The sequence below is a fragment of the Aythya marila genome (assembly GCF_965140915.1).
Source record: "Aythya marila genome assembly, chromosome: 16".
Lineage (NCBI taxonomy): Eukaryota > Metazoa > Chordata > Aves > Anseriformes > Anatidae > Aythya > Aythya marila.
Window position 1 is genome coordinate 2489340 of NC_139057.1, and position 70762 is coordinate 2560101.

The 70762-nt window shown below is 46.3% G+C and overlaps 3 protein-coding genes across 4 annotated transcripts in view; 2 read left to right on the forward strand and 1 right to left on the reverse strand.

Annotated features, from left to right (window-relative positions):
• Positions 1-10525, forward strand: part of NKAIN4 (sodium/potassium transporting ATPase interacting 4) — a 45657-nt gene extending 35132 nt beyond the window's left edge. Inside the window, exons 5-7 of the mRNA XM_082773537.1 lie at positions 814-874; positions 4056-4140; positions 9078-10525. Coding sequence (XP_082629663.1) covers positions 814-874; positions 4056-4140; positions 9078-9087 — 156 coding nt within the window. The 3' untranslated portion in view covers positions 9088-10525. The remainder of the gene's footprint in view (positions 1-813; positions 875-4055; positions 4141-9077) is intronic.
• Positions 10526-12918: 2393 nt separating this feature from the next.
• On the reverse strand, positions 12919-19892 carry BIRC7 (baculoviral IAP repeat containing 7; the record flags this gene model as incomplete). Its single annotated transcript, XM_082773381.1, has 6 exons — positions 12919-13139; positions 14560-14811; positions 15764-15809; positions 15907-15985; positions 16586-16685; positions 19376-19892. The coding sequence occupies 6 exons, from the start codon at positions 19890-19892 to the stop codon at positions 12937-12939; spliced, it is 1197 nt and encodes a 398-aa protein (XP_082629507.1). The 3' UTR covers positions 12919-12936.
• A 9850-nt stretch (positions 19893-29742) lies between these two features.
• YTHDF1 (YTH N6-methyladenosine RNA binding protein F1) lies at positions 29743-44397 on the forward strand. Of its 2 annotated transcripts, none has more exons than XM_082772969.1 (5): positions 29743-30081; positions 30415-30439; positions 31781-31860; positions 36089-37692; positions 42916-44397. In XM_082772969.1, exons 1-4 carry the CDS (start codon positions 30055-30057, stop codon positions 37661-37663), a joined length of 1707 nt encoding a protein of 568 aa, XP_082629095.1. In that variant the 5' UTR covers positions 29743-30054; the 3' UTR covers positions 37664-37692; positions 42916-44397. The 2 variants fall into 2 exon arrangements, with proteins under 2 accessions (XP_082629095.1, XP_082629096.1); XM_082772970.1 differs by having other exon boundaries at positions 36089-37615.
• The last annotated feature ends 26365 nt before the right edge of the window (positions 44398-70762 follow it).

A 70762-nucleotide genomic window follows, 5' to 3' on the forward strand; every position in this document is an offset into this window, starting at 1 on the left:
TAGCCTCTGCAGTTTGTGAAGTAAGACCATCACTACCGTCTTGCTTGTTTTTCACCATGCCCCAGCCCGTTTACTTTGCAGGCCCAATGCTTGATTACTCCATGCAGCAGTGTTTATTTTCCATAGAAAGACCCTTAGAAAATGGGGACCTAGAGTAAGACTGGGATTTCCTTCCAATGAACTTCAGATCTCCAAGCCTACATTACAAAAGATCTCAGTGGCTCTGAACGTTGCTGCCAGTGCAGCACTGTTCTCATGGTTAACTAAGTTTCTACCTCATCTGCATAAAAACTGCTCACATCTTTTGATTGCTCCTACACCAGTGTAATTTCTCTTCCCTTTCATTCCCCTTATCACAGGAATACAGAGCTGAGGAGCTGAACCTCTGTTAATAAAACCTGAACCTCTGGTAATAAAACCTATCCCTGTATGTAGAGGTCTGTCTAAAACGTTCCCTCAGTTCCTACATCCCCGTCACTTCTTACAGAGCATGAACTTAGCACTTAGAAAGCATAAACTTAGTTTCAATATCAACAAAGCCAGCCCATGTTCTTGCCAACCATTCTAGTGACAGCGGGTCGCGATCTGAAGGTGAGGATGGGTCAAGTTTTGAGCTTTGAGTCTGCTCCCAGCAGTGTCCTCCTCTAAGCCTCCACCTGTACTCCCCACCTCACAGCCAATATGACTTGGCTCCACCGTTACAGTAGTGCTGCCAAGTGGAGAATAAATATTGGCTGCTAACGTCATGCCAAGTGGGTTTTGACCAGCCGTGTAAGATTGATGCTGAAATGATTTATTCTCTCTATTTTCCAGCTGGTGGGCTTTGTCTACGCCTGTTATGTTGTTAGTGTTTTTACAGAAGAAGAAGACAGCTGTAAGTATTTATCAACAGATCCCCTGGAAAGGGTTTATTAAATTTGCTTTCTATCTCAGATGTTCATCTATCAAGAACAAGTTGTCATCAGACTACTTTCCATCTCTCTCTTTATGTGACATTGTCCTGCCTACCTTGCAAGGATCAGCCGTTTTTACTGTGTGATATTTCTCCCCACGTCACTAAGTGTTACATGCTGTAATCTGGCTACTCTTCCAACACAAAAAAAGCGTGGTGTTAGCTACTCACTCAGGCTAGGCTTCAGAGAAACTGGGCAGCTTCTTCTGTTCTCAGGCTTCTATAGCTGAAGAGTAATGCCACTGAAATTTAAGCAGGAGAAACTACAGCAAAGCCTGGTACTCAGCTGGGCCACCTGCTGAGTATCATGTGCCATAAGCTGAGGATGAAGCAGAGCATGAGATTTCTTGCCAGGAACCATCCTGACCACTTAATTTAAAAGCAGAAGAAGCACTGCATCTGAATTACGGGAAGGATGATGGAGCTGACTCTCGTGTTTGGTTGACAACTCTCTCAAGTGTCATATCTTCACTGTGATGGGTCAGAAAAGAGCAAAAATTCAGAGAATTCATAAGGATGGTTGGGTCTGCGGGATCTATCCAGACACCTGTAGCCTGGTCCTGTATGACTGCCCCTCTCAAAATCTCCTTGAGACCAATACTTTTGCAAACAAAAAATGGATGCGTAGGGATCAAATAGGGATTCAAATAAATGTGAATTCTGCTTTTTTTTGGCCTTTCTGTTTTTGAATTCAGAATGTTTAAATTGGAATATTCTTACTGAAATCAGTGGGTCTAGGCCAGTTCACTCCAGGTAAGGATCTGATTCAAAGGCTTTATACCCAAATATCACTTCCTTAAGATTTTTGTCGGGTTTATGCAAGTAGCTCTGTTGTTTTAAAGAGCAGCTGGCATGGATGGTAGCTGAAAAATAACAGCTTTGAGCTGACTATTTGAAAGTATGTGAAGAATGTTGATTTCATACGGGCGAGATGAGCTGCATTGCTTATCTGAGTTGTCCTCGTGTTTTGCTGTTGTTTCCTGTGCAGCTGAACTCATTTGGCTTTATTGATTATTTGTTCAGAGCTTGGAATTGCACTTAGTGAAGGCACTTTGTTATAAGTAATATTTTAAAAAATATCCGATAGCTCTTCTGGTAGCTAAATAGCTTGAATTGTGAGACTCTTTTTAATATTGCAAGGTAGTAACTTGACAGAGCTCATTTTTATGGGAGGGATCTGGTAGGAGAGGCAGTCACATGGAAGGAAGTATTATCTAGAAACACAGGGTTGTTAATTCCAGGATACTTTTTATTTTTTCTTCCACTAACAAATTCCTTTTTCCTCCCAGTTTCCCAGCTTGGAGTTAAAATGCCAGCTTGAATAATTAACAATGACAAACCATCAATATTTCACACTCACAGTGGTAGATCCTTCCAGTGACCCGAACGAATTTGAGCTGCGTTTTAATTTTCTCTTCCATTTGTGATTTCTTTTAAATGTTCCTTTGATATGCAGCATGAAGTAATTACAAGTGCTGAGGCACATTAATCAGGAAGCTCATGCTAACGTGATTTTCATGAGAAAACACAGCAGTAGGGACCTACTAACACTGAACCGTGGGCAAGAGTATTTCAGGTGTCCGGATGCACTGAGATGTCTTGGTGGTAGCAACAGAGAACCACAGCTCAGACTTTCTCTTTAAGAGACTTGGCTTTTGGGTGCTTCCACGGTTGGGTGCTGAGATGAGATGACTTTGTTAAAGGTAACAGACAGTTACTGTAAATTGCATGTCATTAAGAAGCCTTCCTAATTTAGATGCTGCACAATTGAGGTAATATAGTTAGCATCTGTTCTTTTAAAACTGCCAACTGTTTCAATTTTAAAATACTCACAGTTTTTTTTAAGTGGCTAAGTAAAGTTCAATCTCACTGGAAGTGCTGGGAAGGATCCCCCCAAGTTTGCTTAGAATCTTTAGAGATTTCACCCGTTAACTCACAGTTGTTCCAGAACCACAGTGTCAGCATGAGGCTACCCATCAAGATGGAATTTGTGAGGGTACATCCTCCTTGGGTTTCTAAATATATTTTTAGAGTTTTTTTTTTCACTTCTTATATATTTAATAAACATTTTTTCTTTTTTTTTTTTTTTTTTTTTATAAAATGTATAGAGCTAAAATCTAAAATTATAGTGCCACCTTCAGGAAAGGAAAATGAACAGGCATTTATATAGTTAATAACATGCCAGTTATATATGGATGGGATAGCTTTTGTACTTCCAAACAAGATGCTCTAACTTGGCATTGAGAGGAGTCTAAGCTGGATATGTTTTAAAGGTTTTTGCAGGGCTTTCTAGGTCGATCACAAACCGCACCACATCATCCCTGTGCTGACCCTGCTGTGTTGGCCAAGCTTGGTAGTGCAGACTTGGCCTAATTTCAGGGGAACTAAGAGAGACTTGGAAAACTGCTCCATGGTTACTAAGGGGAATTGTCCCTTAAAACATTCCTGGTTTAGTTACATTGCCCTTCTGTGAGTACTGGAGAAGGGAAGCATTGTTCCGACTTGTATACAATTTAAAGAAATGGAGCTGGCAGAGGGGACCTGAAAAATAGCAGAGCTGCAGACAATGGGGTATTCGCAGCTCTCCAAAGCTGCTGTCGTCTGTCTTGCAGGAAAGACAAATGGAGCAAGAAAATTCCCACTTCAGTATATAACCTTCACGGGGACTGCTGTGCTGCCAAATTCTCTGCTGGCATTTACTCACGAGCCAGCCCCCAGCTTCCTTCTCTCAGCACATTGCTGAACGGCCGAGGCTTTGGCAGCTCCCTTCCCTGTGAAGTCACAGCATGGCAGCAATACCCGAGAAGGCTGAGGGAGGTCCTCTCGTTTTTCTGGAGCTTTGTTTGGTTTAGGTCTTTTGTTAGCTCTCTGCTTTGGGTTCTACATTAGCTGAATCTCCTCTCTGGCGTGCTTGTCCAGCCTCGGGGATCCATCCAGGAAAAGAGGGAGAACTTTCCACCTGGCAATCCATACCTGAAGAATCATTTTTCTGTTCTCACTGATTTTTGTGTTATGCCATGACACGAACCGACTTTTCCTTTCATTTCCTTCCAACTTTCTGGCCATGTTTGTTTGTTTATTTGAGTTCTGATTTTTTTTTCAGTTGATTTCATTGGTGGATTTGATCCATTTCCTCTCTACCATGTCAATGAAAAACCCACCAACCTTTTGTTCAAGCAGACATACCTGTAAGTATCGTCTCCTACGCTAAGAGGCTGTGCATGCCTCTGAGCTTGATGGCTCAGGGGTGCCATTGGTTTGGGGTTTTTCCTCCTCGCAGGTTGATTTCTCCAGCAGGCTTTTCAGGCATGGAAGGAACAAACAAGTTGCAGAACACCAGAAGGGGTGAAGCTGCCTCTGCTCAGCCCCTGGTTTCCAGGGCAAAGCTTGGCTGATGGCAGTGAGGTTTATAGGAAGCACTTGGGCCAGCTGCAGGATGCTATTGTAAACAAGCTACTGGATGCTTTTCAGCAGAGAGAGGCTTTGAATGCTGCCTGAGCAGGTACAGGTGGGAGCTGTGAGGAAGCTGAGAATAAGTGAATGTTGAGAATAAGCCAGAGGAACAGCAGAGTATGATTCTCAATCCTAAAGTTAAATTATGGCATGTCAGGCTCAACGACAGATCTCTACCAGGGTAAAATAAATGCAGCTTCTAGTTATTTAAGCCATATCTCAGCTTTGTGGGCAGTCACAACTGAACTTAGACTTGTGCATCCACGCAGTTTTGATCACCGGGCATCCTCCTGTAACAGCACATCGAACTTTGATTCTTGTAACAGTTTCCCTCTGTATCTGCCCATGCTTCTAGAGAGCCTGTAAGGAGCAAAGCTAACACACCAGCAAATAAAAATGAGTATTAATTTGTATGCAGGACAGGGCAAGTTTGCTCTTCAGGTTTCATTTGCGTTGGAATTCTGTTGCCCACAAGAACAGCAGCTTTATTTGTGCCATCCCAAGAGCTCAGCTGAGAGGGGGGAGCAGGAAAGGGAGGCATCCTCAGCAGCTCCTCTCACACCAGTGTAATAGAGCTGTTGTTGAAGTCCTGCTTCTGCCCTCAGCTCCTCTCCTTCCACTGCTGACGGCACACGAGTGCACTTCTACACAGTCCAGTTTAAAGCTGGTACTTATTGAGAATCTCAAACAAAGGCTAGCATTATCCATCTAAAGCAGCAATAAGAGTGATTTTTTTGTGCTTCTTGCATCAAGCTGCCAGAAGGCAGTTCAATCTGCAGGAATTTGTAAAAGCAGCCACCCAGGAAGGTTGTTTTGGGGAATAATATTAGTAGAGAGTTCTGCCAAAAAGAAAGATGGGAAGATGGAGGAGAAAAGTGGGGTTGGAAGAAGAAAAACTACCCGCAGATAAATCTGTAGGTGTCGCCCTGTAACGTAGCACAAGACCAGAAGAATAAGTCATTGCTGCAAAGCAGTTAAATTCCCTGTTAACTTTGGGGGTGCAATAGCATTATTAGAAGAGATGCTACAGGAGATTAAATATTGATTTCCCTCTCATTTTGTCACAGTGGGATGGAACTTCCTACAGTCTGCAGAAGCCGTGGAACTTCTGTAGGCAGCTCCCTGATTTATTGGCTTGACGCAGCGGTGTGCTTTTACAGTACGGGGCTTGGGTTGCTTTTTTACTTAAAATGACAATTCCGTATGTGAAAAAAAGCTGGTAATTATGAAGTTTTCTGTATGGGGAGATGGTAATCCCCACTGAGAAGCTAGCAATGTAAAACTTCCTTACAAGGGTCTTAATAAGATGGTAAGCTACTGAAGTGCACAGCTAATTCTGTTCATTTCCATTGTTCAGACCATCACTCACACACTGATAGCTTCTGCCAGCACAATATAATATTTCTTTCCTGACTAACTAGAGGTGAAAACAGCTGCTAAGGAGTAGATAAGATGACCTTCTATAAATTTCACAGCAGCCAAACACTAATTTTTGTTTATTCCAGACTAGTTATTGCCTCTCTTCCACATGCAGGAGTGGGAGTAGGAGTAGATACCAGTAGATACCTACCTGATTCTCAGCTAACGATGCTATAGAGTTTTACAACATGGGGCACTGAGGGCCAGCTGCCCTTGTCCCGCTATGAAAGTCATTTAATGATGGCTGAAAACATTCTGTATCCTTCCAAGAAGATGCAAAACAACAAATACATCCAAATTCAAGTTTAATTTTTAGAGCAGCTAGGGGTCAGGAGCATGTGCTTTGTTTTTTTTCTCCTTTTTGTTGATGGAAGCCCTGAATGAAACCAAGTACATTTTACAACTGACTCTGAGCTAACTGCAGCTATGAACTTCCATTTTTAATTTTAGGATGGCATCACCCCATTTGACAGTAGTCAGTTTGTCCTGATGATGATCTTGTCCTGTTGCCACAACTGTCTAACAGAATCGCTTTCATTCATTCCCTGTCTAATTACATTACCCTCTACAACCTAGTTTTACCTGTCCTTTTCCAGTGAGATCGCACTCCTTCCTCTCTTCTGTGTCCTCTCCCTTGTCTTGGCTTGCATATTTCCCTACTTTCTCTCTCCAAATTAGGGATTTCCATACTCTGAAGGCCCCCCAGAACAGTGACATTGGCCTACGCTGGTATGCATTGCTTAAATCTGGGACTAGACCTGCTCCCGTATTGACTACCCAGCCTCTGAGTCAAGTAACTTTTCAATACACTGTCAAAGTTCGAAGTAGAATGTGTTCCTTGGTAATGTACTTCCGTGGTTATCAGCTGCTAAATTTGGCATTTAAAAGTGTGCACCCGTACTTCTGGCCTTCAGCTTCTACCCCCTGCACTGAAAGATGCTCTCACATACCTTTCACATACCTTTACCTTGAATTAGGTTGAAAAAAACACCTCCCAACACTGTTACTGATAGCAGATACTTCCAGCCCATAATCCAGTTATCACCCAGCTTTATCTCAAGCTGAACTCCTTCACTTCAGTGGCAAGGAAGTTAACAGAACGCCACACAAGTGATAAAAGCCAGGTGTTATTTCTCTTTGAAATAACAGTTTTGTACTGGTGCTTACAACCGCATGATTTTGAGGATTCTTCATCTTAATTAGCCTCTCCACCACTCACACAGTGGCACTGTTCTATAAATACAGTTATTTCAGATTCCACAACTGTTTCTGTTGTGCATGTCATTGACTTTAGGGGATTTTGAGTGGGATAACTCCTATTTCAAGTCACAGGCTTAAGAAAGCCTTCTGGAAGTTTTTCTGTGTAAGAATACTTTCACCACCACATTGCACTAATTAATAATAAAATATTAGGCTACTTGATGGAAGTTAAATCTTTAGTGTATGACTTTCTGGGTGAAAGTACTTAACCACAGGATAATAAAGCAGTTATTTAAAGCCAAAGTAATTCTCCTGAGACCAAAAGAGAACATTCCCAATGAGATTTCAGGAAGGAAGGAAAGACTGAGCTCTCGCCTTTCCTTAGCTAAAGACCAAATTCAGGCCACGCCTGTTTCCACTACCATCTCCTCTTAGGCTTCATTGCAAAAGGCATCAGGGCTGCTTTTCTTGGTCATTTGCAGTAACAGAGCTCCCATTTGAAGCAAGAGAGATCACATTATAACCATGGAAGGGTTAACAACCAGCTTTGAAGTTTGACTAAAGCTGTTATCTCCCAGTACCCTGCAATGCCTGCCAAGACAGTAGGAGGCCCAGATCATCCGATAACTTGTCAGCACTTCCTGCCTGCTGCATCCATTCAGGCCTTTGACATCATTCTCTCAATGTGTTTCAGTACTGGGTAAGCTCAGTTACAATACAGATTAGTCTCATAACGTGATTCTGTACGTAATTTATTGCAAAACCAAGAGCTAGCTGGATGATGGGAAGTAGCCTCTACTTAAAATGTAGAGAGATGGGCAATAAATACAAATAATAAATACATCTCCCTGCCTTTGAACACCACACTTACATGACCCATAATGAATTGCACAGTTGTAAGGCTCCTGTCCACAACATGGGCACAACCTGGCACACTGAATACTCTCGTAAAGCTCATAAGTTATCGATGTAACTTTATTTATTGAGCCAGATTTCACTGACTTTGCTTCCCTTAGATCTACCACTGGAAAGGGCCAGAGGGTAACCAAGGGTGTGACTTTTATCAGATGGAGACACCAGTATTGACAGGGTAGCAACAGGAGGCACTGCTTGATTAGGGATCCAAGGCTCTCAGGGGTAATTGCTTCCTTTAATAACCCCTCAGCAGCTCTTCTGCACTGCAGCCTGCCTGCTAGCCCCAGGCACAAAGCAGCTGTGAGCATGCTGAATTAGAGGAGTAAACCCCATACAACAGTCACCCACTTAAACTGCATTAAAGTGTTTTTTTCAGTAGATAAACTTGTACCTCTCAGCTCTTCTGAGAGGTACAAGTATGCAAATAGCCAGACTGAAACACCGTGGGAGGGAGTGGGAAAAACTAAAACTTCTTTAGGATTCATTTTTTCCTCCAAACTTTTTTTTTTAAATGACCAAGATACTAAGCCCACTTTGGAAAAAAAGAATACAACACTACATACATCAAAATCCTTCTGCTTTTCTTTCTAGGTAGACTTCCCCCCCTTCCCCCCAACAAAAACATTTGCTGAATATCAACCTGAATTTGCAAACTGTTTTGATCAACCTGAAGCTGCATGTTTAAGAGGTGATGTTTCAGCTGAAAGCCTTCACTCATCCTTAATGCTGGCTACAAAAGTAGATATGCTTATACTGATGCTTCAGCACTGAAATTGCAGTGATGTGCTTTAAGAAGCTACCTTATTCCAGAGATGCCCCTAGCTTTTAAAATTCCTAACCAAATTTTAAGCAGCTCCAAAGGCTGAAGATCCATGGACCTAACACTACAGCTCATAACTATTCCTTCATCTAACTGCAGTATATTCAGGTCTGGTATATCCATAACATTCTTTCCAAACTTGCACACTAATTAACCCCATTACCTCTGATCTCAGTCCTATTCCTCATTTGTAACCCATTGTATTTAAAAGCCCACAACGGGGAAAAAACAGAACCAATTTTGTCCTCGTCTTCACAGTTTAACTCAAGTTTAATACGAGCTCCATATTGATGCCCTGCCTCACTTTTTCCTCTACAGGCCTGCGTAAATAAAGAAGAGCCAGAGGATGGATAAATCTTGCACTCCAAAGGTGCTGCAGGAAAAAATCCCCTGTAGCCTGGATCTCCAGCAGAGGAAATGCAGGATGGAGAACTCCATTCCATTTGTTGTTCCTTCTCTTCTTTTCATATGCAATGAATGTACACCGAAGGATGACCACGCAGTCTGTTCTTAACTCTACAAGTGCCCTGATGAACCATTCCTACCATAGCCTGGTGGTACTCGCCAACAGATGGCAGTGGCCTGAAGACCTCAGGCAGAAGAAGTTCACCAGGAGCCTCTCTCAAGAGATACAGTAGAAGTCGGAGCTGCTTCCTTCTGCCACAGATCCATAGAGAAGGAAACACCATAACACCCTGGGACATCTCATGTTTTGTAGTTAGTTTCTTCCCTTCTCCTTTCCCTTGTTCTGGAAAGAGCCTAAATCCCTTAACACAACCTCAAGTCTTCCCTGCCTGTATAGAACTAGGTAAGGGCTATTTGCATTTGAGTTGTTTAGGCTCCTTGCACACCCTCCACTTTTTTTTTTTTTTTAAGTTATAGATGAGAGCTCTTCCCTTTCTTCCCCTCACCCAGGACTCTCTTCCCCTCCTCTACTCTTTATCAGTTATTCACTCCTTAGTAGTAAGAACTGACTTCAATGTTCTGTGACTTAAATACTATAAATGCTAAACAGCTAAAAAAAACTAGCACAAGCACCAAATCTTTACTCAGCACGGAGCTTAGCCCCATTTCAATGTGCCAAGCCATTCTCAGAGCAGCTGTAGCTTACTCTGGGTTTGCCCATCCACATTAAATTAACACTGGTGTAACCGTATGCACAACTGCTACCTGCTGCAGGACCCTGGAAAACACCCCTGGTTCCTCCTGGATCACATTTTTGTTCCTGCTTTCTTCACCACACAGCCACGCTTCGGGCACAGTCCCAACAGCTTCTTGCTGGAAGGCATTTCTGTGATAGGATAACTTGGATGGGAGGGAACAGGGACTAGGAAAGGGGTGATATAACTGTAATTAAGTTGCATTAATGAGTTGCAGCAATTAAAAAAGTGTCAGTTTTGTTAACTAAATCTCCTAGCATGTTACAAGTCAAGCAGAGAGAGTGCTCGTCCAGCCATTCATGCCATTCCTTGGCTGGTACACTCCACATGCTGTCGTAATTCTTTGTCTTGCCTAGTCCAAGGTTCCTTGGGATTTCTGAACAGTGCTTCACAGAGGAGTCAAGCCAGAAGCCATGCTAGGGAAGGGAAGTGTGGTGGAAGGATGAAAAAGAAATAAAAACATTAAGTGCTAAAGTCAAAGACAAAATGACGCACCTTTATTTGTCCCATTCGGAAGGGATCCAGGAAACAAAATGCTGTTCTATAAAATTAGTTCTAATAGAATATACACAATTTATATGCAACGTGCATTCCAGATGCCTACTGCAGCCAAACATTTCATGTTCTGATCAGGTGCAGATACAAGCAGCACGTTCCTGAAGTTTTCTAAGGGTGTTTTTCCTTCTGGCCAGTCCAAGCCACAGCTTCTGATGGAGCAGAACAGACAGCTGGGAGTTGCTGCTTCGCCACTAGTTTCCTCAATTTGAGGAAGAAAAAGCTCTGCCTGACCAAACATACTACCTCTACCTTCAGTGCTGTGCCAACTTAAAAAAAAAAAAAAGCAGAACACAAGTTACTACACCATTCAGAGAGGTGGCATAGCAGTGTGGGTACACAGCTGCTTAGCACTTTCTCCACCTCTACTTTGATTCAGCCCATTCCTATATTATGCTTCCCTACTTTCCCTGCTTGATGTTCCCTAAAGGGGTAGAAAAAGAGTGCTCATCATCAAGATTTTTGCATTATAACTTAAAGAAAGGGAAAATGAATTTTAGAGGCCCCAGATAAATGATTAGAAAATCTGGAATTTACACTCCCTAGTTTAATAAAAATCTTTTCCTCAGAAATTCCATCAGATGCCAGCATTCTTCACTGGCCCTGTTTGAGAACAACCAAAACTCAGCACAAGTGGTGGAGAAAGCAATGTTTCAGCTCTGAAGAACTGAAGTGTTTCACTAATCATTTAGCAAAGGAATTACTACACAGGGGAATTATTCTAGATGGTAGCGCAAAGTCAGAAAGGAATTCCTCAAGTTATTTTGTCGTCTGTATGTTTAATACTCTCTCATCTGACCGAGACTTAATGCCACAGCTACTACAGAAGCTAAAAACATTTCCTAAGTACTTTAACAAGACTAAGCACAGAGCTGTGCACTTAACAGCATGCCTCTTGACTTCAAAATCCTGCAGTAAAGATTAATTGTATACAGGACTGATGACTGAATAGCTTCTCAACAACTACCCTTCCCATTCTATGATGAACACAGGTAATTACGCACCTTTCACTAGAAGTAATACAAAGGATCAGGTGAGCTTCTAATATTTAGTATTGGCAACTGCTATGAAAAAAGTCACTCTGAGAAGACAAAGCGAGACAAGACACTACACATCATATTCCACGCTTAATTACCTCCTCTGGGTTTTGTTAGCAAAGACATTCCTTCTTCATGCTCTCACAGCCCTTCCTGCTGGTCTGCTTGTGCTAGACCTACTACTGTCAGTACTGCAAGACTACACAATAACTATTCTGTTAGGGCAGAAACTCCCTGTTTGCATCTCCAGCAAGCCGTGAGATTAGGAGCAACTGAAAGCTTTGCTCAAGTGGGTTTTTACCAGAGGTTAGGAGTGCCCTCTGTTGGTGACAGGCATCGCTTGGGACTACTGCTAGTCAAACCAACTTTAATAATAATAAAAAAAAAGCCTAGAAATAGCTGGCCAGTTTAGCCTCCTGTCATCCCGTTGATGCTCAGGCTGTGTTCCAGCTATGGGGAGCTGAAGTTTAAGAGGAAATAACACTAATCCAACACTGAGCTGTTTTCCCCTCCACAGATTAGTACGCCCACTTAAAACGTATGCAGCTTTCACTGCTATTTTTAGTGGCAAAATAAAGCCAATGATAGCTTGAACCCAGATGCAATGCTTAATTTAGCACAGTGGTACAGCTCTGCTCACTGCAAAAGCTGCTGGCTGGCAGGAGACCCACCAGCTCCTCGGAGTTCAAGAGTTTAAACTGCTCAGCTGGTAATTTCTCATCGTTGCCAAAAGCTGCATTAATATTTACCTGACACCTTAAAGTTAAGGAGATGAGGCTTTGACCCTGTTCAGTGCCTGGGGTTGGACCTAAACAAGTGACTCCAGAGCTCGTGCTCCAGTCTTCACAGCTGTGTTTAAGTAACAGGTATCAAATCTCTCAGTCACATTCAGATGCAGAATTATTCCCACTTACACAACTTGGCATGCTTGGTCCTTATCCTCCTCCCTTCTTTTGGGGTTAGGAGTCTGCAGGTCCCTCACAATATCTTCTGTGAATTCCCAAGGAAACTGGTGGATGGTATAAGGTTGTTTCTCCCTCTCATGCTTCTGTAACTTGGATTTCCATCCTTCAGTGTTACCTACAACTTGATTCCACTCTGACATTGTGGGATCCCCACCAGCAGGGCACATACAAGAATCAGATACTCAGATCTCTGTAAGATAAGCCTTTTATTCAGTGAAAGAACAGCTAATTTAAAGACATTTTTCCCCTGCAGTTAGCAAGCTATAGTACCGGCAAACCTTTATTTGCTACATGACAGAATATTACATTTAAAATCACCACTTTATTAAATGTGCCTCCTGGCACTGGCTAAGTTTTAGGCCAGGCTGCCCTGCAAATAAGACAGTATTAAACTACTTTTCTTCCTCTGTTTTATGAGTGGATTGCTTAGATTAATGTTTCCTCTTTAGCACATCATAGCTCAGGACATGAAAGTCCTCACACTCTGCTGGATGACTGCTCTGCAGATCGGGCACAGTCTCAAGTTGAGGGCACACTCTCTACAAGCTACCAGGTGGCCACATGGAACAAACACAACGGACACATCTCTCTCCATGCACATTTTGCATGTCCTTTCCTCTTGCAAGCGGCGGAGCTGTTCTTCCGTGCTCAGCGGAGCTGCTTCTTCACCAAAAAAAAGAGAAAACCCAAAGAGTTAGTATCGTGACAGCTCTAGAGGGCCAGTCCTGTCACCTTAAGTGGTCACAAAGCAGTTTGCTCATCATTTTGTTCAGTGACTGACTGGTAAAGTGTCAGAAGTACCTTTCTCAGGCAAATTTCACTCAAACTGAAAAGCTACAGCTATTACAGACTTACTCTTACCTACCTAAGGCTCAGCATATTTAATCATGTTGGACTGAGTAGGGACAGGTGTCAATATTGCAGCATAAAGATATGTAACATCCCTGATTAAAAAAGCTATTTTAAAATAATAGCCTGCTTTACAAAGGAAATCTAATTCCTCAACAAGGTCCCTATGTTCCACCACCATTTGGGCTGCTACACATTCCTTCTCAGGATTAAAACCAACAAATACAATAACCACTGCTGCTGTTACTATAAAAACCTATCCTGACTCTATCTGGGCAGTTCCCTCACCCACCACTGTCACCCCAGTGTACCTGGTTCCTTTTGTTGCTCAGACTGCATTTCTTCTCTTGACCATGAGATTTCAGCATCTGTAGAACCAGGAGAGAAGATGGCATTAAAACGCTACCCCTTCCTTCCCTCTTCAGAGGGCACTGTTGAAAGAGATGTGATGTCCTTGATGTCAGTGCCACTCAGTCAAGCACTTGTTTACAGAACTGTTAACCTCATGCACTCAGCCTGGTCAAGCCAATGCTTTCTGGTGCTTATGGCACTGTATTTTTGTAAGGAGGTTGACATATGTCCAAATCGAATTCTCTCCTCAGAGGTGGTTTATCTATCAGACAGCAGGAGTCAGCACCTGCTCACTCACTATTTAATCACTCTCACCTTTGAGAGAGTCATTTTATTTTTTGCTTTAGCTAAAGGGGTGGCCTGCTGATACAGAGACAGGAGCTTTGGAAAGTAGGCTTGTACCGGAAAAAGTCTATGGGAAACTACATCTTAGATAAACTTCACTTGTCACAGAGACTCCATAAGACAAGTAACACAAGACAGACATAAATAAGACACATTATCCAAACAGAACTATGGGTATTTTTGATGAAGTCCTTGATTGGATTTCAAATAGGCTTAGAGTACACATTCATCCTAAAAGCCTTGCTTCACACAACTGCCTCTGTCCGCCCATCTGCATCAACTGATGTGAGTTTGTGCAGAAACCCTACAATGTTCATCTGCTACTGCAGTTACAGGCAGACAGCTTCAATACTGTCTGCTACACCATGGCCTACTGGAGAGGTGCAGTTACTGATACTACAGTAATCACATCCCCTTATTCTTCAGCCTCTTCAGGCTTAGGTGCATGACTGCTGTTAATTCCAGCCTAGGAAGAGAGGAGGCAGACCCTCAGGACAGTCCCAACAGTGCTCAAGATTAAGTGAATGAGAGGTTAAACTTCCATCAAGAGCATGGGTGGGCAAATCAGGCATACCTCTGCTTTCCTTCACACTGTTCTCTTCCAAATCTAGCTGGAGCAGATCAGAAATCAGTTCAGACTCAGACAGGTAGTGAGTCCCAGTCAGCATGTACTTGTTGCCTACCAGGCTAAGCATCAAGAATGGGTCAAAGCCCATCTCCAGGACATTGCGTGCTACAGAAAACGGATCCACAGAAGGAAGAGACAGCGATCTCCAGTTCCTTAGAAGATCTGTAAAGCAGTGAGCAGATACTTCACCAAAAAAAGAAAAAAGCAGGGGAGGGTAACTGGGCAAAGAGCATGCCGCTCTCTGAAGTCATTCATATATGAAGTGGCATTAATTTCACAACATTCCTCAAGTTATCTATATAGGCAGACCAACATCAAGATTTACAGCTTTTACTTCCAACCATAACTCACAAGTCATTGAAAGCAATTCCATGAGAGCCAGGAGACTAACTTCAGGTGTTTTATTGGTCAGTGCCAGTGAATGAAGTCTCCATGTCTGGCCCTAGTCCAGAATCTTGTTTTCATATCCCAGAACAGAAGCCTCAGAACTGCTTTCATGAAGATCAAGAACACTCAAATTGAAGCCTCTCTCACCTCATAATCTAGCTCAACCATTCATCAGTTAACACTAAGTGGGAAATTCAGCTGGCAGCCTGTTCAAAGGCATAAATCTTTAAGCTCACCTAGTGGACAAGCTCTTCAAGAGCATGAGGAAATCAGTTTTCCACAGTTACACGAGCCAAATTTCACCTACTTAAGTTTTCAGCAGCAAATAACAGATGGTAATAGATCCCCAGAACCAGTCTGGGACCTTCTAGCTGTTCTCTGGTCTACTGAATACACTTCAAACGCTGCAGTCTGAACAACTCCACAGACAGAAACAGAACCATCAGAGCACCAACAAGTCCAGGTAGGGTTAGGCAAGCAGCCAAAAGTCACATCATCCAGACTAGCTGAATGTTCCGTTTTGAACAGGATAAAAGGTCTCAAGAGCAAGTACATTTGCTTCTTGTGCTAGAGACCATTTCCTAAGAATAAAGAGAAACTGCTTCTAGAACATCAAAACACCTCTCAAAAACACCAAGTCTACAGAGTGCACAGAAGCTGGGGTGAGGTGGAAGAACAAACACCACTTTTGACAGAAGACAAGACTCCACGTAATTACAGCACCAACCTTGGGAAGCAGAAGAGTCTTGTTCAGTCTGATCCCTGGAACGTCCCTGAAAACATCACAGAATGGTCACAGAAGAGCAGCACATACACCAGACTTCAGCTAACGAACTCCCATTCACTACACACAAAATATTCATGACTTACTGGAGGGCGAGCGCTAGCAAAGGACTCCTGAACACTGTTAACAAATTCTCTCCCCCTCGACCCCAACAGAAATTCACACCTATAAGCAGAAAGTTTTAAATACATTAGTACAGGGTATCTCAAGAGCTGGCTTTAAGACAACACATGGAGAGAGACTCCGAACACACACACACACACACTACATTTTAGGAGAAATAGGAGAGTCAGCAGGTGAGGAGACATGATTAAGTTGTCAGGCCAAACTTTGGTTCTCCCACAGGTGAAGAGAATAACACAGACTAAGTGGCAGACCTACAAACAAGTTTTCTGTCTTGGCCCACTACTAAAACCTGAAGATGGTCCCTTACCCTGGAACTTCGGCCTTAAGGATTTGGAGCCTCTCAATGTTTCAGAGACTTTGAGATGGTTACAGACTATAGCAACAGCTTATGCAGTTAAACATAACAGAATTTACTCAACTAGCTTCCCACTTGGCTCTAGCCAGGTAGAAAAACCTAGAAACTAAGCTATAACAGGGCCTGGAAGCAGCACCCTTTACTTGTACACCTGTGTCTGACTGCCTTGTCCCTCAGCTGGCGGTACTTTTGTCTGATGGAATAAGAAAAACACAGACTACAACACACACAATGTGCCTTTTGGCCTTGCTACAAGACAGATTTGTCGGCCAAGACCAAGTTACCTTGGATTCCATTTGGCATGCTCCCTCCATGGGTCATCTCCAACAGCCCAGTTCCTCACACTTCCATTACAGTAATAACACCTCACCACATCCCCTTGTCCTGAAAGAGACATCAAACAGTGTATGAGATCTCACATCACCTGATGCTCCCCTAGCCCTAGATGAGAAGCTGGGGAGAGATTCAGCACAAACCCCAGACTCCAGGACAGACCAGTTGAGCACATGACAAATTTATCAGCATTGTACAAGTTGTTTAGAGGCAGGAAATCCAAAGATAGTCAGAAATCCCAGAGCTGCAGCTGGCTGAGATGATTCCAGAGCTGGGTCACAAGCTAACAGCCCACATGTGATCATCTAGTTCACATGCACACACACCTACATTTAGAGCACAGCTATAAGCAGTTATACCTATAAACACACCATTTCTAACCATGATCTGCCAGAACCAGCAGACAACACACACAGCTGCTATCCCATAAGCATAAAGTTTTATGGCAATATGGTCCTGAGCATCCCACCTTGCTACTGCAAGTCTCTTCACAATCTGATTAGAGAAATCAAAGCCAAGCGCAGCTGAGAACTGCACTGCCCTAAGGATGATGGAAGTTTCAGTACAGCCTGAACAATTTCAGTAAATTTGGGTCAGAGACATGATCTTCTGAACATCAGGGCACCATTTGGCTTATTTTGAGCATTTGGTTCCACTGCTCTCCAGCTTAAGTGGCAGCAGAGGATTGCCATCACAGGCTGCTGCCTAACAGTCCCCAGGTGAGCCTTTGTGGGGGGCTCTTAAACAGCAGATCTGCAAGAGAGAAATCAAGTCCAGCACAAGGCAGCTTTTAGCTGCAAACAGTGCTTTATGGTTTATCCTGTGTTCCTGGCCAAGCTGGTCTTCTCTGTTCCTTGAGATTTAATAAGGACAGAAACAGCAGCAGGTAAACTGAAGTAGCCGATGCTCTTCTGCTACAGACATGCTGCTCCCTGCTGTGAGCAGACAGGTGCAGATTTTTAGTATTTAACTGCATTTACCACAAGATTGAGGTTACAAAGCTTCAGTGAAAGTCTTACAGAAGTAGAAAGCCATTAGCAAACAAACTTATTTAACTCAAGCTAAGAGGAGCAGGTCAGTTATTTAGACAGACCTTCCTACATGCACGCCAGAGGTGCAGATTTGAGATGCAGCAATCACAACATTTAGAGATGAAAGGAAAGGGCAGCCTTGCTAAGAAATAGTACTCAAATGGAGAAAGAGGCAAGTCAGTTTTACTGCAATGATGAGAGCATGAGACATTCGTGATACCCAGGATTTTTCTCAAAGAGGGAACTTTAGTCTGTAGATGCAGACTGCCACTTCCCTCCACATCTCAGTTACTGATGTGCAGATATGAAACCCATAGATCCCTTCATCACATGGAAGAAGGAACATTTCTAACACAATTATCACTACATTAGATCACAAAAAAAGGATTTCCCACCCACAATATTTAATTACAGTCAATCATGATTAAACTAGAAGGATTTCCTCCAACTGCTCAATCCAGGAAGTTGGATTCACACTTTCTTTGACTTGATACCTATCCAGCAAAGCTTTCAAGGAGGAACCACCATATATTCATATGATAACAAGAAACATTACATATTTTGCTCAAAAAAGCATCTTTTCTAGTTTGGTAATACAAGTCCAGTGTCCTTATTACTTATGAATGTGAGCCACAAATGGGTTATCTATCTATAAATTTCCTTGAGTTGGATTCTTGAGAAGGCTGAGGTGCGAGCCTGGGCTTACACAAAACATGGCATACAAAGGAAGTGCCTCAAACCCTTCTAAAAGTGCAAGCAATAAATAGGTTCAACACCCATTAATTCCAGTAAAATATATGCTTAAAACACATCATCCTTCCATTCCTGTCAGTAAGGGGAAAGGCAGACTTACTAGTGGATTCATCAGTACCCAAAAACCAGAGTTCAGCATACGAGGGTCTTCTGCCCAAGCAGTACATAAAGCAGCACGTGCAGAAGGAAGGATGTGGTCTCTAACCATACCAAGTGTACTTGCAAGTATCTGGGCGAGCAATAATATTAAACACATCTTCAAAAACTACCTTGAATAAGAGTTTTAAGAAACACTGCGGATTTCAAAGTAGAGCTTCAGCTAAAGAAGGTGCTAATTCATCAGGTTTGCTTCTGTGTCTAGGAGCTACAAACTGGTGTAAAGATACCAGCTAACATACACATTCATATCACCAGAACAGAGCCAGAAACGTTTCACCACCAAAGTGCTGGTAAATACTTCAGCATAAAGCTGTGAGAAGCAAAGGAAGCAGCACCAATAGCCAGGCAGAAATCTTAAAGTGCTGCAGGATCCCAAATCAGCAGCACATTCACGAAGATATCATGTGACAGCAAGGTAGAAATGCAACTGATCCTGCTTTACAGGGGACCACACTTGCAGAGGACAGCATGCTTCTTTGAGGGCTTTGGCAGAGTATGTTAGGTTGATGTGCAGCGTGGATAAAACACTCACACTGTGCTGTTAGCCAGCAATCTCAAGTACTCGGTTACAGCCGCTGCAGAGCCTTTGTTGTTTGCTCTTCAGAATGTTTCAGGTAAGCAAAACTTGCACAAGGCGTGGTCAACTCCTCTCTCTAGCCAAGTCTTCTGCTTCTGCATTTCCTCCAGCATTTGGCACAGTAAATTCAGATTTAGCTATGGGTTCCCAGGAAGCACTGTACACAAACATACTTTCACAACATTACACAGATGGAAAGAGACTTTCTTAGGTGTTCCTACCTGTGTAAAAATATCCTGCTCCAGCCAGTTGCTCGGGACGCATCTCACTACTTTGCGGCCAGTTCTGAAATGTTGACAGCCTCATCTCCTCTGTCACCATTTCTGGGTGTGCTGGCAGATTGGGCACGGCTACCTCCTCAATGTCCATCCACTGCAGGAGGCTGAGGAGCTGCCCATCCACACAGTCAAATATTCCCTGGAGAGGAAGCTGTTGCTGGTTCTGCACAGTCCCATGGAAAAGAAATTCACAGAAAGGGAAGAACTTCAGGTGCTCCAACATCGGGCAATCGCCAGCTTTCCAATCCTTCAGGATACCACCACAACAGAAGCACTGTACACGGTCTTCTGGACCCACAAAATAAAACCCAGCCTCAGCCAAATCCAAGGCAGGCACCGGTGAGCTGTCTGGCCACTGGGAAAAAGTCCTCAGTCTTCTTGCTTTGTCCCTCATGCTGAAATTGAAGAGCTTGAAGTGAGCAGTCCTGAGAGAAGCCTCTGCTGGTACTGTGTCCGCCATGCCCTCGTTCTGAAAGAGAATGAGATAATCCAGAGCAGTCAGCTGGATTCCCAGGGTCAGACAGCACTCACCCTGCATTATTTGTCCTACATCCCCCCTGCTCACCCCCACGCATATTCTGGAAATCTCGTGCTCTCGACAACACTGAGCTTGTTTCAGAATTGCAGCCTAATCGCAGATCTGGTGTTTGTGTACTTTGCTGAGTCCTTGCTAGCATGTCTGAAGGGAGGAGACCTGCACTTTCTGATCCCCTCTGCCAGTTTACTGGAGAGATGCTTGTGGGAACAGATAGTAAAGGAGGAGAGCAAAATCTATGCTACCTCTTGCAGAGCCAATCCAGCTTTCAGCCTCAGATCTGTGAGATAAATCCCCAATCATTTTGCTCAGCCTTCAAGCTACCATTAAACAGACTGCATTTTTGCTCATAAAAAAGAGACAGGGCAGAAAACAGCTACAGCCAAGCAAACACGGAGATCGTGTCCAGTTCACAGTACCAGGCTACTCATAACCTCATTATGCCAAATTCACATAACAGAGAAATATCCCTGTTACAGAGAACTCTCCAGGAAACAGCCCAAAATAATTAAGTTCAATTGATAAAGAAAGGCAGCCTTAACTCAAGGAAAGATAGGACCCTTTCTGCCTGTGCTAGTTCTACACAAGGGGAAATTAAAGTTAACAAATGCCCAGTTATCTAAGTCCCCGTCCTACCTAAGGGAAGGGCCATCCCCTGCAAAACTTAGGCTGCAGCTCAGCTACTGCTTTGAACACTTTCTACATGGCTTGTAAACACACTTTGAAGGGTCATACACTCACATAACAGAATCAAATTGATTGCCCCCCAGAAGATGACTAACAGAATAGAGCATTGAACAAGCTTCACAGTAAAAGGAAAAGAGAGTTACTCCACCCAAAAGCTTACCAGCTGATTTTTTTTTTTTTTATAAAAAAGATATGGCACAGGAAGAAGAAACATATGTTTAGTTTTAGCTTACAGAAAAAAAACATAGCTGCTATGGTTTGCCTACTTTAAAGGCATTAGATCTTCTACAAAGCATATAAATAGCTAATAACAACACTCCACACCAACTCAATATATTAAATAGCTATAGCACAAATAAAAGATAATGCTCTCTCACTATCCTCTGCTTACACCTACTTAACAACATACTTTCAAAGCCACACTACAGCTAACATCAACAATTTTCTACAATTAGGGAAACAAAAGCACAAAAAAACACACACCTTGCTTACCTGAAGTAAATTACAAACAACTTCCAATAACCAAAGCCCTCCCAACCTAAGTTTCAAGCAACACTCTCCTCTCCTTCACACCACAGAGACCTTACTCCAAGTGAGCAGAAGCCCTCACACAAGGCTAGTGATGCTGCCTGGCACAGTGGCCATTTCTAAAGCATCTTTTTCCCTGATTGGTTGGGTTTGCACTGAAATTCTCTCTTGGCCTAATAGCCCAAATTTTCTCAATGCAAGTCAGCTGGTGAGGATGTGAAATTGATCCTGAGGTCTTTCCAGAAAATAACTGCTTGAGCCTAAGAAACAAGTAAGTCCTGTGTCCTGGTTAAAACCTAGCATAATACTAGCTGTGGCATCTTGACTTAAGATAATACTTGCACTCCTCCTGTTCTGCTGTAGTGTTTTTGCCACTAGATCTGGAGGCTGAGCAGGACTTCATAAGAACACCTAGCCCTTCTGCTCTGCCATCTCCTAGGGAAATCACTTTTTTTATATGGTTTTCTTTTTTTTTTTTTTTTTTTCCAGTTAGCAGCTGTGACTTAAACACCATGCTTATGAAGAAACAGAATCTGTTTTAGCGCTCCTGCAGATGTACAGATAATCACTAAAATGTACACATGGTAATAATAGCAGTGACTATGATAGTGTGATGCTAAAAGGCTTTGTGCTTGGATGGCTCTATCATACATCTCAAGTACAGCTGCCTTCAGCATGTTCCTGCTTTTGCAGGTATTCCAATAGTTCCGATTCCAATAGGCAATTGAGTGAAGGAGCTGCTTAGAGACTTGGAAGATTTAGGCTGTCAAAGACTGTGCCTCAGTTTCCCTGTCCCTCAAATAAGTATTACTGCATCTTCTACCTCAGAAGTGTGGTCTAAGGATTAACTAGTCTGATTCTGATGTCCACTGAAATCTCTTTAGGCCCTGACAATGTAATGGAGTCTAAGTGGGCACAAATTATCCTCCATAGCAAATGTCTAGCCATGTTAAGACAGTTTTCAAAAGCCCCACTGAAACAGAGGAATTTCATTATCAGCTGAGTCAGGTCCAAACACCACTAGTGCATTGCAGTCCTCTGGGGGAGTTGCTTTCAAACCACAGCAGCTGACACTGATCTGTGCCATGCCAGAAAAGCGTGGGAGCCTTGGGAACATTGATCACTGCTGGAAGTAAAAGGGTTCTCAGTAGGACTAGTGATTTTCCTAAATTGCTGATGTTGTGTGCAATTACGATTTTTTCTTTAATTTCCACTTCATACAATAGAGACAAACATAATCATATTTTAAAAGGAGGCTGTCAGACGTTAAGTTATGACATACATCAAATCTGCCACGATGTCACACAGGGGCGTGACAGCAGCTCACAAAGTGCTTGCAGTAATGCTGTGACTACAATAGCATCACTCTATCTTCTTCACCTTGCACTTACACATACATGCTTTGCACCTTACAATTTCCAAGAAAATGTACCATAAAATGAAAGACAATAGCAACAAGAATTTACTGAAGAGTGCTTGAATAGATCATGTTGCCCTTACTTTGGGGATAAACACTAATTCTTTTGCTACTGTCACCTTTACAACTTGAAATCTTTCTATTCCTTTGCTTTCCCATGGTCATAATTCAGAAGGAAGGACTTTAAGGTCAGTCTTGAGAGGTGCAGTTACTTGGAAATGTGGTTGTCTCTACTAACTTTCTGCCTGAGAAGATGCACGTATCTTATTCTAAACTATGCATTTGAGAAAACAAATTGCTTCTGTTAACGTAAGAGCACAGGTGTTTTATGCTCATAAAATGATAAATTGGGAACTTTCTTCTAAGAAGATGTCCTTTTCTTACAGGCAAGCCTATACAAATATTTTAATTAAACATTCTGTTGTTGAAACATTTTTAATTAAATACACATTTATGAAAATCCCTTGAGCAGTAGGGGGCAGTGCTTATATATGAAATTTACAGAATCTTTTAACGAGGAGGTGATTCATTTCTTTTGTCCACAATGAATTTGTATGCAATTGCACATTATCTTCTGCTCCATGTATCCTGTTCTTGAAGAATGTATCCTAAAAATGCAAGATACAGACTTAAAAAACGTCCCTCTTACCGAGGCTGTTAGGGGACTATTTATGGCTTATGGCAAGTTACCTGATAATAGATAAGAATGATCAGTTCTCATCTTATGACACATTTTACAAGCAATGGGTTGGTTTTTTACTGCTTCTAACTGCGTTGCGTCTAAAATTTGATCTCAGGAGGTACTGGGAATGTGGCATGCTCCTGGGTCTGCTGACTTCACAGTCTCACCCTTAGCAGCAGGCTGCAAAGCAGGGATGCTTTCATGAAATGCTTAAAAAGTCTGACCACAGCACAGGGCAGCACTGCTGCACCCACCCTCGTGTTGGTGTAGAGGTGTACTCAGCAGCCAGGTCTGTTCAATTCCACTTCTCCTAGGGGGAGCCTGTGGGGTGACTGGGGCTATGGTTCCACGTTTAGCCTATATCAAGGGCAAACTATCTCAAAATACATCACAGATATCCTCTGCCTCTGTTTTAAAGATGGTGATATTGAACACAGGGCAGCTGAGTAACTTGTCAGATTTATGAGGTGCCTTGGGCAGTGTCAAGAACAAGCTTGTTGTTTTTTTTTCTTCTATATTGTCCTTTCCCTATCTTCCAAGCCTCTTAAAGAGGGAAAAGCTGTACAAGAGTTCAGAGGAGCTGAAAGACAGCTTCTAAGTTAATTTACAAAATTTGACTGATTCTAGCAATGATGATCTTTTGATCCTTTTTTTTTTTTTTTTTTTTTTTTTGTAACTGTTAATACAGAGTTCTTTTAACATCATACAAGCTTCAAGACAGGTTTAAGGTTTTCTTTGGAGGACACTCATATAACAGATCTTAGAGGGAACATTTCACCAACAAAGGAACGCTCATAAGGACTACTGACTGTAGCAGAAGAAGTGACAAGTACGATGCAGAGAGAAAAATAAGCCAGCATGCTCAAGGACGAGTGATGGGGTTTTATTTTAGCACACAAAAAATTTTGAAAGCAAGTAACATTCAATAACGTGTTGTATGAAATTAAGATTTTTTTTTTTAGCAATCTGTATATATTTTTAGTTCCTCTTCAGAGGATTAAGATGTCCTACTGAGTTTTTGAGCTTGTCTTAAAATGAAGAGCATAATGAGCTAAAGACAAACAAATGTGGAAAACAGTAAGCATCAACCAGGAGGCCAGGACAGTTCAGTGATAATGATCAACAACATCACCACCATGCCCCTGCATGAGGAAGGCATTAAATTCTACACTGCTGAGCTTGTTTTGGGGTAACTGGAAGCCCGTGCCAGGCAGTGAATTGAAACACTCTAGGAAGAAATAAATGTAAACATAATTAATCAAAAATATATTTGCTAATATCAGCCTGATTTGGAAGGAAAGCAATCAAATACAAGGGCCAGAGTAAAGCTGAAGACAGGATGTGAAAGAGCCTAAAAGGGCTGAAGTGACAGGAACCCTTGGAAACACTCCAGCTGAGTTCAGTGTCTCTAATCTTAAAGTTCTACATGTATGTAATGGGATAAAGCTGTTCTGTATGGTTTTAGCTCAAGGAAGACTATTGTGCTTTCATTGCTCAGCTAAAAGTGAATCCAAAAAATCCTGAGGAAAGAGGCTTTTGTAACGGGAAAAACAGTGTATCAGCTGGCATTATCAAAGAAGCAAGGAGGCTGGGAGCATGGATTGAGATGCCATTGCTTGACATTGCTGCTGATCTGTAAAGGGGCAGGATATCAAGGAAACTTACAATAATTCCTGTTCCCATTTGTTCAGAACCACCCTTAACTGCTCCATGGAGACAAGCACCCATTTTTCAGAACAAAACAGGGCTCAGTTCAGACCTTGTGAGATAACTGCTTTCTGGGCTGAGGCATTAAATTAGTTGCCATAGAAGTAGGTGACTGCTTCTGTTTCTCCATTTAGGGTCTTGCTCTTCATCTTCTGGCTGCCTCTTCCTTATCTATTATCCTTGATCTCCCTTCACACTGAATGGCCAGCTGGAATCATCCTGCAGCAAAACACGTGCACTCTGCTGCTCTCATGAGAGCTGCTGGCAGTGTATTTCCTGCACCACTAAAACCTTTCAGGACGCCTGTCTGTCTGTCCAGCTGCTTTCCAGTGCAGCACTGAGGGACCACAGCAGGCTGCTTGCTGTCTGTTGACACGAACTCCAAGGCATCCATAAAACAAATCCGCTGTGGACAGGCAGCATGATCCAATTCAGTGAATGATGGCAAGGCACAGTGAAAAGTGACTGGTCACACCAGAGACAAACACAAAATCATTCCCCTAGGGCAAAGCTTAAAAGTCTCGCTTTGCTTCTCCATTCAGCTCAAGGTCCTTTCTTTTGCCAAAAAAACAAGTAGAGCCACATATCTAAAGGGATCTTCTCTGCTCATCACTGTCTCCCTTGCTGTGCTTTCCACCTGATGACTGGTCATTTTTAATTCCTCACTGGATATTTCAACAATCAAGAACAAATTTAACACATTAATAACATAATAAAAGATTAATCCTTCCCTGTGTTAACAAGCATTAATTCAGGCAAGCTGAAAAATGTTGTTATGAATACACTTACAATAAGCTTACACTGCCAGAACTAATACACAGGTAACAGATGCATGTTTTAAGTGATTTCCTAAGGATTCCAACCTTTTAATCTCCTCCCCTAATACTTTCTTTACCACAGCATCTGATTGCCTCAAGACTTTATGTACTGTAATGGTTAGGAACAGCTCAAATGTAGCTTGCAACACTATTCATGAAAAGTGCTTAGAATCAAACGCTATTTATATACCAGCCCACAGGAACAGAACACAGTACATATCAAAAGAAAAATCTGCGCAGCACAGCAGATAGTCAAAAATCAGTAGAGGAACTGATAGTACTGGGGTTTCAAAGAAAAGCAAATTAACATTATAGTTCCTTGGAACAAGGAGAATTAGTGTTTCTGCCACAAGTCATTATTATGTTTTGTAGGGTTTCCTAAATTCGTGATTTCAGTGTCCAGTCTATTACAAAAATATGTTATAGAAGATAGAGTGGGTTGAAAGCTGTTTTTTTGGATTTGTCAGGCATTGTTATGACTTTAATAGAACACATTTTTTAATTGGTGGAAAATCAGCCATTAAGGAATATGGAACATCTAATTTTCCCACTAAATTCTGCTATGGTTTGGAACATGTTTTTATGGCACAGAGATGTGCCTAGCTGCCTATTACTTGGGCAACAGGCAGAAAAGTATGTTCTTGAGCTCTTCACACTAACAATCACCTGTTTCTCCTAAGCAAATTGACTCAGAATAGGTTTGTTTTGGCCCATATCAATAATTGATAGCAAGAATGAAAGGTAAGGAAGAAAGATGACGGACCAATGTGAAAGGCACTGCAGATAGATGAAGTGAAAAATGGATGAGACAATTCAAAGAAGTAAGCAAAGACTGACCTTACAAGTTAATTGAAACCACATAACAGCAACAAGGAGTTGCTGATGACAAAGAATGAGAGGGACACTTGTGATCAGTCATTGCTCAGTTGAGGTCCTTGCTACAGCTTTCCAATGAAGTTGTCTTGCAGTGAACAGCATGTGATGAAGATGTCAGGTATCTGTTCACAGGACATGTTCTTTGCATAGCATTTTCCTTCTCATGTTTTCACAAAGCATGCCAGTGACATGAAAAATGGGAAAGAACAGATACTACTGTGTGTGACTGCCTTTATTTTACACTAAAGTGATGGGAATTAAAGCTGGATCCTTGCTTTGGTTACATTCCACAGGGGGTGTAGGGAGCAGAGAGGGAGATGATTCCAGCATGACAGTGCTTGATTTTTATCTCCCTGCTCATAGCAGAAAGGGCAGCATAAGATTCCTGTAAAATCCAATTTAAGAAAAAATGATCTTCTGTAAGTTACAAACTCTTCCAAGATTTCCAAGGGTTAACAAAGGAAGAAAAATGTATTGTTAAATATGTCTTATATGAGAAGAACATACCACTGTGTTTGTCTCAACAAAGCCAAAATAAACAAACAAAAACATGTGCTAGCCCACGGGTTACACTGTTTCTCTCCAAGAGTATTCTGAGAAGAGATAAAACAATTCAATTTAGCTGAAACCATTCTGAATATTGTGTCTTACCCATGTGCTTCAATTGAGGCTCCTTACTGGTTTGTTTCTGAAAGATTGTGTACTTCTCAATGGACAGGCAAGATCATTCTTAAAGTCACCAGGGAGAAGCAGCAACTCACACTTTCCTAATGCAAATGAGAAAAATCCCAGAAACATGGATTTAGACAAACACATGCATATATACCTGACATGCTCTGACTTTGAATCTAAAAAAACAGGTATAGTATAATAGCTTTAGTTCCCTGTACCTCAGGGTGCTGAAAGAAATACAGTTCTAACGTTCTGCCTACATACACTCATGGCTAGGATGATTCATAGTCACATAGCTGCTATATCAAGACTAGTGAACATACACAATCACATGGACTTCACAGCAGTGCCCATCACCCAAGTGTTCAGGACAAACATTTTCTTCTTTCTAACAGATGTTCCACTCTCATGCCTTGCTGTTTGATTTTTCTCACGTTTATTTCTGAAGCAATGTTCTCTGGATAGCCATTCCAGCTCACCCAGGGACTCTGAAGAGCACACGCTTACTACAGGTGGCCATAACATAAACCATTTGGCAAACAATTAAAATGAAACATGCCAGTTAATACTTGCAAGCTAAGACAAAGAACTCAAAGCATCTCCAGGTGCTGAGCATTAATGTAATATTCTTATCTCTTGATGACTGGTCAGAAAAAGGACAAAAAGTGGACTGTACGTTTCAGATATTTTATTGGAATAACAAATGCAAACTCAAACTAACAATTCCTGAACTTCTAAAGACAGTGTAAACTTTGGTTTTAGCTGTATCTAAATGAAGGGATGGTTGCATTGTATAGTACCTTTCACAAGGGCTAAAATTTATCAATTTTACCCCCAAAATTAAGCATGAAAAGGTTACAAGAAAGGTTTGTAATCTCTGGAACTACTGTTTGGTATGTCACTCTTAACTCTGAGCATTGTACAAGTTGGTACTAGGCCCAGTTTGGGCCTAGTTATTACCTCAAACAAGTACACGATATATTATACACATGTTGAGTACCTAATTTGGATTCAATTTTCTCTTAAGTATGTTCCTAATGTTGTGTGTATCTGGTAAGTGTAAATGGTGTATGTTTGTATTAAGCAACCTACACAAGCGTTATATTCAAAGGCGAAAGAGACCTACCAAACTACATGTAAATCCCTGCAGATATTTTGATACTTTCAAGAAAAAGTCAGGTTTCTGGACATTTATTTCCACTCTCCAGATGTCAGGAACCTATATAACACATTACAGGACAGTTTCAGTAAGACTGTTAATCAGTGAAAATTCTGTTATAACTCTTATTACTGCACCAACTTTCAAAGAAGCTAGAATTATATTCTACAAATCTCTAATACCTACTAAGATGTTTCCACAGTTCCGTAGAAGTACTAAGACAAAACTTTTTGTGTGTGTGTGTGTGGCTTAAGAGGCTCCCAGTCCGCCAGACTCCAATCAAGTAATGATTGAACTATCACTAGTTCAATAGTTCAGTTTTTAAGTCAATAGGGCAATACAGTCTCTTGTAATTACAAAATTATAAACAGTAAGATAGCCACACAGTGCTGAGTTCTGTCTCATCACAAAATGTTTATGATCTGTTCATCAGAACTCAGATATAAAGCAGATTATCATACAAGTTTCTGTACTATAATAAGTAATCTAACAAACATGCCTTGGGGAGGGCATGGGCTGACTTTTTGTTCTGTGCAGCACTGAAAAAATTGTATATTGACCAAAGGGTTCTATGTGGAATCCTAAAAACTGACAAGAAGTTGCAACAGTTCTCGTTGTTATGTGTTCTACCCCTTTAGGAAAAAATAAAAATAAAATAAAAATATAAACCTATGCACAAGCAGCAGTTGCAGTAAATTGATGATGATCCACAACTCAAATACTAGAATGGCGCTGCTTTTATTTCACCCGATTTCTTATTAAGGAAACACCAGGCCACCCTGAAAGCTGCCAAAATCCAGCTTCCGCAGAAGCCAGCACCCAGCAATTGTAACTCAGCAGCCTTATTTGCCCCTGCTTCGTGCCAACACCCCTCAAAAACCACTTGTGTGCTTGGGAACCCTGTGAAACCAGCATCAGAGACGCTAAGGGGGGCAACGTTTCACTCAGATTTAGCACAGTAATAGCTGGAGGGGAAATAAAATCCATTAATCTGATAAAAAACGGGATGAGGGACTACGTGAATGGGCGCTGAGCGGCCCCGCCGCCATTTCCTCACGGCCCCAGCGGTGGGCGCGGGTGCCCGGGGGCCCTGCGCGCACTGCGCATGCGCGACAGGTGCCGCCGCGCTCTCTGCGCGCCTTCCCCCCCCCTCCCTCCCTCCCTCCCAACCCATCCGTGCGCTCCCGGCGTGCCCCGCGCTCCGTGGGCGCTGACGTCACCGCCGCCATTGGAGTCGGCGGCTCCGGCTCCGTGGCTGCAGCGGGGCGGCGGGGGCAGGGCCCGGGGGGGGATGTGAGGGGACGGGGCCGCCGCGGCACCGTGAGGCGAAGCGAGGCGAGACGAGGTGAGGCCAGGCACGGCTCGGTCCCCGCCGGCCTTGAATCCGGTCCTTCCGTCCCCTGAGGAAACGCCGAGCGCGGGCCAGCGGCCCCCGTCCCTCCCCCTCGGCCCGCGGCCGCCGCCTGAGGGGAGAGGCCCCGCCGGGCCCTGCCCGCCTCCCGCCCGCTCCCGCTGCACCACGGCGGCCCCGTGCATGAATTATGTCTGCCACCAGCGTGGACCCTCAGGTAAGACCCTCGGGAGAAGCTCTCCAGCCTCCTCGTCCCCCTCCCCTCTCTGGGCACGGTGCCTCGCCGCCGCCCCGGAGCGGTGGCCATGTCTTGGGGAGGCCCCGAGGCGCCTCAGCCCCAGCTCAGGCAAACCCCAGCAGCGCCTGAGCAGGCCCTCAGCCCGCCCCCCTCACCTCAGCCCTCCCCCGTCAGCCGTGGGTTTTGCAGTGACGATGTAACCGTTTGTCTAAAATTAACTTTTTTTTTTTTTTATTTGCCTCTCTCTCTCTTTTTTTTTTTTTTTTTTTTTTTCTTCCCTTCTTTACTCGATCGCCTGCCGTGGCTTTCCAGAGACCGAAAGGACAGGACAACAAAGGTGAGGATCGCGCGGGGATCTTGCCATTGGAATTGTTACTGCAAGAGTTGGGTTATTTGCATACCTGTAGGTTAGCAGGAAGGTGTTGCTGGTAGGATCTGGATAACAAAGGAAGCTGGGCCTTGCTGCAAAAATACATTGCTGCTATTCGTGTGAATTTGCTTGCATTCCACTTAATGCTACAGAACTTACCATACCAAATAAATGTGTTAGTACTAAGCATGTTTGTAATAACGATTTAATTTTCTTAAAATAACCTAATTCCATGCAAAAATATGAAGGTAGGCCTGTTCAAGATTTTATACATATAGACACTCTACATACTTTTGCTCATTTTTCTGTATGAATACAGTCCTGTTTCTGGACTCCAGTTGACTGTGTATGTATTAGATGTCATAAGTAAGCCTACAAACCTAACTATTCTTTAAATTTAAAATTTCTTAACTGCTGGAAATACTAGGCTTCTTATAATAATACCTATTCTTCATTTGAAATTTAACTTCAAAAACAAGTTGTTCAAGAAAATACACTGATTTGTGCTACGATTGCTAATAACTGTGTAAATGCTAAGGTTTTGAAACTAGCCATGTCTTTCATAAGTGCTTTTAAATTTATATTAACATGCCTTAAAAATCCAGCTGCCTCTACTCACAAGAAATTTGACACTGTTTCCTATGTTTGTATACACTCTTTTGCCTCCACTCTCCTTGGCAAACTTTCTGGAAATACTCTTATAAATTCTCAAACTTACTTGCTAAACGCTGTGTTTTGTGTGGTTTCAGTTTAGTTTAGCTGTTCTGTGAAGTAGTAGCTATAAGTAGGTGTTTGATTAAGGCAAGTATCTGTAACTTATGCATTTAAAAGATGAGACTTAAATTTTGCCTGAAAATGGCAGAACATCAGGGCACTGAGCAGTCATTATTTTACAATTAAATGTAACCTCATCTGATTTCATTTTTGTCAACTTAAAATTGGAAGAAACACATGCTGGGAAAGCTGTGAATTAGTTTGAGTTCTAATTATGTACCAGAACACCTGTTGTTATCTGTTTTTCACAAACTTTTTGTGAAAAACTATTATTTCTCGGTTCAGAGATGGTTCACAGGGGCTGTCTATTAGGAAACCTGCAGGAAAGCTTGGCTTTCTAAACTTGCTCAAGTTTAGTTTTGTAAACAGTAATACAAAGACAAACAGTGGGAACAAAAGTCATCCCTTTAAGTTTCTTCATGCTGTGAAGAAGTATGGCTTTTCATAAAATAACACGAAATGAAGCAGTTTACTGGGTTGTTTACTTGCTGCTAAGCAGTATTATAATGTGTTGTAACTTTTTTTTTTCCCTAGTACAAAATGGTTCATTACATCAGAAGGATACAGTTCATGACAACGATTTTGAACCTTACCTTTCTGGGCAGTCAAATCAGGTTAGTGTATTTTTAACCTTTTTTTTTTTTTTTTTCTTGGGCATGTTGTTGGCACTCAATTCATAGGATGTGTTAAGGGAGCAAATTCCTTAAATAGAAACGGAGAAAGAAGTGACTGGCATATAGTGTTACTTCGTAATACAAGTGCTTGTGCTCACCCAACTAATGCTACTGTGCATGTCCAGATGGCCACAAGTGAAAATGAAGTTAATGCTCCAACTAGTGTCTGCTGATTGCTCCTCAAATTGCAGGTTATTGACATAGCTGAGCTGTGAGAGACTACTGAGTCTTGCAGTTATCTGAAAGATGAGTTGCGTGTGAGAGTCTGGAGGTTCTGCTTTTAGGGTCTCCTGATTTGTCTTTTTAAATAATCCTGGAGATTGCCCTAGTGGAAATTTGGATATTGCTTTTGAGAAAAGATTGCAGAGAGATCCTGCTTGCTTTATACACTTGAGCAAATATTGCTCTTCTGTGTCCTCTGAAATATCTTAAGATTTAGAAATGTATTCTCTTATGAATAAGGCACCGTAATGCAAACTGAATATAACTTAGTTCATTATAATGTACATTAAATCAACATCCAGGACTTAAATAGCATTGCAATTGAAAATTTTCTAATACAAGTAATTTTAGACTTAAAATACAAACTTTTTAAAGAGAACAAAATGTTTAGAAACTGGAGATGCAAAAAGTTTTTTCACACAAAAATCTGCTTTGGTAAGAAGGAGGCATGGCAGAGGTATGTTGTTATTTCTTGGCAGAAAGGGTAAGTGGTAGGTTTTAAAAAGTAAATCTGTAATTCAGCCTGAAGCTGATAAATGCCAGTGTTTATACTGGTGACATCACTGAACTTACTGGCAAAGGAACATTCACGTGCATGCTTAAAAAAAGGAAGAGGATGAAAGAAAACATGTAATGTGCTGTTCTGTTTCATTTGAGGAAATTGTGACTTAATCTTGAACAGTGAAGCAAATGACTTCAGTTCTAGTGGTGCCTACTGGGTAGCTTCAAGGTGCATTAAGCCTTCTGTTAGGGCAGCCAGAGAGAAGAAACTGTTACAGGTTTTAGATCCTGCAGCTTTCTGAAAGCTGCTGACTGTAGCACAGCATAGATATTGCAGAGCTCGCTTCCATCCTGGAAGCCATCTAGATACACTGCTGTGGAAGTTGGGACAAATACATTTAGGACAATGTGGGTTGTCTTAGCTCTGCACTGCGTGGACTACCTGGTATGCAGGTTTGGTGTGCAACATAGGCACGTGGTCCAGACTTGCACAAAGTTAAAATCATTCAAGAAGTAGCATGTTCCCTTCTCTGGAGCTTTGTTGAAGAATGAATGAAGCACATTCTCTTGTGCTCTGGCAGGTATAAAGGCATGAAATTTTTGGAAAAAATAAAGTAAAACTTCTTTGTGCAAAATTAGTTTTGAAAGAGATCAAGGTCGTATCCTTTCTCTGATTTCTTGAAATCCCACTTCGTTACGTTTGTATGTAGTTCTTACTTACTTAAAAACAAGATGTCTTGTAACATGAATTGTACCGAGCATTAAGCTCCACATAGAAAAAAATCAAAGACTGTCTATTACAGTTAATTTCTAGGAAATATATCTCTATATTTTTCTAGCTCTTAACAATCCCAGTTATTAAGTTTTAAAATGGAAAAATTACTATGACATAGAACATCTGTAATTCTAATAAAGTCTAGGTCCATTAAAGCATAGCTACATTGACTGGTACTTATGCTCTGACAAGAAGTTGGCATGCTGCAGGAACCAGTTGTGTAGGTGGTCTTACAGTTCTAACTAGAAAGCAGCAGTAGCATTGACTAGGACTGAGATTTTTGTACAGGACAGCCATATTTCTGAACAAAGTCTTATCTAGTTATTTACTCAGACTAATTCAGCCCTTTTAATTGCTGTAAAATACAATTAATGTACAAAAAAGACTCAAAAGTGAATTAATTTTTAAAAATACTTGAAAAATTAAACATTCTCCTGACACAAATGTGTATTTGACGTTCAAGTTCAAATGTAGGTTGATAATACTGTGTTAAAGTTAATACTTTAAAATTACAAATTAGTCTTTACAATGAGTACTAAGCATGTTACCTAATTAAATAAAATTTAATTGTCCTCCATCTTTCTGTTGGAAACTGCACCTCATTAGGGATGCCTTTTTCTTTCCACAGAAAGGTCCAGTATCCAAATAGCAGCAGTTAATGCAGAACAAGTTCAAGGTGTGATAACTATTATTAACTATGCTAAAAGTACCTTTTAAGTGAGAAGGTACCTGAGTGTCTGATACTCAGATACAAAGCTATGCTCAAAGCAAGGAAGGCATCCCCCATGTACTGTCAGCCAGAACCAAAAGATTTTTTGTAAGTGACAGGGTATTTATTACTAGCAGTGTGAGTACTTCAGGAGGAAGGGTTTCTTTCCTAATTAATTCAGCGTTGTTTTTTTATAACAGGAAGGGTGCAGATAGTTCCAGGATAAATGTGTTGAATGCATGTACCACTGCTGCAGTAAAGGATTTCTGTCAGGGCTGCTCATACATGCCCTGGCATAAAGCCAGTTGAAGTAGACGAATGCTTTTAAAGATGTCTGCTGAAACTTTCCCTTAATCTTGTTAGAATCCTTGTGGAAACTTTGCAGGCTGCTTACAGGAGGTGATAGTCTCAGGGATTGTCTAGAATCTTCAGCAGAAATATTTTAGAATAAAACACCTGCCTTCTTTAGATCTGTTCTTACTGCTCTTAAGAAGTTCTTTATCTGTGGAATATGAAAAGTATCTCCTAAGAACAACTTATGTCTCCTCCTCCCTCCAACAACATATGTTTCTACTTTTTTCTGATATTAATAATTGAAGAAATAATACATTAATATCAATCACAATTTAAAGTCTCCCAGGAAAAAAAATCATGACAAATATTGATTCATCTGGTTTGGGAATCTTAGAAAACGTAATGTGTTTTAAAGGATCTTGTAGTGGGAAGGTAGATAATATTCCTCTTGTTAATGATGGATATAATTTGCACATAATGGGAGCATGAGCAGTGGCAGCAATGATGTCTTTTGAATCAGTAGCATTGGAGTCAGGCTGAAATCTCAGTAGTGCTTGCAGTAGTGTAGGTAAATCTTGGTGGCATTTTATGATACCATTCTTTATATGGAAAGTAAGGGTATTACTTTGGGTGTAATGAGAAGTCAAAAAATGAGGAATAAAACTGACTCTTTAATTTATCGATTGGGTATTATGCTCACCTACAGCAAGGAGTCTTTTTGCTTCATTTTCTGAATAATCTAAGAAATAATTGTATGTTGGGAAAAATGGAGGAAGCTTCTGAATCTGGACTAAAAAATAGGAGGGCGAAAGAGAGGAAAAGCTAGAAATTTGGAGAAGGATTTGCTTGTTTATAACAAGTCAGTCTTTTATTTCATAGAGCGGAAAGGTGGCCTGTTTGGAAGTACAGTGAAGAAGTCTTGCCCACTTGTAACTTTACTACTGAGGGAGGAGGAGACTTTCAGAAACAGTTTGATAGGGTTTGTCACAAACACTGGATGGCTTACTGGAATATGTCACGTGCTGTATATGTATGTAGTTGTCTCTAGCACATCATCTTCATTTCAGTTTCTAGTCATTAGGTCTACTTAAATCAAACTTGGCACACCGTTTAAAATGCGATCTCACTCTGATCCTTTGTGTGTCAGAAGTAGCCTTTGCATGTTTTACTGCTTCAGGTCTGGTTTGCTTTTTAGGAACTGTTGGCTCTTCAAAACAATCCCGTAATAAGGACTGTAACTGTATTTTCTGTATGCTGCCATATTAAAGCAATTTAATATTAAACTTCTCCCATGCAGCTCTTTCTGGTAATCAAGATAGACTAAATATCTGTAATGCTGTGAGACACAAAATGTATTGGTACATAAGTTTCTTGAAATATTTTGGAGTATTGGCAGGATAAGTAGTCCTAGAAGAGGCCGCAAAAGACCCCATAATAGTGTAACTAAGCTTATACAATTTCAGGTACTAACATCACTGTGAAAAATAGCACTGGAGCATATTGTCAATGTCCAGATACTGACTTTTGGAGTGTGAACTAAGATCTTTAATTAGAAATTAATTACCTTGTTCCTATTGTTCTTTTTCTGTTTGGTGATGTACAATGTTGTGGCTATTTATAAACCAAGTTTTAGATATCTGAAGTTACCTTTTTTTTTCCTTTAACAGAACAGTAGCTATCCATCAATGACTGATCCTTATCTGTCCAGTTATTATCCACCATCGATTGGGTTTCCCTACTCTCTCAGTGAAGCACCATGGTCTACGGGAGGAGATCCTCCAATCCCATATCTTACCACCTATGGACAGCTCAGTAACGGAGATCATCATTTTATGCATGATGCTGTTTTTGGACAGCCTGGGGGTCTGGGAAATAATATCTATCAACACCGTTTTAACTTTTTCCCTGAAAATCCTGCCTTCTCAGCTTGGGGAACAAGCGGATCCCAAGGACAGCAGACTCAAAGCTCAGCATATGGGAGCAGTTACAGCTACCCGCCTAGTTCACTGGGTGGTACCATCGTGGACGGGCAAACAGGATTTCATAATGACACGTTAAATAAAGCTCCCGGAATGAACAGCATTGAACAGGGAATGGTTGGACTTAAGATCGGCGGAGATGTTACAACTTCTGCTGTGAAAACAGTAGGTTCCGTTGTCAACAGTGCTGGGATGACAGGTGCTCTCTCTGGTAACGGTGGATCTAATGTAAACTTGCCAGTATCTAAACCAACCTCGTGGGCTGCTATAGCTAGCAAGCCCGCAAAACCACAGCCTAAAATGAAAACAAAAACTGGACCTGTGATCGGAGGAGCGTTGCCTCCTCCGCCTATAAAGCATAATATGGACATAGGTACTTGGGACAATAAGGGCCCTGTGGCAAAAGTTCCTGCCCCCCAACAGATACCTTCTCCTCAGTCTGTTCCACAGCCACAGCAACAAATTGTTCAGCCTGTTCCAGCTCAGCCTCCTCCATTGACTCAACCACAGTATCAGAGCCCTCAGCAGCTGCCCCAAAATCGCTGGGTAGCGCCTCGCAACAGAAATGCAGCTTTTGGCCAAAGTGGAGGAACTGGTAACGACAGCAACTCAGCTGGCAGCACCCAGCCTAACCCTGTGCCGAGTGGCGAGTCCCATCCTGTTCTGGAAAAACTGAAAGCTGCTCACAGCTATAACCCTAAAGATTTTGAATGGAACCTTAAAAATGGACGTGTGTTCATAATAAAGAGTTATTCCGAGGATGATATTCATCGTTCCATTAAATATTCTATTTGGTGTAGTACGGAGCACGGCAACAAACGGCTGGACAGTGCTTTTCGGTCCATGAATAGTAAGGGCCCGGTCTACTTGCTATTCAGTGTCAATGGTAGTGGACACTTCTGTGGAGTTGCAGAGATGAAATCACCTGTGGACTATGGCACCAGTGCAGGTGTCTGGTCTCAGGACAAGTGGAAGGGGAAGTTTGATGTCAAGTGGATCTTTGTGAAGGATGTGCCCAACAACCAGCTGCGACACATCAGGCTGGAGAACAATGACAACAAACCTGTTACAAACTCCCGTGACACACAGGAGGTGCCCTTAGAAAAAGCAAAACAAGTGCTTAAAATTATTGCTACTTACAAGCACACGACCTCCATCTTTGATGACTTTTCTCATTATGAAAAGCGCCAAGAAGAGGAGGAGGTGGTGCGGAAGGTAAACTTATTAAAAAATTTATTTTATACACAGATATGGGGAAAATGAAATGTGAAGGCTGCTTTGGTGGAAAAAATGTAAGTAGGAATTCAAAATGTTTTTCATACATCTCAAATTGGTGATTTTATTTGTGTTTGACAACACCGAAAACAAACTGATGCTTGTTTGTCTGTGACATGATTTTGTAGCAAATGCGTTTCAGAACAAAAGGTCAAGCAGTGATGCAGGTAAAGGACGTCAATGTCCATTTTTTCAGTTATTTTTATCTTAAAATGGTTAATAGATTAGAAGCTAGTTTCTGTTTCAGAGTGCAGTTCTGTCAAAGGTGGCCACACAAGCTCTTTGCCTTACAGATAAGAGGTGTTTTAACACTGCTTGGAACCAATCTATCAAAATTGGTATCTGTTGTGGCATTTGAAGTTTGTATATTACCTCTGAGAGCAAGAAGAGTCTGGCCTCGTGTTGTTTGTTCAGTTGATCTCTGGAAAAGGAGTTGCATAAAATTGCTGGAGTACTGCTAGAAAGGTTTCTGCTGCTGAAGTCACGTGCATTATTTGGGTAATTAAAGGCTTTCAGTTCCCGGGTCTAATCTGTACTAATTCTTGAAAAGAAGTCTTGAGTGAGGATGTATGAAAAACTGGGGCAGTAACTGGGAAAGTGTGGTAAACCTTTTATGTACGTTTTTATGGCCCCAAGAGTCAGCTGTCCTAGGACCTCAGCTTCAGGAATGCCCTTCTCCAGTTAGGCAGTCTGGAAGTAAAGGACTGACAAAGTAAAAGCTGTTGGGACAAAATAATAGTGTAGTTACTAGTTGCGTAGTGCTTGAAGCTGTTTGATAGCGTTTCGTATGCCTCTTTTGTATGGCATTTGAAATAAAGCATGAATTTGCCAGGCTGGTTTAATGCAGCTCACTTGCTTCAAAATCTTCTTGAAGCAAAACCCAACAACAGAATATGTATTGCTGGGCCTGAAATCGAAGTTGCTGTTTTAAAGGTTTTATTGGCATTTAAAAATTGAGATAAAATTGCTTTAAATTGTATTCATAGAACATACCCTTCAACCAAGAGAGTGGAGATGAATGTATCAAGAACTTTGAGCTCAACCTTTTCTAGCCATCTGATACAACATGCCTGGCATATTTCAGCACAGCAGGGAAGGAGAGCTTAAGATTTGAAGTTTTTCTTCTGTACTCTCCACAGGGTTCCACAAGCTAAAACCTGAAGCTGTTACCTCAACGCTTCATTTGTTCTGTAGACAATTAGCAATTTGATATTTCATGCAATGTGTATGTCAAAGAGCTGTTCCCATATGTGGGAGAGAATCCTTAAATGATCATAGAACGATTGGGGTTGGCAGCGGCCTTTAAAGATACCTGGTTTCAACCCCATGTCCCGTGGCAGGGACCCCTTTGGGCAGCCTGGGCCAGAGCCTCACCACCCTCAGAGGGAAGAATTTCTAACTTGTATCTCCCCTAAATCTCCTTTAGTTTAGAGCCATTGCCCCTTGTCTCATCACAACGACCTCCCCTTATCAGGGAGTGTGGTCTCTTATTCCAGACAATAAAAATAGTCTTGGAAAGTTGATCCCCACCCTCCACCCCCTTGAATAAATGGATTTTAGAAGTCCAGTTGATTACTAGAAGAGCTTCTTTGCAGGATATACACACAATTAAACTTATTGTTGTGAAGTTCCTGCTATTGAAGTTGAATCCTCCCTAGGATGCCAAAATTATCCTTCCTATGTGAATTTTTGAAGAATCTTATTGCCAGTTAAGGTAACCCTTATGGCTCAAACGGCTTTTTCTAATGCTTGTTTGCATACGTACATACGTACCGTCTTAATTGGTTTGCAAGTCGCCATGGTTTTAATTGGTCATACTCTGTTCAGCTGTAAAATTGATGAACATTTGTGCTTCTGTTTCATCACTGTAGTGATTACAAAAGGCTAAAATTCTTAATCTCTTAATAGAGAGCTTGAACATTTCATTTATACACAAATGTTTAGAATGGAAGAAAAACTTAATGTAATGTATTCAGTGCGAGCCACTGGCGTTCCAGGGTTTGGGTTTTTTTGATATTCATGGTTTGTTGCTAGCCACTGTTTCCTGAAGTAAATAAGGGGTGCAGCATAAAGCTGCAGTGTGTGCTCTCTGAGTTTAACTCATCTAGGAACATCTGTGTTCCTTGAAATCCTCAAATGAGGATTAGTTGGGTGTAATGTAATGCTGGGTGAAAATCACTGCAGTGCCAAAGCAGCACCGCTGGTCATGCTGATGAACAAGGGCTGTGTCGTGTAGGTCGAAGCCATGGTAGATGTGCTCGTGTTGGCGTGCAAGTCCAGCTTCTGATTTGCCATAGTAATAAGCTGTTTTCTCCCAGTCTGATCTGGCACCTGATAAATAAGGAAGCCAAAGCAGAAGTGGTACGAAGCTTCTTCTGGCCCCTGCTTGTTTTCTCAGCCAGTTCCCTAGGCCACTACAACGTGTCTGTGTCCACATGGAGCAACTTCCCTGGTCAGAGCTCATGTTCTTAAAATGCAAAGTTGCAACACATGAGAAAAGCTTTAAAAAGAAAATCCAGTATGATGTAGTCTTAAGTAACACTCCCTAGAAACAAGCCTGCATAGTCTCTACAAAATTGTCTTGCAAAGTAAAACAGCGTGTAAAGAATATAAACTTGTTGTAGATTTTTGTATAGTCACTGGCAATTCATGGTAGGACAGGGTGGATTGAGTGTAAAATGCAGCCGTTCGTCCTCCCCAATGTGTGCTTCGCTAGATGGTCCCTGGTATTGTGCCAGGGCTGCTGTGCTCTCGCCTCTGATCTGTGCCACGGCAGTCAGCTAGTCCAAGGTCTGTACCGTCCTGTCGTGTTGGAAGGGCTGAGTAGCTTTATCTCAGAAAGTTCTTGCATCGACAGCTTAGCATTTCTTCTTTTGGGAGTACATACTGTGAAATGTTAGCTAGTGCACGACAGACATACTCGTCTTCTAGCGTTGTGTAAAGATTTCCTTTCAGTATGCTTTCCGTGAACGTGCCCGTCGACACAGAACTTTGAGGGATGTAATATCGTCCTTCCTCCAAAACTAGTTAAAAACATTGCTGTTTTACAATTGATGCTAATTGTTTCCTGCCACACAAATCATGAACGCTTTCATCCAATTGACCTTAACAAGCACAGCTTAGCAGGAAGATTGCCAGCTACTTTATACTGGGGTGCAGGGAGCAGAAGTTTGACAGGGAAGGGTGTCTCCAGAATGGAAGTTACAAGGTTGGTGAAAACCAGTCTTCCCCGTGCCTGATGACTGCACGTATTAATGTCACCAATGAGAAGCAGCGTGCAACAGGAGCTCCCTGGTGAGAGATCAGAGAATTCCCCTGGAGAAGAGAAATTACGAAGGCTCCGAATGGATCTTAGGAGCCAAACAGAACAAAGCTTTTTAGTAACTTACAAAGTTGCTTGTACTTGCTTGCAGTAGTACCACATAGCAATGCAGGAGAGAACTTGAGTTAGATCTTCAGAGATCTTCCAAAAAGCAGCAATAGTCAAGAGCATGAAGAAGTGTTGCATCAGGCTCCTCCCTGTCAATCTATATGGATTCAGACATTTTTAAAAGGAAGACTCAGAGTAGCCCCTGAGAGGGGAAAAGAAAAAGAGCAGCAAGGTAGGAAGAACTGCTTAATAAATTTGTTCAATAGATAGTTCTCTGTGAAATTGTAAAGCCTGAGCTGAGTGTCTGAGTAGTCTGTGAGAGTGAAAGACTTCTTTAGAATTGGAATTATAAGAGTCACTGGATAGATACCCCAAAAAAGTTGCCAGAGATGACAATGGGAATGGTCTGTAGGGCAATGACGTATAGTAAAGGTTAACTGCCACCTTAGAAATTGAGGTGGGATAGAACTGCTTTTGTGGAAGTCTGAAAATGGGATGGATTTGGTTCAGTTTTAAATTCTCTTTCCAACCACCTGTTGTCTGAGATGACAGGCAGCAGTCAGTTCTTTTCATCAAGAACATGCCACATGGTTTGTTTTGCTGATTTGGTAAAACAACTTTCCTAAGTCTTAAATCTTAGGTTAAGAGCTTATTCAAGATATTAGTTCACTTTTTTTTTTTTGAAATTGAAGTATTCTGCCTGGATGCAGAAACCAGGAATGGACATAAATATTCCATTTATAAACATAACAGGAATCGTATTGGCTACTTAGCTGGTCACAGCAAAAAATCAGAAAACAAGGAATTGCACACTTGCAAATAATGCTTACACTGCAACAAGCAATTTGGAGGTAAACTTTATACAGAAAGATTCCACAGAACAAGTAAAATGAAAATTGGGAGTTGACACTTCTTTGTGCTTAGGTAGTTTCACAGTAGTTTGTCTTGGCCTAGGATTTGGTGCTATATCAATGTATTAAAGTACAGCACACAGAGTCTTTACATGCTTGTTTTGAAATTTGCAGTCTGTTTTAAACACCAGTAGGATAATGCAGAAAGCAGTGAGACTGCACCTTTTCTGTTCATTCTGTATGGGGTCTTAGCTGGAAAAATGCACTTGCTTCAAAATACAGCAGCTTGTTTTATCCCGGTTTTCTTGCAGTCATTCTGGTGTTCTGCACCTTCAGGGGCTCCTGAAGCAATTATTGAAGATGTCCTCCCTGCTTGCTGCTGGGAGAACACAAATTAGCTAGATGAAGACTTAAAATAATTGAGGGATTCCTGCAGATACCCGTTAGATTATCTGTTTTCTGTATGTGTGGCTGGCAGAAACTTTTGAGACTTCAGACAGCTGCTGACTTCTGTACCAGAATGTTTTCATCAATTTTTGGGTTGCTCTGTCTAGCTGTGCTGTTTTTTATCAGACCATGCAAAACATGCATCTTTTCTTCCACAAAATGAATTTTTCCCTAATTCGTCAAGTATTTTACGGTGCCTCCCAGAATAGCTGAACAGGTTAAAAGACTGAGGAACAGAATTTCTATAGAGATCAAATCCTGGTCGTATTAAATATGACTAAACTCTTAAGTTCAGTCTTAACTCTTAAATGCTTCAAGATTATACTGGTTCTGTGGAGTTCATTAATCTACCTGCCTCCTTTTTGTTCCACTTGAAGCTGCACTTTAAATTCTTACCAAATCCTTGGGTTTGTCAGGTATATACAATATATTTATAAAATGTAGTGACAATTTTTTTGACAAAGCATGTCATTGTCTGGGATCACATCAGTGCTGTTATACTACTGAAAATGCTTTTCCTTGTTCATTTCACTAAAATCTTTAACTATTTTCAACTTCTTTTCTCTTTGCAGGAACGTCAGAATCGAAACAAACAATAAGAATATACGTATACAGTTTGATATATATACTAGAACTGATATTAAATTCGACTGAGAAACGAAATTTATGTATTCTGGTGCTTTATCGTGGCATCAGGATAAATTAAAGCTTTCAGCTCCAATATATCTTCTCGTGCAGGGGAAATTAAGTTGTTGCATCTTTGTAGTTTATTTTTGCCCAAGTGGATCTGCATTAATTTGTATCTTTTTTCTATGTAAAATTCTGTAGAAATCATTAATAAAGGTGTGTCTCTTTTTATTTTTTTAAGTTGGTAAACAGTTATATTAACCTAATGTGGACCTATACACGAGCATACTAAAGTGTCAGTGCTTCCCAAAGACTTCATTTTGGCACAAATTATGTTCCTAGCCAGTTATAGAGATTATGGAGAATACATGACAAATCTTCCTTTATCCTCTTCCCAACCCGTGTTTCTTCATGGCAAATGTAAGAAACCATGCATTGATTTTTGTCATTTTAAAAAACAAAACAAAACTAAGATACTGCACTTCGGAATTTTGAAATGAGAAATCTAAATTTCAGATCACTTTGTGCAGCTGCTACGCCTCTTTATTTATCTGTACAATTACACTTTTAAAATTGCTAATGCGCCATTGTTGTTTTTTTCTGTCTAGTAGAAGATCAAATTGTCAGTGAAGCTGTTTCTCTGGAAAATATTTCCCTTTCACATTCTGTTAACCAGTGCTTCAGTGTGCATTCGTTATACCATATCCTGCCGAGGGTGAGCGAGATGCTTTCTCTCAGCCATAATTCTGCTTTATGGTTTTTGTAGCTTAATAATTAATAATGTGATGCTATCAACATTGCAGGGGTTTTGGACAATGTGTTTAAACCTGTTTCAGCTTCAGGTGTTATTAGTTAATTGCAGATCATTTTTAATCCTTCCCTTCATTACTCCCTCCCACCCCCCCGAGTCCTAATGCCATTTAAAGTTTTTATACCAATAATGCTGAGCTTTAACGTAGGAACTAATAGTATGGATAATATGATGGATTATGCCTCAGATGTTTAAAATTGACAGTGTGTATGTCTAACTTTTTTCTGTTGGATGAGTAAAAAAACCTGTTTTAAGAAACTGAATTTGCTGTCATGTTTTTGTGGAGTGAGGGGACCGTCGGAGAACCTGTCACCAACTGGAGTTCCAATTAAGCATGGAAATGGTGCTCATGTCCGCTGCTCTAGCACACTGAATCTGCACGTGTTTATTGTAGAGGATCTTTTACTATATTAGAAAGCAAGTATCTTCTGAATACTATTTACTCCAAAAGGACCTCCAATTTAAATAAAGTTTAATCTGTATCATTTAGACTTGTATTTAGAACATATAACTCTGTCTCTGGACTGTTACTGCCTGTAAGGGGTAATGGACAGCATCGGATTAACTTTTTCCTCTAGGAGAATACAAGCCTTAATAAACAATACATATTTAGCAAGCCTGATGTCATTTTCGTTTTTTCCCTACTTTCAGTTGTTTTTCTATGTTAAAACAGCTCATTATGCAAGCTCACGAATTGGATCTAATTGGAGAAGTGTTTTGCTCATAATAACTCGGCTGTTCGCTACCAGCGCGCTTGATATTTGCAGAAGGGTTTCCCGGGACTCTGCGGAGGACGCCTAAGCTGCTTTGAATGTTTCTGTTCCTCAGATGAAGTATGTGTACAACACATGTTTGCTGCTTGTGCTTTTCTTTCTCTCTGTGCGATAGAGAAGCTGAAGCAACAGTTGGAAGTTGCCCTGTAGCCTTCAGGATGTGTTACTGCAGACACGGGGCGCTGGGATGAGAAAAGAACCTTCCAAATAGAGCTAAAGCTCTCGGAGCTGTTCCTTTTACAACAGCAGGCTGTGTTTCACAACTCTAACTTCTGTAATTTGACTTTTTTTTAAGATGATTTTTTGAAGCAATGCTGCATTTTATAAGCAAGTTACCTTCTAATAAAAGGGCACGCTCTTAGTTTCTGCTGTGAAAGACAGGACGTTTACAAGTGCTGATTCCAGAGCTAAAAGGAATATTCAGCTCTATAATCTATTCAGATAAGTTAGTCACACAACTTTCATTTATTTCCTTAATTAGATCTTTAAAAATGTGTCTTTGCTCTGAATTAATACAGGGGGTGTAAATATTTTCTACCAGAGCGAGAACCTTGAGCTCAAACTGGTTTGGCGGTGTTGTTAAGAAAAGCTGTGATGTGTCTCAACCTGCTGTCTGGCTTTGTGGTTAGCAGAAAAAATTTGTATCGGCTTCAGCACGCTGAGATTTCCCTTCCAGATACTGCAGCGGTGTGGCTGGGTTGTACAGCAGTATCTGAGTTAAAGTGGGGGAGAAAATACTTCTCAGTGGATAAAATTCAGCACTAGGAGATCTGAAACAGGCTGCTAGTCGTGCTCATTTTCAAGCAACCGTCCTTGCAGTTTAATGAGATACCTGACTTTTAATTTGAGTGTTCAAATGATGCTGAGGGGAGGAAATCGTTCTTCCAGTGTCTGTTCTACATAATGCCAGATTTCTGACTTATTCTTTCTTTAATCCAAGCAGCGTTTTTACAAAAAATTGCCTTTGTGCTTTTTGAATTTGTGCTTAAATTCCCTCCTTAAATGAGTACTTTTCGTTTTTAGAACATATATGCGACACTATCTCTGCTGCCTTACCACTTCTAAGCCAGATGCAGCTGATGGCACCAAATACTGATAAGTGAAACAGTTCTTTGCTTCGGTTACTGGTCAGTGCCTGCAGCACATCCTGCTGACATCCCCCTGCCCTGAGGTGCACGTGTTGGATAGCTGTGAATGTTGTATCACAAGGAAAAAGAAAAGTTATTCTCTACAGGTAGTAATACCTAAAGTGATAGCGCTGAGTACTTGGGCTTCGTGGAGCTCAAATTTGTTGCTCTGAAGGGTGATTGAACTCAGCTTAAAGATGATTGCTCTGCCACAACGCCACGTGCTTGTAAATTAAGGGCAGAGTTTGGTTCTTACTCCACTTGTTCTTGGGAGATGGAAATAGGGGAATACAGAATTTAAAACCCTACAATTTTTGCTTTCACCCCTAAGAAACTGTTGATATTAAAGGGTGGGAGTGATTCTTCACAAAATACTTGATTTTTGTTTGCTCAAAGATACTAATGGATTTGCTTAAAGATGTTAGGGAGATCTCAGAGAAAAACAGTCGTATTTATTTCTGAGCATTAGACTGACCACAGCGTACTACAGGACATGGACAGGTTGTGCAAAGGACCTGTTTTTGCTTTTCCTCTTTAACAATAAAGAGTTAGCTGGGGAAGAGAGACAATTCCAGTAAATGTGAGCATTAAAAAAAAAACTTTTATCAAACGAAAACAACCTTTGTGATGTTACTGCTCTTTTTGTGTACACCTGTTGAGAAAAGTAGTTGGGAGGATTGAGGGAAGCTCATGTAATGCATCAGATAAATGCAAAAACAGAGCACAAATAGTATCGGGGTAGGAGGCAGGGGGTGTTTTGGTCTAATACTCCTTTTCCTTGTCTCTCAGCTACTCTGAACACAGAGCGGTGAACAATCTGTTTCACTTGGAAAAATCTCTGACTTTTTCTGATAGCAGCTCTCAGCAGCTGCTCCTTCAAGGAGAAAGCTGCTTGCTATTTTGGGGAAAATGCAAGTTTTTCATTTGAATTTGTGATGCTGCCCAAGAACAATGTGAGCGTAGCTGTGGCTTTTCTGCGATAACCACTGCGTCAGCAGCCTGCCTTGTCCACAGTTCTTTGGAGCAATAGCAGCTCTTACTTGCCTATTTTAGAAGCGAGGGAATTGAGTCAAAACGTTGACTTTTTGGTGTGCAACTTGCCTGAGAGATCCGGGATTTCCTGAGCAAGGTGCTTCAGTGGTGCTTCAGTCCCATGGACTATTTGGCAGCAGTACTGCTTCAGCTCACATCCACTGGCACTAGGGTGAATGAAACTGTGTATGAATGTGGCTGACAGCTCTCCTGCCTTCACAAAACTTCTGGGGGGAAAAAAAAATGTAAAAATTAACTTGCATATTGCACTTGGATTGCTCCTGCGGTGGGTAATAGTTCTCATTTCCTAGCAAGAGAATAAGCAGGGCAGGGCTTTAGGAGTTACGAGAAAGGCTTTAGTTCCCAGGTATGCTGCTGGATTAATTTCCTTTTTTGTGTAGGATCATTATTTCAGGGCACGTTTGTAATCCCTTGGGAAATCCTCCATGAAAGCGTGCTGGCTTGGCTTCCGTGAATGCTTCCCGTAACGCCCCTGATCCTCCTTTTGTGAAGTTCCTCAGGTGAGCTACCAGCACTGCGAAGATGACCTTGCAGAAGTGGTTTCTTCAACAAGCAGAACTTCACAGAGCTGGCACGTAAGCTGCCTTTTAGTGACTCCTTTAATTTGGAGAGCGTGGGAGGTTTTATGCCATCTGTCTGTTTATAACTTATTCAAGAAATTATTTTTACCTGCAAAGTTTCCATGACAACAGACAGTTGGCAAAGCCTTCACCAAATGCATTTCTAATGTCCGACTGCTGCTGCATCAGCAGGGTATGGTGTTTCGCTGTGCCTTCGGTACTGGAGCTAACGTGAAAGAGGTGTAAACACTTGTTTTGTCAGATCTGCACTCTCCAGGTATTTTTAGGATATGAATGCAATGTGCTGGGCAGTAATTCATGGTTAATTTTTCCCCTCCCTGAGGATATTGTGGGATGGGAGAATAGAAGGTGTTAATAAATGACATTGCCAAGCTGTATGTACGTTATTAGAGAGCTTTTGCATCGCATGTGTGCTCTGTCCAGTCCCTCCCTTGAAGAATTACAGCATCGCTGTGCTCAGTTTCACAGCACGGTGGCTTTGATTTCTGTGCCATGCCGGGCAATGAGCCTCTGGTGGATCTACAAATCCTAACGTGGCAATTCTCCCAGTGGTAATGCCTCCGTCTCTGCATCTCCCTGAAAGTTACGGGTCTGCAAACCCTCTTGAGAAGTTAAAAACCACCAGGTCAGGGAGTGAAAACACGGCAAAGGCAGAAACGCAGAGCGCAATCTTACACCGAATGTGCTTTGCTGAAAAAGTGTTTAGCCCACTTCTGATTAGAAGTTTTGGGAAATGGGGGTCATCAGGCTAGTGAGAATTAGAAGAAATCAATGCTTACACCTTGCTGACGATGCATTTTCTAATTAAAGACCACGTGCAGGGTAAGAGATACTCTTGGCTGCAGAAAATCACGTGCTACTAACCACGCCTGAAGCCAGCCTCCAGCTGGGGATAAGGCGGCTCTGGGCAGAGCAGCTTCCTTTTCACTCCTTCTGGGGTGAGACTTCTGGTTAAAGAGCACGTTTTGAATTTAAGAAGATCTGGGGATTTATGGAGGCTATTTGGCAATCCTATCCCTTCGGTGTGTATGGAAATCCTTTTCTCCTATAAATCTGTTCCGTGTAAATTTGTACAATGTTGGCAGAATACAATTATGTGACTGCACTTAGCCTAATTTTGATGGGGAAAAACTTCACAGCTCTGTAACGAGCTGCTGCTTTTGTCACCTTGAAAAGTGTCAGCAGAGGCTTTTGGCCACTTTAAATAAGATGAATATCAGCAGCCCCAAAATCCATTTCCATGGGAGGGAAAGATACTTCGATGTTCTGGCCTGTGATAACCTCATTTCATAAATATGTCAGCGGCATTTATCCCTAGCTGGCATGAAAAATTAGAAATCTGTAAGTGCAACTGGCCAGTGAACTTTCCAGACCCCTGATGCTGCCCTCCTATGAAGTCTCCCTGGCACTCTGATAGAGGAAAGCTGCGATTTCCCATTCCTGCTGCTCAGCTCTGAGCTAGGACAGAGCCTGGAGGGCAGGGGCAGGTTGGGGCAGGTAGCAGAGCGCTGCCTCCAAGGAGCTTTCGGAGCTGTTCTGCTCAAAGGTTGCACGATTCAGCCCCTAAAAGAGGCATCGGGTTCCTCCCCGTAGGTGCACGGGGAAGGGGGAAGCAGCCTGGGGGGCACTCGTAGAGGAGGGGATGTGTTAGAAAGGCACCAGGTACCCCTAGGGACCCCCTTTATGGGATCTTGTCAGTCTGAGAGACCAAAGGGATGGTGGTCGGGGTTAGAAGCGTGCTGGGTTTTGCCTTTGATCCAAAAGGCGCTTTCTAAAAATGCCCCTTTGGATCTGGAAGGTGTGGGGGGGGGAGTTAGGGATGGGGAGAGCGCCGAGTCGGGATTGCTTCCAGGAGCCGTTGCATCACGGGGAAGGGGGATTGGGAGGCAGGAGCTCTGCCTCCGCCATCCGCAGCTCCTGGAGGCGTCCAGGGAGCAACAAATGCTCTGCAGACGGGGACCCCACAGTCCTGGCCAGCTGAAAACAGATTTTCTTGGTGGTGGAGTTTCGTCGTTTGCAGTGCAGTTAGCTTGCAGCTTTCTCAGGCATAATTCTTCCGGGGCACTTCTGCTTCCTCAGCAGAATAAGAAAATTCTGTACATAATAAGATGTTTTTTTTATTTAAAAAAAAATGAAATAATATCAAACCCTGGAATAAATCCTGGGATTTCTCCCACTCTGTAGCAACTTTTATACACATGGGCATGTACATTGTATGTATATAAATGAAAGGGCAGTAGCTGGCTGTGTGTGAGCTGCAGGGGCGGGATGGCCCCAGCTCCTTTCCACTAGCTGGCAGCCTCACCCTGCTTCTTACAACCAGTGCCTTTTTCAGCCAGGTCCCTCGCTGTCCGTCCGAAGGAAGCAGTGATAATGAAGAGAAATGCGGGCTGGTTAAAAAGGAAATAAAATTGCAGAGGAGGGAGGAGGCCTGGAAGGCACAGTGTGGTTTTTGGAGGTACAAAGCCAGGAAAATGGACCCTTTTTGACATTTTTAGAAAACTTTTCATCAGTGAAGAGGTCCGGCGGGTGCTCAGACAGACACCTGTGTGGTGACAGCACATCCAGCCGTGGGGGGCTACAGCCTGCCCTTGGGAAGGGGTCCTTACATTTTTTGAGTGCAGCACGAGGTCTTTTGGTGACTTCCCACAGTGCTGTGTCCTCCTTTGACAAATAGGTTCGTTAACCTGTGTGTGTGTGCCCTCTGCTGCCCGGGGGTCACTGTGGGTTCCTTTTTCCCTTGTGCTGAATGCACACTTACAAAAAATGTCCTTTTTTTTTTAAAGTTCACCCTATACCAGGCTTGGTAACAGCAGCTCGCAGATTTATGAACTTAAATTTTGGCTGTTTCAGTGCAACTTGACTCTCAGAAAGCCTGGAACCCCTCTTTTAGGGCGTTAAAATCAATGTGCCTGGAGCAGGGAGCCTTGTGAGGGTCAAAACCAGACCCTAAATTTGAGGGGTATGGCTAAAACCCTCCTCTCTAGCCCAACACGACTAAGACTAAACATGAGCAAGCTAAACCAGCAGAGGAATAAGAACAGACAGAGCAAGATGCTGAAGATCTTACAGCACTCGTGCATGGTGCTGCCTGCACTCGCCTGCAGCTCTCCTGCTCTACCAGCTTCATGCTGTAGCCTGATTGCACACGCTGGGGGGAGTCAGACCTGTGCTTTGGGCACCAATTCAGTTGCTGCGAGTCCAGCAAAACCAAATCGATGTTACAGAAATGAGGATCCCATTTCTGCCTCCCCTGAGCACAGCACAGTGCATCGCACAGCTCCGACTCGGGGTCCGAAGGCGGGGACTGACTCCTTCAGGCGGGCGCGGAGAAAAGATTTGTGTTTGTTTGCTGGTTACAGAGCCCCAGGAGGTTGGATGCTGCTCACCTGGAACTTCTCCCCGTGTGCACCAGTTCCCAAAACTCTCCCGAAGATCCCAGGAGCACAGTGAGGTCCCTTCCAGCCTTGCTGCTGTTGCTGTTCCCATGCAGAGCGCCCGGAGAGCTGGGTGAGGGGAGTGCAGCTCCCAGCCAGCACCGGCTGGTGTAGCTCTTGCTCCAGCTTCCCACGGCGTGATCGCAGCCATGCAACTGCTCCTGCCCCACGTTCTGGGGGCTGCACGCACTGCTGGAGCTGCTCCTTGTCAAAGGAGTTTCTGCTTTGGTCCAAACAGCCGCAACAAACAAAAAACAACAACTAGAAAAAAAAAATAGAGCAGGAAAATGAAGGGGAGAATGCGAAAAGCAGGCGCGCGGCAGCTCCGTTAGGAAAAAGGAGAGAATTGTTTGTCTGGGGGGTGAGGCATCGAGGAACGTGATGTTCAGAGCTGAGTTACAGCTCCTTGCCTGCCGTTTGCTGTGCTCCAGCCGAGCTGGCCGTCCTGCTCCACCCCAGGAATCCTCTCCTCCTGACGCCAAAGGTTCCCATCGGTGCCTTCCCTCTCGCATCTTTATTTCGGGGCAATTTCCAGAGCATTAAGCCACGGCACAGCCCCCGATTCTGGGACTCCCCAGCTCAGTCATTAGCTTCCTTTTTCAAAGCCTTGCCCCGTGCGTGCTGTAAGCCTCCTTGTGCTCTCCCCGCTCCCTCCGCTTCGCCTGCCGCAGCAGCTCCAGCCTCAAAAAGCTCCGTCAGCCTCACCACAACCCTGCCTCTCTGAAACCACCTCAGTCCCGATTACTCAAGCTGTGCTTTTGCATCTGATCTTTTACAGGCTTTGTAACGCTTACCCCGGTGAGGTGAAGCTAATTAGGATGTAACTCCCCGCAGCACTTCTCCACCTCTCCCTGTAACCGTGCCAAACGCTTGCCCGTCTCTGGGCTCTGCACCCGAATTGGGCAAAGCGCACACCCTACTGCTTTTATTGCACAAAACATTTACATCTCTGTATCAGCTGGTGTTTCCGTACGGGAAGGAGTGTAAACTTTCCTGGAATGAGGTGGAGGGGGGTGTGTTTGGGGTTCCCACAGCACAGGAGGGTGTCAGAGCCTGGGGCACCGCAGTTACCCCGGGCACGGCCGCGGATGGGGCAGCTCGGGCGGCCTCTGGGGCTGGGGGGGAGATGGGGAACAGGGAGCTCAGTGCACAGGCGCTGCGTGGCTGGGGAATAAATGACTGCTAGGAGGCAGGAGGAGTTGCTCAGCTGCGGGTGAGCTCGGTGAAGCAGTCTTGTTGTCACCTTCCACCCTTACGGGCAGAAAGGGCTGCAGCAGGGCTGTGTTAGCGTGGCGCTAACTTGCAGGGCGGCAGGAAGGGTTAGTCTCCTGCTGTGCTTCCAGCCTTGCCTCAGACCTGAGATTTTGGGTCTCAGACATGAGTTTTTGGGTCTCAGACATGAGCTTTGTGTCTCAGACACTAGTTTTTGGGTCTCAGACATGAGTTTTTGGGTCTCAGATAGGAGTTTTTGGTCTCAGACATGACTTTTTGCGTCTCAGACACTAGTTTTTGGGTCTCAGACAGGAGTTTTCGGGTCTCAGATAGGAGTTTTCGGGTCTCAGATAGGAGTTTTTGCATCTCAGACACTAGTTTTTGGGTCTCAGACACTAGTTTTTGGGTCTCAGATAGGAGTTTTTGGGTCTCGGATGCTAGTTTTTGTGTTTCAGACATGACTTCTTGGCTCTCAGACAGGAGTTCTTGGCTAACACCAGCGCACCCGTGCAAATGTTGTCCCTGGCACCCAGCCTGCACGACACAGGGCAGCACCCAGCATGTCAGCCAGCATTTTTAATACCCAGAGAGGGGTCAGGGCACGCAGGAAAGGCAGCAGCCCCAGGGGCAGAAGGGATGGGCAGCAGGTTGACCGCAGGGTGCTCAGCCCCAAGGCCCAAAGGATTTCAGCTGGGCTGAACCAGCAAATGTGGCCGGGAAGGGGGCAGAATTGCCTCCCCAGTTCCCAAAGGGATTTAATTCCGCCTCCTGTCTCTCCTCCTGGAGGCCAGGAGGCGGTGGAGCCATCCTGCGGTCACCGGGACCCTTGCAGCAGCGCGGGTGGCTTTGTCCCGCTGTCGTGCAGGAGCTGCTTTGGTTTGGAAGGTGTGCAGCTCATGGAAAGGGGAGGTCAAAGAAAGTAGCAGTCCCTCCGGGCCATCACCTGGGGGTATTAGACCTCGGGCGAGGAAATAATCCAAAGTGGGATCGTTTCCACAGGCTGGGGCTGAAGGCACGCCCGTGTCAGCAGCCTGGAACTGCGCTATCTTTTTGGCAAGCTCGGGTCTTTCTGGCCAAAAAATCCCCCACGACCTTGATTCTGATCACTTCAGCTCTGTGCTCCGGGCAGCGAGCCTGGCTTTTATAGGGACACTGCCTCTCAGCAGCGGTGCCTCGCCAGGCCTCTGGTGGCACAGAAAAACCCCGTGGGCCTGGGGCAAGGCACGGTGAGGGCTGGGTTTTAGCTCTTTGGGGGGCAGCAGAGGCACGATGCCAGCTGAGCGCTCACCCTGTGCTTGGGACACCTGCGTTAAGGCTGGGGACCTCGGAAATCCTGCCGGGTCCTTCCCCAGGCAGGAATTTCTCCTCCTTCCCAGGCTATTTGGTGTTTCCCTGACCTTTCCTCTCTTTTCCTACCCCCTGAACCATTTCTGCTGGGCTGAGCCCATCCCCACGTGCACAGCTATAGGAAATGAGCCGTCCTCTCCCCTTCCAGCAGCCTTTTGGGGCCTTGGCTGTTAATTTCTTTCCCTTAACCTCCTTCTCCTTAGGCTTACCCACCCCTATCATCATCCTTCCCCTGGAGATGGGGCTTTTGCCTGCGTTTCTTTCTCTTTAACCTATTTTCAACCAATTTATGTACCCCAAAGCCGAGCCTGCTGGCTGCCAGGATAGGTCCCCGTGCTACGTGGCGACCCGAGAGCAGCCGTGTGTGTTTTAATCTGTCCTTACTGACCGATGGCAGCACTTGGGTAGGACGAGGCACTCCTAAAGCTGTTCCCTGAGCAGCTGGCCTGAAAATAGGGACGGAGCCGGGTGCTTTGTGTACGTCCTCGAAGCCTGGGGGTGGAGGTAAATCTTCTTTCCCCCCCGGCTTGCATCCCGCTGTGCTTCCCTTGGGAGGGAACCGTGGCTCTCCTGGGTGTGGGGGGACCATGTAGGGGAAATGAGGTGCTGATTTGTGCCCAGTGGTGACTGACATGTAACGGCCTGACCCAGCCCCGCAGTGCAAAGGGCAGCTCGTGTTCCCCGGGGCTTTTCCATCAGGAAATTCGGACTTGACTCCACTAAACCACGGCTGCACGAGGCCGCGTCGCGGATAAATCCACCTCTGAGTGAGGGCCTGGTGCCCGAGGGGCCGCGGTGCCAGGGCTGTGGGACTGATCGTGTTGCTCGGGGCACCTTTCTCACCTCAGCAGCCTGTGGGGTGTGTGACCCCCCGGAGGAGGTGCCCCCAAACCTCCGAACCAGCGGGGGAATCGCCGCGGGATCACCGCCAGCCACGGCTCCTGTGCTGGCATTGACACAGATCACATCCCTCAGACCGTGGGATCACAGCTCTGAGCACAAACCTGGAGAGCCCTCGGGTCCAGGAGGAGCAGCGGGCACCGGCTCAGCCCCATCAATCTTTCCTTCATCCCCTTGCCCCCCCAATTTTGGGGCCAAGGCCCACTCTGCCCCATCGGCCCCAGCAGCTCCCCGTTACCTGCGTTCCTCCGGAGCTGTCCTCGGTTTCTCGGTGGCCCCTGGAGGGAGCCAGCAGCTCTCCTGCTGCACTGCAGCTTGCCTCGGCTCGCTCCCTTCTGTCTTTTTAACGCCAGCCGAGGCCGCTTTGGGTTTATTGGGGTCTGGCTGCCTACCCTTGGCTTCTTACCCCTCACTACCTGCTCTGCAAAGAACCGAGGGCTCGTTCCGGAGCAGAACTGCCCCGTGGCTGGCACCTCGCCCCAAGGATACAAGAAAGAAGCCCGGGTGGTGCAGATGTCCCGTCCCCCAGGGGTGACCACGTCACCACATCATCGCCCCTGACTTATGGTGCTGCCAAATGAGGTCAGAACGGTCCCGGGACCTTGCCGCGCTTGACGGACGAGGGAGCAAGGCGGTCTCCGACACCTTGCTACGTGCGCTGCTCTACTGGGGAAGAGTTTAAGGGGGCAAATCCGGCTTCTCTGAAAGATCTCTGCGTCTCTAGAGCCCTCCCGATGGAGCTGGGGCTGCCTGCGCCTCGCAGCCTCTCGCCCTCTGAGCTTCTGCAGTGACACCGTACCTGGCCTCGCTGGAGCAGCGCTGGGGATGGGGTCCGCAGGAGAGGAGCCGCATGGAAGGAGCCGTACGGGCACGGCGTGCTTCCTCCCTCCTGCCTCTTCCCGGGGCTGGAGGCGAGCCCCCCGTCCTCAACCGCTTGCTTGGGCGACGGATCTGCTGCGGAGCAGCCCCGCGAGCTGCATGTCCTCCGCTTCTTCCCCCCGGGAGCCCTCCCTAAAAGCGCCTGGGTTTTCCAGGCGAGCGCGAAACCAGGCAGTCCCACAAAGGTCGGGCGAGGGTTTTCTCGCCCCTCTGCTACGCAAGGAAGATGCTCTGCTAGCGGCAAGGTCGCGTGTCCCACGTCAAACACCGCAGGGATGGAGGATGGAGCTGGCTACGGGCTGGCTTCCTTGGACAGACGCAATGCTGAGAAAAAGTGGAGCAGAGCCGAGGAATGGGAGGGGGCGCCGAGAGTTGGGTGTATGCGGCTGAATCCGGCTACGTGGCTTTTCGCAGCCAAAAATAATGGAAATCTTCCCTCGCCCAAGTCCGGCTCTCGGGAGGCTCGGGGCTCGGCGTGGCTTTAGGAAGCTGGAAACAACGAGTCTGACAACAGAGGTTTATTGAGGTCGAAAGCCTAACCTGGGAGCCCTCGGGGGCTCTCATGGTCGCCCTGAAAATGCCCAAGGGGACGCGCCCCACCTTGCAGGCTGCTGACAGAGCCTGGAGGGGGGGAACCGGAGGCTGCCGTGATGCTGCAGCCCCCCGCCTCGCCGGACCTCGCTGCTTTTGGAAGAGAGCAGGCTGGAGATTTAGGTCTGCGAGGCGCTGAGCTGCGACGGGGCTGTTGGGGAGGTCGGGCAGGAGGGGACCACGGCCCCGTGCTGCGGCCCCGCGGCGTGCAGCGAGCCCCCCAGTGCAGGGGGCTGCGGGGAGCGGTGGCGAAACAGAGGCAAATGTAAAATAAAGCAAAAAACCACCCCCACCACGGCAAAAAAAAATAATAAAAAGCAACCTCCGCAGGGGGTGGGTTATTCGGGGAGCTCGGGGACTGCACCGGGCTCGCCCTTGGGGGGTCCCGCAGCGCAGGAGCTGTGCAGCCGGGGGGTTATTGGGGCCCGGCTGCTGCTGCTGCTGCCCTTTGTGCTCCGGGGCCGAGCCCCCCTGCGTGTCCCCCCCCCCCCTTTTTTTTTCCTTGGTGCCCTCCCCGCCGCCCCCCGGCCGCAGCTGCCGGGCATTGTTCGTGCTGCTCGTCCGGGGGGCGAGGATGCTCCCGGGAGCGCTCCGAGGCTGTTGTTGGGTGTAATTAAGGAAGGTGGGGGGGGGGGAGGTTTAAAAGGGTGGGGGGGGGGAGGTTTATGTCCCCGATTTCCATGAAAATGAAGCTGTGAGGCTCCTCTCTTGGCATTCACCGCGTGCCTTAATTGTATGGACATTAAATCAAGGTCCGCTGTGAACACGCAGAGAGGGGCTCGGGCTCGGCCCCCGCTCGGAGCAGGGCGGGCGGAGGCTGGGGGGGGGGCAGGAGGAGGCTGGGGGGGGGCTGGGGGCAGGCGGAGGCTGCCGGTGCCGAGGCCGCCCCGGTGGGCTTCCCCCCCCCCCTCCATCCATCCCAGGGCTCCCCATCCACCGGAGGGGGATGCGGGGATGTTATGGGGTTGGGGCGAGGAGGGGGGGGGGGGGGCCAGCATTAAGCATCGCGCCCCCACACACACACACACTTCGCTGCCCCAAAACCCCGGGGCTCGGAGGCTCCCCCCCCCCGGGGGGTTCCCCGCGACAGGACGGACGGACGGATGGACGGACAGACGGACGGACAGACGGCAGCATCCCCGGCTCCGACCCCTCCCAGCCGAACCACCAAACGCCCCCCACCGCCTCCAAACCCCTCCGCCTTTCCCCATCCCACCCCCCCCCCCCCCCCGGGGGGCCGCCGTCCCTTGCCCCGGCAGCCCCCCAAGTCGGGGGGTCGGGGGGGGGGTCCCGGCGGTGTTTCGGGGGGGTCCTCAGCCCCCCTCCGCCTCCTAGGATGGGGAGGGGGAAAGGTAAAGCCCCCCCCCAAACCCCTGTCCCCGTGCTGGCGGCGGGGGCCGAGAGCATCCTTCCCTGTGCGCCCCCCCCCTCCCCGCCCCAGCTCCGCCGGGGGTTGGTGCAAGCAGCGCTCCACTTCGGAAAAAAAAGACGAATGCGGAAAAAAAAAAAAAAAAAAATTAGGAAAGGATAAAAAAAAAAGAAAGAAATTTGGGGAGGATGGGGAGCAATTGGAGCGGGTTCGGTGGTCGCTGCCGGCCTCGGAGGCGGTTTAGGGCTTTAGGACGGTTTCGCTCCCGATACCCGCGGCTGCAAATCCTCACCCCCCTCCCCTCCCCTGCCTCCCCTTCCTTTTCGTCCAAAAAAATAATAATAATAAATAAATAAATAAATAAACCAACACAATAATTTAAGAAAACAAATAAATCACGAGCCCGTGAAGGTCGCTTGCAAAAGGGGCGGAAAAAAAAAAAATAATAAAAAATAAATAAATAATAATAATAAAAAAAAAATCCTGCTGCTCTTCCAAGGTAGCAGTGGGGCCGGGGCTCTCCCCCAGCGCTGTGGCCCAAACCCCAGCAGTGCGGCTCGGCACGGGCAGCCCGGAGCAGATTTTTACCCACTCCCGTGGAAGCAGCGCTCGGCGGCTCCGGCGGCACAAACTCTGCTGCCTCGCTCAGATCCAGTGCAAACGCCCTCCCGTGGCTCAGGATGCTTGTTTTTGTGTCGGCAGGCTGGAGATGAATAAGAAAGGCGCCTAGTCTCTCGTTAGCTTTGAATTTCAGACTTTTTTCTCTTTCTCTCTCTCTTTTTTTTTTTTTTTTCCTTTTCTCTCTCTCTCTCTTTTTTTTTTTTTTTTTTTTTTCTCTCTCTCTCCTCCTGCCCTGGAACAATGCAGAAAGACCCCAGCAGAGTGAAAACCAGGCTCCCGCTAGGCTTTAAAAGCAAGATGAACTTGGTGCACCACCCATCTTTCTCTTCTCTTCTCGTCTCCAAAGCTCTTTAAAGGGGTTATGAGGCGTCTCTCTCAATTTATCCCTTTTCTCTTGATCTTCCTAGCAGAGGGGTTTGGGGTCTAGTCCTGGCTGTTTCAGCTGATCTCATCCAGGCTAAGGGATTAGAGCTTCTTCTCCGCATCCCGGCTCTCAGCACATCTGCTGATTGGGTTCAGCACAAGAGGATTACATTGGGACCCAATGACGTCACCGCCAGGACATAAGTTCTCCTCCATTAACCAAATCCTCATCAGCAAGATGTCCTTGAAACTGGAGGAGGAACATTCAGGACTCCATCGCCAGCCCGTCCCCACCTTCCTCCCGGGCGGGCTGCCGGGCTTTTTCGGAAAAAATATTGTTTAAGCTTTGAGCACTTGCAGCTGCAGCGATAACGTACTGCTCCGGGCTGGCGGACCGAGGCGGGGTAGCAGAGCGCGCGCCCTATAAATAGGGTTCTGCACCTAAACTGTTAATCAGAGGAGCTTTATATATTCTGTTGCTTTTTCTTTTCTTTTTTTTTTTTTTTTCTCTCTTTTTTTTTTTTTTTGTTGGGAAGGGAGGGGGTGGAGGGGCAGGGGGGGGAGGGGAAAGCTGCATCCTACAGTTATATTTCCAAGCTCAGAAAGACATCAGCGGTAATTTTCTTTAAAGCTGACACGGCTGTAATTTTAAATCCTTTTTTTTTTTCTTTCTTTTTTTTTTTTTTTCCCCCCATTTTTTCCATTTTTCATTTTTTTTTTTAATTATTTTAGAAACGTGTAGGATTTCACCCCCGTTCCCTCGGAGAAGAGACAATGTGCCCCGTGTTATATAAAGCCGGAGCTTCCCCGTAAAGCACACAATGCGAATTTTACGTTTGCACTTTGAACGCCAGCTTGCTCCTTGCTCCCTGCGCCGCACGAGCGCGGCCCCACGGCGACGAGGGCCTGCGTAGCCGAAAGGAAACGCTTCCCACTTCCAACCAGCAAAATGCGGGAGGATTTTTCAAGTTAAACCCTTCCACCCTGGCTGTCGGAGCAGCGCCTCCGGCCCGTGGCCTGCCCCAGGCTCCGCGGCCCCGCTGCGAGCCCCCGCCGCAGCGCGCCCGTCCCACCGGGTTTGGCTGCGGCTCTCGTTGGCTCAACTTACAGACCTCGTCACCTTACAATGCAAAGGGGCACCGGGATTTATTTATTTACCTAGGGTCGCCGAATTTCATCTCTGGGGAGAGAAAAAAGGGGTTGGAGAGCAGCAGGCTGGGTCCCGCTCGGAGAGGTTTTGCTCAGGAGCCTCGCGTGTGTTTCGTTTTCCATCAGCGAGCTGCTGGCTCACTGCTCATTATCCGTCCCCCCTCCAAACATGCACACCCCAAAAATACGGCCGCACACGCACACACTGACACCGATTTGGGGCTGGGAGTTGCAGGGCTGGGGCTTTCCGCAAGCCCCTGCTCCTTGCCCAGAGGAACTTTTATGGCCAGGGCGCGATGCGCATTTGCTAGCAGAGCTTTCAGGCGAGGATTTATTTGCGTCTGTGCAGTCCCCCAGACCCTGGCATTTCCCTCCTCAGGCAGGGGGGAAGGCAGGAGGCGATTTTGGTGGCAGGCATCTTGTTGTGGCCCTGGAAATCTCCCCCAGCCCCAGAAACAATTGTTTTCTGGATGGCGTCTCCCTTCCCCAGAGCCACCCCAGGCTCCGGGGGGGTGGGTGGTGAAGCGGCCTCCAAATAACATCTCCTAAGGAGCAGCTTGGGTAGCGGTGAGCAAGCAGCAGTGCTCTGCAGCGAGGTACAACATCACCTCCCGAGCCCAAGAGCCATGTTTAGCAGGCAGCCTCAGCGCCGTGAGCCTTCGCCCTGCCTGCGTGCGCTTTTCTCCTTCCCTTTTGTAGCGCCGCAGTGCCCGCCGTAGGCACCGAGCAGGGGGGCGAGGGGAAGCGGCGTTACGCAGCGAGGGGAATTCTCCCTCCGCTTTCCCTCTTCCGAAACGCCTTCGTTTCATTTTATTGTTTCAAACCTGCTTAGTTAGAGCCGTATTGACCTATTTACCCCGACAGACCGCCGCTCCCGACCCGGCATCGATCGAAAGGAAAACAAGGCGACCGAGCGCGGCCTCCCCAGGGCCCCCCGCCCTGCTCCGCACCCCCCGGGGACCCTGGGGCCTCCTTTTCCCCCAGCCTCCAGCCCCGACAGCGCTTGAGGCCGGCCCCATTGGGGCTCAGTCCCCATGGGGTGCCCCTTCCCGGGCCGGGGATGTGCGGGGACGCGAAGCAGCCTCACCCTTGGCCTCTCCATCAGCCTCCCCATCGGCCTCCCCTTGGCCTCCCCCTTGTACTCCCCCTCTCGCTGCCTCCGCCGCCTCCCGGCCTTCGCTGTCCATGGTATTGAAGGCACCAAAGGGAGGCTCAGCTCCGGCCTCCTCGGGCCAGGAGGTGCCGGGGGGGTCCCTCCAGCCCCCCGCAGCCTCCCTGAGGCTCGGGGATTTTTGGCTGAGGTTCAACCCCGCTCCCCTCTGGCCTCCCCCGGGGGGCTGAGCGGGCACCGAGCAGCGTCGGGGGGCTGCGATGCTGCTCAGCGGGGCGGCAGCTCTGCAGGACAGAGCCCCCAGCCCTGGCTCAGCCCCAATAAAGTTTGCGGGACAATAAATTCCCCCGAAGGCTCCTTCCCGGCCCCGCAGCCTCCTCCGGGGTCGCCAGCACTGCCAGCGAGACATTTTGTGCGGAGCTCGGCCCTTCCTTAATCCCCAGCGCAGCATTTCCACGGCCCGGAAGAAAACAGTCAGATGATTTGCAAAGGACCCCCTTTTTTTTTTTTTTTTTTTTTTGGCTTTTTTTGCTTTTTCGTTTCTTTCTTCTTCTCTCCCCCCCCCCCCCTCCTCTTTCGCTCTCTGCCTTTTTAAACCTACCACCTACTGTTCCCCGAACAAAGGGATCCCGGAGACGAGCGACATGCCTCCACTTTCCTGCCATTTCCAAGCCCCGCCATGCGTAGACGACCGCCGTTACAGAAATACCCGGGATTGAACCCAAAATCGACTGCGGCACTGCAAAACCCGCGCGGCCCCGGCCCAGGCCACTGTGACACACGCACACGCCGCTCACAGATCACCCCTTCGCCTCCCCAAAAATGCCCCCTCCTTTATTTCTGCCGTATCGGGGCCGCCTTTGTCTGTCCCTTCGGCACCGGGCTGCGGCCCAGGTAGCGGGGCAGCACCCAACACCAACCCCAGCACCGCCTCCGAGCCCACCCGCGGCCGGGCAGAAAGAGAAATCGCCTTAAAACGAGGCCCAGCTCTGCCTCCGCATCCCCCCCCCAGAGTTTTTTTTTATAGGCTCTGGGCCTCCGCTTTCTGCCCCAGAAATCCCAGAAAGGGACCAGCGGAGTTTGGTCCCCCCACCACGATTTCAGGCATTCTTCCACATTTTTTTTTTTTTTTTTCTTTTCTTTTTTCCTTAGAAAGCAAATCATTTTCTTAGAAAGTAATGACACTTACAAGAGGTTTGGGAACGAGATCTTTCTATCACGTCTCCTCTCCCTCTTTTTCTCTCTCTCGTCTCCTTTTGGTCTTCTCGGCTGCTGCAGGGTGCTGGTGTTTGGTGTGTTGGTTTGTTGTTGGTTGTTTTTTGTTGTTGTTTTTTTTTTTTTTTTTTTTTTTTTTTTTTTTCGCGGATCTGTAATAAAAAAATAAAATAAATAACTCGCCTCCCTCCCCTCGTCCCCGCGCGATACACAATTTGCTGATTTGCAAAGCCTCTCCCCATGTGGAAGAAAGCCGCCTGCTCTCCCCACGACTCGCTTTCCTGGCCTCCCAGCTCCTTGAGAAAGGAGGAGGGCCTTGTGCATTACAATTCCATTCAGCCTCATTCATTCTGCCTCTTTCTAACGGTCTTTGGGCAGCAAATCCACACCGACGGGGGGTCAGAGCCCCCTCCTCGCGCCCCCCCCGGCCTGAAGCGCACACAATAGCCGTCAGCTAACAGCACAGCAGCAACTTTGAAACATTCAGCCTTCCGAAGCCAAGAATGCCCGCAGCTCCCCAGCCCCCACCCCTGCCACTTCTTCCTGGGCTTGACATTTCAAAAACATAGAATGATCTTCATTTTTTTTTTTTTTTTTTTTTAAAAAAAAGGGGGAAAAAAATTATCCGCACGTGGTTTCGCAGGGCAGAAACCCAGTGTCGGGAATTTCCCGGGCAGGAGAGGGTCGCTCCATCCCGTAGCTAATTACCTGCTGCCCCTCTCCTTGCTGGAAAAAGGCTTTTTTATTATTTTTTCCTTTCCCCGGAGGTGTTTATTTGGTCAGATCAGCCAGCAGGATGGATCCCAGTCTGCTTTTTCCCAGCTGTGGGCACAGCCGAGGGCCAGGAGCTGCCTGGGGGTCCCAGTGGCCGTGTGGGTGCAGAGCGCACGGCCCCATCCTGCTCCCGGAGATGCTCCATCCCCATTCCCAGTGCTACCCGAGGGACTTGGGACTGATTTTTCTGGGGTTTTGAGACCCCCAGGGCTCTGTTCTCCCCTGGGATGAGGAGCAGCGAGCAAGCAGCAGCCGGGGTGAGGGCCGAGCTGTGTCCCCAGCCTCCCGGGTGCAGTTGCAGTTCCTCCTCTTGCTTTTTGCTCTGAGGCTCGTGTGCTTTCTCCTCTTCCTGCCTCTCCTCAGCATCCCACAGCCTCTCCTCACCCCTTTCTTTTCCTGGGGAGCCCCCTGGCTCCCAGCAGGGCTCCCCCAGACCCCAGGATGTTGTGCAGGGAGGGTTTTGTCTGCGGGGGGCAGGAGGGATGGTGCTGTGGCACCAAGCCCCCGCTGCTGTCCCCGCTGGGATCACGGGGACTCGATTAGGGTTTCAGCAGTGGCAGAGGGGGATCAGTGGGATCAGTGCCTTGGTGTCCCCAGCTCCCTGCGTCCCCAGGAACTGCTGAGTCCCGGGGACAAGGCTGGGGACCCGTCCCCTTCCCATTGGACTGGGACAAAATCTAAGGGATGCTCCATCCCTTAGAGGCCAGCGTGGCTCTTCTCCAGAGAGGGAAAGGTCCTGGAAGGAGCGGGCAGGCACCTCTGGACCTGCTTTGGGTTCGGATTTGGGTTCAGATTTGGGTTTGGGGAAGGGCTGTGCCGTTGGGTCAGGGCTCCGCCATCCCCCCGGCGCTCCCACACTGGGGTTTAGCCGAGGTGGTAGCAGGAGGGGAAGGCCACAGCTTCCCTCCACGGATCTGAGGGAAAAGGCCGGTCCTAGAGGCAGCCCGTGGCTACTGCAAGCCTTTTCATACAATTAAAAATCAATGACACTCGGTGCACGCCTGCAAATAAACGTCGCCCCCTCTGCCTCCCTGCTCCCCTGGCCACCCCCTCCGCCGGCCGGTGGGGAAGGCATCTTCTCCAGAGCCTGTTCATTACTGCTCTACTTAGGTGGGGAATTGCTTAACCGCTCTCTCTCCAGTAAATCATATTAACTCCAAGCACAGCTATTTATAAAATGTTCCACAGCCCAAGAGGACGGCATCCAGATCACTCGAAGAAAATTAGGCGATTAGGCGTGCATAATCCCAGCCCGGCGCGGCTCCGTGCAGAGCCTCGCCAGCCTCCTGCCTTCAGCCAGTGCCTGGAAGTAAAGGAAACGCCAGGTTTATGGGAGGCCCAGCCCCATCCCGATCCCGGGCAGGGATGGGGAAACGACCTTCTGCTGGGCAGAGCACTTCTGATGGCTGCGAGACGAAGCCAGGCTCGGGGAGGGCTCCTCTCGCGGCCCCGCTGCTGCACGAGGGCCCCTGCGAGCATCTGAAGCTCTCCGGGCCGAGCTTCTCCCCCACCCCCTTCCTCCTTTTGCGACCCATTAAACGTCTTCTATACATTTCCTCTTCATCTTGTCAAGGCCAGTTGCTCGATGACTGCTGGTTTCCCAGGCAAATCACACCAATTTCGGAGTTGATGTTGAAGGTCCGCATTGGCTCGGCAGGGGTCCCAGCGAAGCACTCATCCATGGAGCCGGAGGTCAGGCTCTGCCCTGCTTCGCCAGCTGAATTATTATGATTTTTTTTTTATTTTTTTTTTTTTTTAAGGCCGCGTTGCTCTTTGAACATTCACGGATCGGCTGGCGACGAGGATGACAACAATAACCAAAGGCAGGGCGTCCTCGCCGCGAACGCGCTTCTCGAGCCTGGCCAAGGCTGAGCGGATGCCGAGCGGTTGCAGCTCTTCCTTGCACCCCAAAACCCTCCAAGTGATGGGTTTTTAGCGGGGTGCACGCGTGCAGCACCCCATTACCCCCGAGAGCTTTGCCCTCAGCACCAGGAGCGCCCGCTGCACGGCCCCTCGGGGTCTGTCCGTGCACGTCCAAGTTTGCGCTCCTTTTTTAAGGTTTTTAACACCTTATTTGCTAAAGGGTGCCACATCTGCACCTTGGCCCAGGAGCGTGGGCACACGTACACACATGCACCAGAAGCATTTGTGCATGTGCCCTTCCCTTCACCCCCAAGGGACTCCGCCGTGGAGGTTAAAAATAAAATAAACCGGGCTCCCGCTTTTCCCCTCTTAGGCTCTTTCTCCCTTTTTCCCGTTTCCCCTCTGCCAGCTTCAGCGTTTTTAATTAAATTAGGAGCCTCAATGATGTTTTGCTAACTGCAGCTCCCCGCTTCCTCGTGGAGTAGCCGGCGGAAAGGTATAATTTTGCAAACAGTTTCTTTAAGAGCTGGGCCTGAAGTGCCATCAGCGGTGCGTGTGTGAATGGAAAAAGAAACACCTCCACAAAAGAGGGGATTGTTCCCGGAGGACAATCCGAAGGGGGCCCACTAAGGCCTGTCCTTCACAATAACGACGGAGGGCGATGATTTGAATGCAGGGGGCCCTACTTTCAAATCTGGACAAAAACAAAATGGTAATCAGGGTTGAATCCCTCACTGGTCAAAGCAGTGGGCAGCAACTGGTCTCTTTAACTCCCCCCACCCCCTCCTTCCCCCGAAGCGGACCCCAAACAAGAGGAACTCTCCTCCTCTTTAACTTTATTTCCTTGATTAGCTCTAAAAAAAAAAAAAAAATGAATAATCGCCCGGGCGGACTCGGGGGAAGTTTTTTCGGGTGGTTTGAAGGGCGAGGAGGGCTCCTCTTTGCAGGTGCCGTGGGGACGTGCCTGGCGGCGGGCAGGTAAGCGCCGGGGGGGGTTCTCCTTTCCTACAACACTTGGGGGGCTTCCGAGGGCTGCCCGGGGCTGCTGAGGCAGGGACAGGGAGATATCGGGGTACGGTCCTTGCTGGGAAGGGGCTGGGCTCCGTGGGAGCCCAGATGTTGCCTGGTTTCGCGGGGTCACTTCGTTTTCGGGCAGCGCTCGCGTCTTCCTCGTCACCAAGCCAATTAAACCTTCGCGTTCGTAGGGTGGGCGCGGGGGGGAATTAATAATTACAGAGCTATGTTTAAATACCGCTCGCCGCTTGTTTGGTGGGGTTTCTGTGAAATGTTGGCAAAAGGGGCTCTGGAAAACCGGGCGCAGGCTCTGGCTGCGCCGAGGGCTACGGGAAGGGGGGGTCTGGCCACTGATCGGCCTTGCCCACTGGGCTAAGGGCACGGAGGCTGGCCCCTCGCTGGGGACACCTCCAGCTGCTGCCACCCCAAAGCTTCCCACCCCATCCCTTTGGCTTTGCTCCCCCCTGCAGCCCCCAGTTCAGCCCAGCCAGGGCTGCTTATCCCATCTGGGGGGCGTCCAGCACCCGCACCCCATGGCCCTGTGCATCCTATTACCCTGCATGGACCTCACAGCCCCCTACAGCTCCCCACCTCCTTCTCGGGGCATCCCCATCCCGCTCAGAGCCCCCACGAGGGATGAAGAAAGGGGCCAACCCCCCGCATACCCACAGCCCCACTCCCACTCGTGCCATGCTGCCTGTTCCCCAGGGACAGCTTTTGAGCTCCACTCGCGTGGTGTTGCCGAACACACTGGGTTCCCCTTGTGCATGTGTGTGAGGTGTGTGTGCGATGTGTGATGGAGATAACTCGCAGAATTTATTTTTAAGCTGACACAGCTCCCGTCAGCACTGAGGACATCCCGCTGCTGGCTGTCCGCATGCACTCTGCACCCATCTGTGCGCCTCCGTGGCAGCCCCAGCCCCAATTTTGGCCGTGCACCCCTTATTTTCCCCCATTGAGCAGCGTTTCTGCTCACTCCTTCCCCTGCTGTGGACCCATGGAGAGCCGGGCTCAGGGCTGCCTAGTGCCCCCCAGCCTCCAAACCCACATCCCACCTGGGTTTGTAACTTCAGCACGTGTAAGCAGTTTGTCCCTGTTGGGAGGACAGCACAGCATTGGGCAGTGCCACCAGGTATCCCATAGCAAGTCCCCTTTCTTTGAAAAAAAGGCACAGAATGGCTTAAATTTTTGCTTTTAGGGAATGGGCTCATCCCCAGCCTTCCCTGTGAAAGCATTCTGCAGTCTGGGTGCTTCGGGGAGATTGTTTTACTCTAAGGAAAGGGGAAAAAAAAGTACTGTCAGCACACATTTGCCACCCTCCCTTAAAAAATCAGCCTGTCTCCCTAAGGAAGGTCCCGGTGAAGGCAAAAGGCACCTTCCTGCCTGCCTCCTGCAGGTATTCTGCTCACCCAGCCACTGCCAAAGGGACAAGCACACATCTTTGTGTGCTGGATGTCACCGCCGTCCCCTTCCCCTCTTCCTTTATTTACCAGGAGTGCTTGGAGAAGGAAAAAAAAAATAATCTCCCTCCTCCCCTCACCCCGCGAGTTTCACCTCTCCTTCAATATTTGCCCGAAAAATCTTGCTCCCTGATAGAGGCGGGAGCCTGTTTGCTTAGAGGAGGCTTTCCAAACAATTTCAGCAGCGGGTGAGCAGCCGGGCAGCATCCGTGCAGGGTCCAGGCACCGCTCCGAGCCGCTGCCGCAGCCGCAGCATCCCCGGCGAGCCCCCACGCTGCGGCTTCAGCGGGGAGAGACCGAGTGTAGATCCCCTAAACACCACCCAGGCAGACACCCCTGCCCTCGATTCCTCTGTGCCAAGCCTGGTGGTCCACCAGAAACGAAGGCCCCTCGGAGTTTATTACGGGAGGGGGAAGTGCTGCATCTCTGCTGCTGCAGCATCGCAACCTGCAGCGGGGTTTTTTTGGGGGGATGCGTGCGCTCGGCGTGCGTCGCAGCGACGCTTCGGCACGGCTCTGCCAGGCTATCCCAGAGCATCCGTCCCAGTCCTTTTGGGGTTTCAGTGCTTTCAGTCTTGGTGCTTCATTGCATGAAGTTTGGGGCAGTAGTTTCTAGAGGGAAGAGTGGGTTCGTGGTGCACGCGAGACTGTGCGGGTAACATGGTGTAATCTGCGGTTATGGGGTCCTGCCGGTCCTGCTCGCCCCCTGAAACGTGCTCAAATCTCACTCTAATGCTTGGATTGAAAGCAGGGGAATAATGCAAAACAATCCCTTTCACGGGGAGAATTGGTAGAATGAAAAATGCAACCTCAAATGTTCCTAGCTGAGACAAAACAAGAGCATGTTCGACAGCGTCTAGTTAAAAATAAAGGGGAAATCTCTTAATGCAATGACTGAATTGCTGTAGCAGGCATCAAAGCACCCCGATGCTTTGAGGGAACTTTATTTCCATCAGTCTTTTTAAAGAGTACAACATAAAAAAAAAAAAATAATAAAAAAAATCCCTTACCATCCCGCCTCCCTGAAACCCTGCCATTTTCCTCATTAATTTTGTAATTAATCAGTTAAGAAGTTCTGACTTATTGGATTAAAGGGACGGGGAAATGCAATTCCGCCCAGCCTGATTTGAATGCGCCGTTGTGAAATTGCTCGTTGGAGCCTCCTGCCTCAGCTCCGTGCCCACGCCGAGGAGGTGAGCGGGCGGCGGGCACGGGAGCCCCCCCGGGACCCTTATGGGTACCCACGGCCAGGAGGTGAAGGGATTTTCTTCCCCTTTTACCACTGGGGAACAGCAGGACTGGGGGGTCCACGGGGGTCTCCCAACTCTGGGGTTCCCCTTGCCCTCTTGGGGCTGCCCCCAGCCCTTCCTGCTGCCTTGGGGCTCAAGGAGGAGCCCCCCACCCGCTCCCACTGCTCAGCTCCCCCCAGCTCAGGGCATGGCCAGTCTGACAAAATAGAAGGAGAGGGTCCCCCCCTGCTCCCTGAGAGCCCTCTCTGCTTGTCCCATCCCTGTCTGTCCCTTCCTGTCCCTGCCTGTCCTGTCCCCACTTGCAAAGCTCCCCTCCCGCTGGTGGTCACCTCCCCGCTCCCTGACACTTGGCAGCTGGGGCCTGTGGATGGAGACGGGCTGCAGCACGGGCTGGAGGCACCGCAGAGCATCTGGGGACAGGAGGAGGTGAAGGGACAGAGTGTGGGGTTTCGGGGAGACCCAGCTTCTCCCCACCACCCATAAAAAGCCACGAGGGTGCTGGCACCCCAGCGGCTTTTTCCTCCGGGTTATCCCCAAGTGCCAGCCAGCTGCTGCGTCCCCAGCATGACAGCCAGTGGCCTGGTGACCTCCTCCAAGCCCTTCCCTCAAAAGCCTCTCCATATTTGTCCTTCCCCTGAGCCACACACGTCCACAGGACAAGCAGCACAGCACGGGGAGCAGCACAGAGCCCACCACAGCGTTCCCCTGGGACCCAGCTCCGCCTGGACCCAGCGCCGTGCAGGAGGCAGGAAGCAAGAGACACGGCACGGGCTGATTTTGTGCAGTGCTCACTGGGCAATTAGACACGTCCGGTGGATTATTTTTCTACCTCTGCCTTTGATCTTTTGAAAACCTGACAGCTTTCTAAACGCCGTTCCTCTCTTTGCAGCCATTTTGCATTTCTGGTGCAATTAATGTGCAGCGGCGTTCCCTTCCCTTCTCCTTCTCCCTCCAGTTCTTCCCTGAACTAACAGGCACATTTCTTCTTTCTCCTCATGTCATCACCGAAACACCAGAATTACATAAAAACAGGTATTTTGTTGGTCATTTGAGGACATTCTGTTAAACCAATGCCCTGACCCTCCTGCTCAAGATCTGTTACTAATTTGTAAAACTGGCAAAACCTGCGCATGGAACTGGATGCTTTATGCTAATTATTTACTAATGATTTATTTATTTATTTTAGTAGTGCAGCAAATCTCTGGAGTTTCTGCATTTGGTTCGCACTTAAAAGGGCTCGGTGTAAATGTAGGCAGCACAGCAAAGTGCATCTCCTCGGAGGATGGGGAGTGGGATGGGGTCTGTCCATCTCACCTCCGTGCCAGGTACCGGTGACCTTGGAGCAAATCAAGGCTCCTTCCCGTGGCGTTGGGTGTTTGGGTGGTGCTGTTACCGCTCGTGGTTCAGCGTGATGCCTCCCTGCACCCTTCTCTCCCTTGGTGTTGATGTGGTAAATGACAGCACCGGGCATGGAGCAGGGAGCATGTGCCCAGCTCTCAGGAGAAGAGCAAGCAGAGCATTTAATTTCCCTTTCAACGACTCGTCTCAAGGCTTTTCTGTCGCTGGGTTTGTGTGCACCAGCATCACTCCTCACCCCTTCCCTCTTCCCATTGCCCCAAAGCCTCTGCCAAGGCACCCAGGGACATCCACAGCCCCTTGCCCTGCCAGGCTTCCCAAAGCATCGCTCCCTTCTCTCTCTGAGAAGGATGAGCAGAGACCTCGTCCTGCTTCATTCCCTCCCTGCGTTCTCTTTCCATTTCCCCAATTTCTGCTCCTCCTTACCTGTCCCCTGGTAGTCCCAGCCCTCCCTTGGAAAATCCCTTTTGGGATCAAGCTGTTCTCGGGGGCATGGAGGTGAAAATCCATCCAGAGACCGTAACACCCACCCTCTTGGCTATTTCTTCTCCCAAAGATCTTCTCAGGAAGACACAGGAGGTAGGGACAGGCATGGCAAAGGCATTTTCTCACACAGGATAAATCCCTGTCCTACTCCTCAGGACAGAGACTGTTTCATACGGTGCATGTTTGCATAGATTCAGCACAAGGCACGGGCCATGCTGCTATTTCCCCAATATTTCCACTTTTCTGTCTCCTGCTGTGCCACGGTATCGTCTTTACTAGGGACACACAGATTTTTATATCCCCTTTTTTTTCCTTCCCATGCATGTCTGACTTGCTTTTGGGGGGATTATGGTTTCAGACGTATTGTTTATTATTCATAGCATTAATAATAGGTGTCAGCTTGCTGTAGTAATTAAATAATTAAGAAACTCGTTCCCGTTTGGTCAGCCAGAATGCCCCAGATGGCAGAAATATGCCTTACACTGCAACGAACTAAATATGTACGTAGCTGGGAACTCAATGTTAGGTTTAGCTACCCATAAAGTTAAATATGTGCATTTCTTACCCAGCCAGATCCTCCACAGACTCATAAAACAAGTGATACAGTGATCTGCTCTTAAGATGCTCTAAAAGCTCGGAGAAATTTGTTACGAGTGCTCCTTCTGCAGGCTCTTGTTCCCGTGAATCGGTGCCGAGATTCATGGTTTGCCTTCCCATCCCCTGCTCTGGGCTTTTCCAAGCCTCCTGTTGGGAACTGGGCACCCAAGTGTGATGCTGCTTTGTGGGAGATGCTGCTTTTTGGAAAAAGGATCATTGTCCTCATGCTGTAATAGTTTAGGCATTGCCAAATGCTCCTCGTGCTGCCCATCACCTCCAAAGGGTCACTCTGCCCAGGCAGGTGATGGGACCAGCACCCCATGGCTCAGCACCTTTCACTTTGGAAGCAGCCGAGCCCAGCCTGGCTGAGAGAGCATCTCCCCAGTCCCCCATCCCTCCCTGGCTCCATCCTGGGGAAGAGATGGGCTTTCTCTATGGCACAAGGAGTTCCCAA

Bases quoted from the DNA above. Each gene is read 5' to 3' on its own strand.
- YTHDF1 (XM_082772969.1), top strand. From the start codon at position 30,055: ATGTCTGCCACCAGCGTGGACCCTCAG. The intron at 30,082-30,414 runs GTAAGACCCTCG...GTGGCTTTCCAG, and splicing joins CCACCAGCGTGGACCCTCAG to AGACCGAAAGGACAGGACAA. The intron at 30,440-31,780 runs GTGAGGATCGCG...TTTTTTCCCTAG, and splicing joins GAAAGGACAGGACAACAAAG to TACAAAATGGTTCATTACAT.